The sequence below is a fragment of the Pan paniscus genome, chromosome 3 (assembly GCF_029289425.2).
Source record: "Pan paniscus chromosome 3, NHGRI_mPanPan1-v2.0_pri, whole genome shotgun sequence".
NCBI lineage: Eukaryota > Metazoa > Chordata > Mammalia > Primates > Hominidae > Pan > Pan paniscus.
In genome coordinates, this window is record NC_073252.2 from 98836594 (window position 1) to 98908682 (window position 72089).

The window sequence follows — 72089 nt, forward strand, 5'->3', positions numbered from 1 at the left end:
AACAGGCATATGAAAAGATGCTCAACATCATTGATCATCAGAGAAATAAAAAATCAGAACTACAATAAGATATTATCTCACCCTAGTTAAAATGGCTTATATTCAAAAGACAGATAATAACGAATGCTAGTGAGGAAGTGAAGAAAAGGGAACACTTGTATGCAGTTGGTGGAAATGTAAATTAGTACAACAACTATGGAGAACAGTTTGAAGGTTCCTCAAAAACTAAAAATTGAGCTACTACATAATCCAGCAATCCTAGTGCTAGGTACATGCTCAAAAGAAAGGAAATCAGTATATTGAAGAGATAGCTGTACTCTTATGTTCGTTGCAGCACTGTTTACAATAGCTAAGATTTGGAAGCAAACTAAGAGTCCATGAACAGATGAATGAATAAGGAAAATGTGGTGCATATACACAATAGATTACTATTCAGCTATAAAAAAGAATGAGATCCAGTCATTCACAAGATGGTTGGAACTGGAGATCGTTATGTTATGTAAAATAAGCCAGGCACAGAAAGACAAACATTGCATGTTCTCACTTATTTGTGGGATCTAAAAATCAAAACAATTGAACTCATGAACTTAGAGGGTAGAAGGATGGGTACCAGAGGCTGGGAAGAGTAGTGAGGGTCTGCAGGGAAGGTGGGGATGGTTAATGGGTACAAAAAAGTTGTTAGAAAAAAATGACCTTCTCTTTAGTAGCCCAATAGGGTGACTATAGTCAATAATAAATTAATTGTACATTTTAAAATAACTTAAAGAGTGTAACTGGATTTTTTGTAAATCAAAGGATAAATTTTTGAGGGGATGGATACCCCCATTCCCCATGACTTGTTTATTTCACATGTCATGTTTGTATCAAACATCTCATATACCCCATAAATATATACACCTACTATGTACTCACAAAAACTTAAAATAAATAAAAATAAATTTTAAAAAACAGTAGAAAAAAAGGAAATACTATCCGACACATTCTATGAGGCCAGCACAACCGTAATACCACAACAAGACAAACACATTACAGGACAAGAAAACTACGAATTAATATCTCTAATAAACACTGATGCAATAATCATCAATAAAATATTACCAAATCAAATCCAACAATGTATATAAACAAATATACATCATTGTATTAGTAAGGGTTCTCTAAAGGGACAGAACTAATAGGATATAGGTATGTATGAAGGGGAGTTTATTAAAGAGTATTGACTCACAAGATCACATGGTAAAGTCCTACAATAGGCCATCTGCAAGCTGAGGAGCAAAGAAGCCAGTCCAAGTCCCAAAACCTCAATAGCAGGGAAGCCGACAGTGCAGCCTTCAGTCGCTGGCCCAAGAGCCCCTGGAAAACCACTAGTGTAAGTCCAAGAGTCCAAAAGCTGATGAACTTGGAGTCCAATTTTCAAGGGCAGGAAGCATCCAGCATGGGAGAAAGATGAAGGCTGGAAGACTCAGCAAGTCAAGTCTTTCCAATTTATTCTATCTGCTTTATTCTAGCCATGCTGGCAGCTGATTAGCTTGTGCCCACCCAGAATGAGAGTGGGTCTGCCTCTCCCAGTCCACTGACACAAATGTTAATCTCCTTTAGCAACACCCTCACAGACACACCCAAGAACAATAGTTTGCATCCTTCGATCTAATCAAGTCATCACTCAATATTAACCATCGCAATCATGGAAAAAATGGGATTAATTCCAGGTATGCAAAGCCAGTTTGAGATTCAAAAATCACTTAATGTAATCCATCACATCAATAGTTTAAAGAAGAAATATCACAAGATTATATCAATAGTTGCAGAAAAAGCATTTGACAAAATTCAGTATCTGTTCTTGACAAAAACTCTCAGTAAACTAGGAATTGAGGGGAACTTACTCAACTTGATAAACAATATCTATAAAATATCTACAGCTAACATCATATTTAATAGTGAGAAACTCAAAACTCCTGCTAAAATCAGGAACAAAGTACAGATATCTCCTCTCACCACTAATTTTCAATGTCAATTTTCAAGGTAATGCATAAGTCAATACAAAGAAATAAAATATATCCAGATTAAAAATAAAAAGACAAAACTGTGTTATTTTCAGATGACATGTTTATGTAAAAAGGAATCTAAAAGTCAGCACAAAAACTTCGGAACTAATAAGGTGTTACAGTAAATTTGCAAGATAGAAGGTTAATATACAAAAGTAAAGCATTTATCTATATGCCTACAATGAACAATCGAATTTTGAAATTAAAAACACATTAGATTTACATTAGTATTCCCCAAAATGAAATATTTCAATATAAATCTAACAAAATATATACAGGATCTACATGAGGAAAATGATAAGACTCAGATAAAAGAGTTCATATAATTAAAAAAATTGAGAAATATTCCAGATTCATGAATATGAAGACTCAACATTGTCAATATGTCGGCTTTTCTCAACTTGATCTACAGATTCAATGCAATCCCAATCAGTATCCTAACAAATTATTTTGCAGATATTGACAAACTTAAACCAAAATTTATATGGAGAGGCAAAAATCCCAGAATATCAAACACAATATTGAGGAAAAACAAAGTGAAGAACTGACACTACCCAAATTCAAGACTTATTGTAAAGCTATGACAATTAAGATAGAGTGGTATGGGTAAGAGAATAGACAAAGAGATCAAACAGAGAGCACAGAAATAGACCCATATAAATATGGTCAACTGATTTTTGACAACATCATATAGGTAATACAGTGGAGAAAAGATAGTCTTTTCAATAAATGGTGCTGGAACAACTGGACATCCACATGCACAAAAATTAATCTTTAAATAGACCTTATACCCTTCACAAAAATAAATTCAAAATGGATCACAGATCTAAATGCAAAATGCAAAACTATAAAACTCCCAGAAGATGACATAGGAGAAAATCTAAGTAACTTTGGGCTTGGTGATGACTTTTTTAGATACAACACCAATGGCACAATCCATAAAAGAAAAAATTGGTAAGCTGGATTTTATTAAAATAATAACTTTATATCTGTGAAAGACACTATCAAGAGAATGAAAACACAAACCACAGACTGGGAGAAAAATATTTGTAAAAGGAATATACGATAAAGGATTGCTATCAAAAATATACAGAGAAAGATGCAGCCGTAGTTGGAGAAGAAGATGGCAAATAGGAGACATGGCTAATGTTCAGCTCTCACTTGGATGGACAGAACAGAGTATGGAGACCCACACCATGACCTTTTGCTCCAAGAACCACCACAGAAACACACCAGGATAAAACAAAAGAATTCACAGATCCTTTGAAAGAAGTGCCATGCCACTGCAAATTCCATGAGACTTGTGAAAAACTGTGAGTTTCCCAAGTGCAAGAGGGAGGAAAACCTGCATCCAAACACACATCCCCACTGGGGAGTCTGAAATTCCAGATCGCAGGAGAAGGATTTAACCTTACTTACAGCTGAAATGAACTTAGGGAGCCATGAGAAATATAAAAGTTGAAGCATCAGTGAGAAGAGCCTTGTAGGCACTCCCAGTCTCCAGCTCAAGACCAGGGAAGTCATCCAGGACTACATCTCACAATGGCCCTCAGGAAAGGCAGCCAGCAAAATTAAAGAGGAGTCACAGGATGAAAGAAGCTTCCAAATGAAATTTGTAATAGTTTTGACTGGGCACAAATTTTCTTGAGCAGTATCTGGGAAGCTAATGGGAACTGCTGCAGGTACAAGTACAGGAGCCACTGATGACATTGTGGGCAGGTGGAGGTAGGAAAGGCCTAAAAGTCATGTTTACTTTCTCAACAGGAAAGCTTACAACCTGGGGCAAGTTCTGAGTGGGGGCACTGTGGGAATGAGACCAGCCTTATCAACTGCATGGGAGCTGGGTGAGGCCTTTTACCATCAGCTAGCCCCCACTTCCCTGGTGAACTATATGACACAACAGAGGCCATAATCACCTCTGGAACATAACCCTATTATAACCCTATTGGCCTTAGTACCAACCCCCCTTCCCCACAGTGGCTGAGTCAAGCCCCACCCCAGGAGAGTTTGAACCCAGAGTTGTCTAACCCTGGCCCCACCTGATGGTAATTCTCTACCCACCATGGTAGCTAAGCACAAAAGATAGAAACTCTTGGGAGCTTTATGGCCCTGCCTGATGCCTGAGAAACCAGAATACTTACACTGGCCAACTTAGGCTGAACTTACATTCCCCTACTACCACTGCAGCTGGTGCTCTCTGCAAAGTGCCACCTCCTGACTGGAGGCCAATCAACTCAGGCCATTACAGCAACTCATGACAATAATCCTTCTCCCCAAAATGAGAAAACAACAGCTAATTCCACCGCCTGCAACATCCCGGCTAATCAGAGGTCCTGAATCTGTCCACATGACAACTTCACTGCTAACATAACCAGCATTTGAGAAAGACAGTGCACTACAACCAAGGACTGTCACAGAGTCTACTTCATTCCCCTGCCACCTCCACCAGACCACGTGCTGGTATCCATGGCTGGGAGACCTGAAGACAGATCGCTTCTCAGGAATCTTTGCAGATATCCTCCAGCACCAACCCAGAGCCTAGCAGCCCCGCTGGGTGGCTAGACCAAGACGAGCAATAACAAACACTGCAGTCCAGGTCTCAGAAAGCCCTATCCCTAAAGGAATAGGGAGAGCACCACATCAAGGGATCACCCATGGGACAAAAGAATATGAACAGCAGGCCCTGAGTTCCAAACCTTTCCACTAAAATAGTCTAACTGAGAAGGAACCAGGAAAGTAATTCTGCTAATATGACAAAACAGTGCTCTATAACACTCTCCAAAATATTACACTAGCCCCCCAGCAAGGGATCCAATGAAGATAAAATTGCTGAATTGCCAGACAGAGAATTCAGAAGTTTGATTATTGAGCTACTCAAAAAGATATCACAGAAAGGTGAAAACCAATTTAAAGAAATTTTAAACAAACAATACAGGATATGGATTTTAAAAAACTCCATAAAAAATAGATAACATAAAGAAAAAACAATCACAACTTCTGGAAATAAAAGACATACTTAGAGAAATACAAAATGCATTTGAAAGTATCAACAATAGCCTAGAACAAGTAGAAGAAAGAACTTCAGAGTCCAAAGATAAGGCTTCAAAATTAACCCAATCAGACAAAGACAAAAAAGAATTACAAAAATGAACAAAACTTCCAAGAAATTTCAGATTATGTTAAGCAGCCAAACCTAAGAATAATTGGTGTTCCTGAGGAAGAAGAGAAATTTAAAAGTTTGGAAATTTTATTTGAGGCAATAATTGAGGAAAACTTCACTGGTCTTGCTAGAGGTCTAGGTATCCAAATACAAGAAGCTCAAAGAACACCTGGGAAATTCATAGCAGAACGATCATTACCTAGGCACATATTCATCTGGTTATTTAAAGTCAAGATGAAGGAAACAATCTTAAGAGCTGTGAGACAAAAGCATCAGGTAAGCTGTAATAGAAAACTATTAGATTAACAGCAGATTTCTCAGCAGAAACCTTACCAGTCAGAGGAGATTGGGGTCCTATCTTTAGCCCCCTGAAACAAAATAACTGTCAGCAAATAGTTTTGTATCCAGCAAAACTAAGCTTTATAAATAAAGGAGTGATAAAGTCTTTTTCAGGCAAACAAATGCTGAGAGAATTTGCCACTAGCAAGCCACCACTACAAGAATTGCTAAAAGGAACTCCAAATCTTGAAACAAAACTTCAAAATTCCACCAAAATAGAACCTCCTTAAAGCACAAATCTCACAGGGCCTATAAAACAATAACACAATGGAAAAAAAAGGGATTTAGGAAGCAACTACCACGCAGAATAGTACCTCATATTTCAATACTAACATTGAATATAAATGGCCTAAATCCTCCACTTAAAAGATACAGAATCACAGAATGGATAAAAATCCACCAATCAATTATCTGCTGTCTTCATAACACTCACCTAACACATAATGACTCCCATAAACTTAGGGTAAAGGGGTGGAAAAAGATATTCCATGCAAATGGAAATCAAAAGTGAGCAGGAATAGCTATTTTTATATCAGACAAAACAGACTTTAAAGCAGCAACAGAAAAAAAAAAAAAGACAAAGAGGAACATTATATAATGATAAAAGGATTAGTCCAACAGGAAAATATCACAATCCTAAATACATATGCACCTAACACTGGGGCTGCCAAATTTATAAAACAATTACTACTAGACCTAAGAAATGAGATAGATGGCAACACAATAATAGTTGGTACTTCAGTACTCCACTGAAAGCATTAGACAGGTCATCAAGGCAGAAAATCAACAAAGAAACAATGGACTTAAACTGTACCCTAGGACAAATGGACTTAAACTGTACCCTAGGACAAATGGACTTAACAGATATTTACAGAACATTCTACCCAACAACTGTAGACTTTACATTATTTTCATCAGCACCTGGAACATTCTCCAGGATAGGCCATATGATAGGTCACAAAAAAAGTCTTGATAAATTTTCTGATTCTAACAAACAGCAAACTGAAACAACTAAACTATTAGGATTCCCATTGCTTACAAAATGATTTTCCTTTACATTCTTATCATGAACACTATTTTAAGCATCAAATGCAATCATTTATAATATAAACACCTTGACCACAAGCTTTTGATTAAAAGTTTTGTAATATCTCGTCTACTTATTAAAACAAATCATTTCCCTTGGGTTGGAGGGGGAGTGGTTTCATATATTACAAAGCCATCTTTAGCATATTGCTCATGTCTGGATCCATGTTACTGAGGGAAAGGACATTCTCAGTTGATGTATTTTTTCATGCATTCATATGCATTTCTAAAAACTAATGCATGTTTCTCTAATAATTTTCACCTTGTATGAGATGCCATATGAAGAAATTGTGGAAATATAGAATAAAAAGCTAAAGCTGCCAAATTTCTATTAAACTCCTAAAAACAGCTCATGTTTGTCCTCTTGTTTTGTGGCCTAGACTAATTGCAATGTAATGAAGCTGCAGGGTTCTCATATAGCTAAAGTGTTCAGTGCATTTCACGTGCTATGGTGGAGGTGGGTGCTGTAAACAGGCTTCTCTTCCTGCTTTCAAAATACCTCGGCTTGACATTCGGACAGATCTCGTCATTGCTTAAACTGAGCTAAAAAACACACAAAATCATGTAAGAGATAACAAAGGAGAGGGAGGAATCTCATGTGAATTTCCAAGTTTCAGTTCATTTTCAGTGTAGGATTTTCATTTAAGTGAAAGTCGCAGCAGAAGAGGAAACTTTTTGGAGTTTATGAGAATGCCAAACCATATTTTTATCACTCTTCTTTGAAAATCAATGCCTTTGAATAGAAAATCAAATTCAGGGACCACAAATAATTTTCAGTGGGAACATCTAGTTTGAGATTGTTTTAACTTTATTGTGTTGTTTTAGATTTTTTAAGTATATTTAGTGTTTGTTTGGTCTTTTTTTTTTTCTCTTTAAACTTTTAATTTGGTCTGAGAAAAGCTGAATGTTTGGGTGTGATGTTTGACTGAGATGGTTTGGGGCTGCCTGTGGACATTATTAAACAGGTGGTAGGCTTCAACAATATCCAGTTTCAATCAGTTGCATTTGGTACAGAATTTTGAGTAACAGTGAAAATTGTTGTCTTTGGAAAGTACAAGAGAAACCTGGAAAGGCCGTTTGGCTCAGGTAGCTACACATACACATAATGGATAATTTTCACTTCAGAGCTGTCTGGAAGGAAATGCAGTCAGCCCCAACTATTACTGTTTACATACCCAGATAACCAAGAGGCAGATATCCTTTCATGGCCTTGCTTTAGTCAGAGGCCTTTTCTCTGTTCTAAACCCCCAGGTATGGGTGACATTGGAAATTACTAATCTATTGGCAATCAGTTCCTACATAGTAAAGTTTGCTTTCATAACTGCAGCAAAAGATGTCATTTCATTAGGTCACTGCTGCCATGTGTGTACTGTATTATTTTCAGAAAAAAAATGATAGACTGAGTCTAAGTTATCTTGATTTAAAATTGATAAAGGAAAGAAATTGTTAAATATGTTATATAACAACTAACAGCATTGCACTTTCTATATATAAAAAATCAATATTTAAATAACTTATTTTTCTCCAATGCTGTTCTTAAAAAACATTGTAAGTAGCTGTAATGTACCAATACGTTCTTGCACAACAATATGTTCAGCCAAAGAAAGCTGTGTATTGTTTTAAAAATTGTAAAAATTATTGTGATGATTTATTGAGCATAAAGAGAGGTGGACAGAAGAGTTTTCCTGTGTATTGAAACTTGTCTATAATTATGTTATGTACGCACCTAGAAAAAAAAAGTAAATTTCTTCAGCTGAAAAAAAAAGTCTTGATAAATTTCAGAAAATCAAAATTGTATCAAGTATCCTCTCAGACCACAGTGGAATATTACTGAGAATTATCTCTAAAAAGAATTGTCAAAACTATCCAAATACATGGGATTTAAATATTCTGCTTTTAATTGATCTTTGGGTCAAAAATAAATCAAGATGGAAATTAAAAAATTCTTTGAACTGAATGATATTAGTGACACAATTTATCAAAACCTCTGAGATATAGCAAAAGTGGTGCTAAGAGGAAAGTTCATAGCATTAAGCCTACATCAAAAAGTTTGAAAGAGAACAAATATACAAGCTAACATCACATCTCAAGGAACTAGAGAAACAAGAACAAACCAAACCCAACCCCTGCAGAATAAAATAAATAAATAAGATCAGAGCAGAACTAAATGAAATTGAAATAAAAAAAGACCCCACAAAAGAGAAATAAAACAAAAACTGGTTCTTTGAAAATATAAACAAAATTGAGATTAGTCAGAAAAAGAAGGGAGAGGATCCAAATAAGCTGCATTAGAAATAAAATGAGAGATATTACAACCAATACCACAGAAATACAAAGACCATTTAAGACTACTATGAACACCTTTATGCACTTAAACCAGAAAATCTAGAGGAGATGGATAAATTCCTGGAAATATACAACCACCGTAGATTAAACCATGAAAAAATGGAAACTCTGAACAGACCAATAACAAGTAGTGAGATTGAAACAGTAACTTAAAAATTGCTAACAAAAAAAAAATCTAGGACCAGATGGATTCATAGCTGAATTCTATCATATATTCAAATAATTGGTACAAATCTTACTGAAGCTATTTCAAAAGATAAAGAGGGAACCTTCCATAAATCATTATATGAAGCTATTATTACCCTAATACCAAAGCCAGGAAAGGATATAACAAAAAAAGGAAAACTACAGACCAATATCCCTGATGAACATAGATGCAAAAATCTTCAACAAAATACTAGCTGAGTCCAACAGCATATCAAAAAGATAATACACAATGATATAGTGGGTTTCATACTAGGGATGCAGGGATGGTTTAACATATGCAAGTAATAAATGTGTTATATCATGTAAAAAGAATTAGAAACAAAAATCACATGATTATCTCCATAGACACAGAAAAGATATTTGGCAAAATCCAGCATCTCTTTATGATTATAGCCCTCAGCAAAATTGGCATAGAAAGGACATACCTCAAGGTAATAAAAGCCATCTATGACAAACCCATAGCCAACATTATACTGAATGGGGAAAAGTTGAAAGCATTTCACCTGAGAACTGGAACAAGACAAGAATGCCCACTTTCATCACTTCTATTAACCATAGTACTGGAAGTCCTAGCCAGAGCAATCAGACAAGAGAAATAAATAAAACACATCCAAATCAGTAAAGATGAAGTCAAACTGTCGCTTTTTGCCAATGATATAATTGTATACCTAGAAAACCCTTAAGACTCATCCAAAAAGCTCCTAGATCTGATAAATAAATTCAGTAACATTTCAGGATACAAAATAAATGTACACAAAGTCAATAGCACTGCTATACACCAGCAATGACCAAGCTGAGAATCAAATCAAGAACTCAGTCCCTCTTGCATCAGCTGCAAAAGAAAATAAATAAATAAAATACTTAGGAATATACTTAACCAAGGAGTTGAAAGATATCTACAAGGAAAGCTACAAAACACTCCTGAAAGAAGTCATCCCACAGAAACAAATGGAAACACATCCCATGCTCATGAATGGGTAGAATCAATATTGTGAAAATGACTATACTGCCAAAAGCAATCTACAGATTCAATGCAATTCCCAAGAAAATACCATCATCATTCTTCACAGAAGTAGAGAAAACAATCCTAAAATTCATATGCAACAGAAAAGAGCCCACATAGCCAAAGGAAGACTAAGCAAAAAGAACAAATATGGAGGAATCACATTACCCGATTTCAAACTATACTACAAGGCCATAGTGACCAAAACAACATGGTACTGGTATAAACACAGGCATGTAGACAAATGGAACACAACAGAGAACTCTGAAATAAAGCCAGATACTTATAGCCAACTGATCTTTGAGAAAGCAAACAAAAACAAAGTGGGGAAAAGACACCCTATTCAACAAATGGTGGTGGGATAATTGACAAGCCACATGTAGAAGAATGAAACTGGATCCTCATCTCTCACCTTACACAAAAATGAACTCGAGATGAATCAAAGACTTAAATCTAAGACCTGAAGCCATAAAAATTATAGAAAATAACACTGGAAAAACTCTTCTTGACATTGGCTTAGGCAAGGAGTTCATGACCAGGAACCCAAAAGCAAATGCAACAAAGACAAAGATAAATAGATGGAACTTAATTAAATTAAAAAGCTTCTGCGGCTGCAGACACATCTCGTTTTAATTCCATCAGCAACTGCTAAGCAATTAATGAAATAGAGAGGAGGGAGGGGGCATCAGGGCAAAGAGAAAAGGGACTTGAGCAATCATGTGAAAATACTTCATCCTCATCCCAATGAGAGCAGGTTATCTGGGGCAGCTGTACAAAGCTTCAAATCCTTGAATTTGAACTCCCAGGCCACTTCCCAAGCAGCAATAAAGATATATAGTCCAGAAAAAAAAAAAAAAAAAAAAAGCTTCTGCATAGCAGAAGAAATAATCAGCATAGTAAACAGACAACCCACAGAGTGGGAGAAAATCTTCACAAACTCTGCATGTGACAAAGGACTAATATCCAGAATCTACAAAAAACTCAAACAAATCTGCAAGAAAAAACAACTCTATCAAAAAGTGGGCTAAGGACATGAATAGGCAATTCCCAAAAAAAGATATACAAATGGCCAACATACATATGAAAAAATGCTGAACATTATTAATTATCAGGGAAATGCAAATTAAAACCACAATGAGATACCATCTTACTCCTGCAAGAATGGCCATAAATAAAAAATAAAAATAAAATAGATGTTGGCATGGATGTGGTGAAAAGAGTACACTTTTACACTGCTAGCAGGAACGTAAACTAGTACAACCACTATGGAAAACAGTGTGGAGATTCCTTAAAGAACTAAAAGTAGAACTACCATTTGATCCAGCAATCCCATTACTGGGTATCTAACCAGAGGAAAAGAAGTTATTATATGAAAAAGACACTTGCACATGCATGTCGATAGCAGCACAATTGACAATTGCAAAAATATGAAACCAGCCTAAATGCCTACCAACCAACAAGTGGATAAAGAAAATGTGGTACCATTTCATGATACATATATATATATATATATATATACACACATATACACACCGTGAAATACTACTCAGCTATAAAAAAAGAACAAAATAATGACATTCACAACAACCTGGATGGAGTTAGAGACCATTATTCTAAATGAAGTCACTCAGGAATGGACAGCCAAATATCATATCTTTTCATTTATAAGTGGGAGCTAAGCTATGAGGACACAAACGTGTGAGAATGATATAATGGACTTTGGGGACTCAAGGAGAAGGATGGGATGAGGGTGAAGTGTGGAAGACTACACATTGGGTGCAGTATACATTGCTCGTACAACGGGTGCACAAAAATCTCAGAAATCACCACTAAGGAACTTACCCATGTACCAAAAACCACCTGTTCCCCAAGCTATGGTACTATAATATATGGATAATATGCATTATGATACTCTAATAGCAAATACATGTCATTATACATTTGTCCAAGCCTATGACACATTTTTCCAAACCCATAGAATGTACAATACCATGAGTGAACACTAATATAAACTGTGGACTTGTATTTATTTTATTTGGGTGATAATGATGTGTCAACATAGGTTTGTGAATTGTAACAAATGTACCACTCTGGTGAAGGATGTCGACAGTGGGGAAGGTTATGCATGTGTAGGGACAGAGGACATATGAGAACGCTGTACTTTCCCCTCAATTTTGGTATGAACCTAAAACTTCTCTAAAAAATAAATTCTATTTAAAATAAAGAACACAAAAATTTTAAAAATTAAGACTCTACATAGCAATAGCAAGATAAGAGATATATATACTCGTAGTCATTATCTGGTAATTTCTTTATATGATTTGGAAACAAGATAGAAATACTAAATAACTATTTCATTGAAAAATGCATATATATTCACTCACTCAACTTATCAACAAAATTAGTATCTAAAATTTTATTTATAAGAGGCAACCAAGGCCATCTAATTTTACAGACAATTTTCACCAAACTTATACATAACCCTATCTTTTATAGCTCTTTTGGAGTCTTTAAGAACAGAGAAATCAGTAAAGCTTTATTTTATGAGGCTAGAAAAATTTTGATGTGAGGCCATACAAATAGAACAAAATATTATAAATAAATCTTACATATAAACAAAGATGCAAAATCTTAAAATATTACTATAAAAATTCAAAAATATATAAGAAAATGAACATACCATTATAAATTATTAACTATTTCAAGAATGCATAGATCATTCAATAACTTTTCATAGCTCTTGCAGAGTTTTTAAGAACAGAGAAATCCATAAAGCTTTGATTTATTTTACAAGGCTAGAATAATTCTGATGTGAGGTCATACAAATAGAACAAAATAATATAAATAAATCTTAAATATAAACATAGATGCAAAAATCTTAAAATATTACTATAAAAATTCAGAAATATATAAGAAAATGAATATACCATTATCAATTATTAACTACTTCAAGAATGCATAGATCATTCAATATCAGAATATTCATTCACACATTAAACCAGACCAACAAATTAAAAGAGATAAACTGTACAAAAATATCAAATATTTTGGAAAAGCTTTCTGCAAAAGTCATTTATAATAAAAAGAAAAATAATGCTTATGAAACAGATAAGAAAAGAACATTTCATAACTTGTGAAACAAGATTTGTCAGAAATCTATTGCAAACATATTTAATGATGAAATTTTAGAAACATTCTAAATAAAGTCAAGAGAAAGATAAGGATAGCTTCACTGATTGTATTCCACATATTTAGGAGATACAGGAGGTGTTTTGGTGGTTCAGTGGTAGAATTCTCGCCTCCCACATATTTAGGAGATCCTAGTCAATGTAACAAGAAAATAAATAAAGACTTAAAAATTGAAAATAAAGAAATTAAACTTATTTTGAATGCAGAATATTTTACTGTCAATGAAGAAATTACAAGTAAATCCAGAAAAATAATGTTAGAACCAAGAAGAGAATCTATAGTTTGCCAGGAAAATAAATAACACACAAGAACCAACAGTGTTGATATATGCAATTAAAAACATTTTGGAAAATGTAATAGAATAAAATAAAAGATCTAATTCACAATGGGAATATATCTGTCTATCTAACATGTAAATATATGGTATACATATATAGATATACATTTGTGTGTATGTCACATCTTCATGGTACTCAATCACAAACTCACTATCAGTTTATCTTATGTTATAAATAACTGAAGACTCACTAGACATGATATATTCTCACCAGAAATGACTACAGCACACAGCCAAACAGCAGTTGCAGTTTTATTATACTTTCTTCATACAGTATTGTTTTTACCCTTTTATAAGGTAAAACCCTTAAAAAAGATAAAACCCTTATAAAAGGGTAAAAACAATACTGCACGGAGAAAGTATAATAAAACTGTTTTATTATACAGTACCCTTTTAGAAATTTAACTTTACATCTAATTGTTCTATATAATTTGTGCCTTTTTATAAATTTGATTTTATATCTAATTGTTTAAAGTAAAACTTATTTCCTCTTCAGGCCAATCAGTTTTCAAAGGAATTTTATCATTCAATTTTTTAAATATTCCTTTATTCTCGATGACAGTGTTATTCATCTCTATTTCCAACTAACCAACCAACCTCCAACAAATCCTCTACTACTCCAAATAGCTGTAGATGTAATATTTGATATTAATGTGTTAACATTAAGTATCTATTAATAACACATTATTGTTTTTCCATCAATCTCAGAAGAGAAGGTGTCCCTTTCCCACATATTGTATATAACTTTAGGGAATAACTTTCTTGACCTGAATTAGTCCACATCCACCTCAAACATACCTCTTGACAACTGAGGACTTTCTTTGTAGTAAAAGTCTGCAAACTGCATTTAAGAAGTTGCAACTGTTTTTTCCTTTTTTAATTAAGGTATAATTAACAAATAGAAATCATAAGCATTTATAGCATACAACATGATGTTTTGATGTATATATTGTGAAATGATTAAATCAAGCTAACTAAAATACCCAGCACCTCACTTATCTTAGCCTTTGTGTGTTTGTATATGTGGTAAGAACATTTGAGACCTACTCTCTTAGAAATTTTCAAATATACACTACATTATTAACTATAGTCACCATACTGTACAATAAAATTTCAGAACTTATTCATTCTGTGTATAACTGAAACTTCCTGCCTTTTGACTAACATCTCATCCTTTCCCCAACTTCCCTGGCAGCCAGCATTCTACTCTCTGCTTCTATGAGTTCAATATTTTTTAGATTCCACATGTAAGTCAGATAATGTAGTATTCATCTTTCTGCGTCTGACTTACTTCACCTAAAATAATGTTCTCCAGGTTTATCCATGTTGTTGCAAATGGAAGGATTTTCACCTTCTTCGTGGCTGACTAGTATTTCATTGCATATTTATACCACATTTTCTTTATCCATTCATACACTGATGGACACTTAGGTTGATTCCATGTCTTGGTTATAGTGACTAATGCTGCAATAAGCATGGGAGTGCAGATATATCTTTGAGATAGGGATTTCAGTTCCTTTGGGAATGTGCCCAGTGGTAAAATTGGCCATATGGTAGTCCTATTTTTAATTTTTTGAAGAACATTCATACTGTTGTCTATATGATGATACTAATTTACATTCTCACAAAAAGTGTACAAGGGTTCCCTTTTCTCCACATTCTTACCAACATTTTTTTGTCTTTTTTAAATAGCCATTCTAGCAGATGTGAGGTGGTATCTCACGATAATTTTAATTTACATTTGAGTTTCTTATATATTTTGGATATTAACCTCTTAAATGAATGGTTTGTAACTATTGTCTCCTATTCCAGAGGTGGCCTTTTCCTTTTGCTGATTTCTTCCATTTGTGTGTGAAGCTTTTTAGTTTGATGCAATCTCATTTGTCTGTTTTTGCATATAATCATCTCCATTGATAGAGGAAAAAAAATTGACAAAATTTGCCACCCTTTTATGATAAAAAAAAACTTCACAACAAATTGGGTATAGAAGGAATGCACATCAACATAACAAAGGTTATATATGATAAGCCTACCACTATCATCATACTCAATGGTGAATAGCTGAAAGCTTTTTCTCTAAGGTAAAGAATAAGATAAGGATGGCTAGTCTCACCATTTATTTAAACATAGCAATGAAAATTTTAGCCAGAGCAATTAAGCAGAGGAGAGAGCGAGAGAGAAAGGAAGAAAGGAAGGAAGGAGAGAAGGAAGGAAAGAAGGGAGAAAGGAAGGGAGGGAAGGTGGGAGGGAGGAAGGAAGGAAGGAAGAAAGGGAGGGAGGGAGGAGAGGGGAGGAGAGGGGAGGGAGGGAGGAAAGGAAGGAAAGAAGGAAGGAAGGAATGGGAAGGAGGGAGGAAGAAAAAAGTAAGGAAAGTACTGAAAAGTAAGGAAAGTACTGAAAGTAAGGAAAGGAAGGAAGGAAGGGAAGGAAGGAAAGGAAGGGAAGGAAGGAAAGGAAGGAAAGAAGGAAGGAAGGAAGGAAGGAATAAAAGGCATCCACATCCAAAAGAAGGGAGTAAAATTGTCTCTTTGGAGATGACATATTACATATAGAAAACCCTAAAGACTCCACAAAAAAAACTGCTGTAGCTAATAAACCAATCCAGTAAAGCTGCAGGATGCAAAATCAATATACAAAAATCAGTAGCACTTCCATATACTATACTAACAATGAATTATCTAAAAAATAAGTTTTTAAAAATTACATTTACAGTAGTGTCAAAACACACTTAGAAATAAATTTAACCAAGATGAAAGATCTCTATGCTGAAAACTATAAAACACTGATGAAAGAAATTAAAAGACACAAATAAGTGGAAAAATATAACATATGAATAGATTGGAAGAAATAATATTTTTTAAATGTCTATATTATATAAAGTGATTTATAGATTCAGTGTAATCCCTATCAAAATTCCAATGGCAGTTGTAAAATTAATATAGAACCACAAAAACCTTGAATAGTCAAAGCAATCTTGAGCAAAAAGAACAAAACTTGAAGCATCACACTACCTGTAGTATATTTCAAAATATACTACAAAGCTATAGTAATCCAAATACCATGGTGCCGGCATGAAAACAGACATATGGACCAACAGAACAGCAGAGAACCCAGAAGTAAATCTACATATTGCAGTTAATTGACTCTTGACAAAGGTGCCAAGAACACACAATGAGGAAAGGATAGACTATTTAATAAATAGTGTTGGAAAAACTGTATATCCACAGGCAAAAGAATGAAATTGGTTATTTGTTTTACACCATTTACAACAATCAGCCCAGGTGTGGTGGCTGATGCTTGTAATTCAAGCACTTTGGGAGGCTAAGGCAGGGGGATCTCTTGAGAATGGGAGGTCAAGACCAGACTGGGCGACACAGCAACACCTTGTCTCTAAAAATAAAATTTTTAAAAATCAGTTGGGTGTGGTGGAACAAGCATGTAGTCCCCGCTACTCAGGAGGCTGAGGTAGGAGGATCACTTGAGCCCAGAAATTCAAGGCTACCGTGAGCTGTGACCATGCTGCTGAACTCCAGCTTGGGCAATAGAGCAGGATCCTGTCTCAAAAAAAAAAAGAAAAAAAAATCAACTCAAAATGGATTAAATGCTTAAGCATCAGACCTGTAACTAAAAATCATAGAAAAACATATAGGAGAAAAGATTTCTGAAATTGTCCTGGAAATAATTTTTTCATGTAACAAAACACAGGCAATAAATTTTGTTTTGTTCTTTTAGGTTAGGATTGCTTTTGCTATTCAGGCTGATGTTTGGTTCTATATACATTTTAGAGTAGTTTTTTTCTAATTCTGTGAAAAAAGACATTGGTAGTTTGATAGGAATAACATTGAATCTGTAGATTGTTTTGAGCAGTATAACATTATAATGATACTGATTCTTCCAATCCCTGAGCCGGAAATGTTTTTCCATTTATTTGTTTCATCTATGACTTCATTCAGCAGTGTTTTATTGTTCTCCTTGTAGTGATCTTTTACCTCTTTGGTTAGATGGATACCTAGATATTTTGTTTTGCTGTGTGGCTATTGTAAATGAGATTGCATTATTGATTTGACTCTCAGCTTGAATGATATTGATGTATAGAAATGCTACTAATTTTTATATAATGATTTTGTATCCTGACACCTTATTGAAATTCTCAATTATAGAAGTTTTTTGGCAGAATCTTTAGGGTTCTAGATATAGAATTACAGTGTCACTGATGAGACATAATTTGACTTCTCTTCCTCCTTGGATGCCTTTTATTCCTTTCCCTTGTCTAATTGCTCTGACCAGCACTTCAAACACTATATTGAATATGAGTGGTGGATGAGAATGTCGTCTTGTTTCAGTTCCCAAGGGGAATGCTTCCAGCTTTTACCCATTCAATATTATGTAGGTTATGGGTTTTTCATAGATGGCTCTTATTGTGAGGTACGTTCCTTCAATGCTTAGTTTCTTGATGGTTTTTAGCAAGAAGGTATGTTGGATTTTACTGGAATCTTTTTATGGGTCAATTGAGATGTTCATATAGTTTTTGTTTGTGTAGTGAATCACATTTATTGATTTGCATATGTAGAAACAACCTTGCATCCCAGGAATAAAGCCTACTTGATCATGTGCTGCTGGATTTGATTTGCCAGTGATTTGTTGAGGATTTTTGCACCTATGTTCATCAGAGGTATGGCCTGTAGGTTTCTTTTTTTGTTGTGTCTCTGCCAGATTTTTGTTTGTTTTGATGCTGGCTTCATAGAGTAGATTAGGGAGGAGTCCCTCCTTTTTGATTTTTTGGAATAGTGAGAGTAGACTTGGTACCAGCTCCTCTTTGTACATCTGATAGAGTTCGACTGTGAATCCATCTGGTCCAAGACCCTTTTTGTTTGGTAGTTTATTATTGATTGAATTTTAAAACTCTATATTGGTCAGTTCAGGATTTTAATTTCTTCCTGATTCAATCTTGGGAGGTTGTGTGCTTCCAAGAATTTATCCATTTCCTTTAGATTTTCTAGTTTGTGTGCATAGAGGTGTTCACAGTAGTCTTTGAGGATCTTTTGTGTTTCTGTAAGATTGGTTGTAATGTCACCTTTGTCATTTCAAGTTGTACTTATTTGGATCTTCTCTTTTTTTCTTTGTTAATCCAGGTAGCAGTCTATCAATCTTCTTTGTCCTTTTAAACAAACAACTTTGGGGTTTGTTGATTCTTTGTATAGATTTTAGGGACTAATTTCTTTCAGTTCTGCCCTGATTTTAGTTCTTTCTTTTCTTCTTGTTTTGGGATATGCTTTTCTTTCTTTCTTTTTTTTTTTCTAGTTCCTCTAGGTGTGATGTTAGATTGTTAATTTGCAGTTTTTCTAACTTTGTGAGGTAGGCATTTAGCACTATAAGCTTTCCTCTTAACACCACTTTTGTTACATTCCATAGATTTTGCCATGTTTTTGTCTCTATTTTTATTTATTTTAAAGAATATTTTGATTTTTGCCTTGATTTTTTTGGTTAACCAAAAGTAATTCAGTAGCAAGTTGTTTAATTTCCATGCAATTGTGTAGTTTAGAGAGAGGTTTTTGGTAGTGATTTCCTTTTTTATTTCACTGTGGTCCAAGAGTATGATTGGTATACTTTTGATTTTTATAAATTTAATTTATTGATACTTCCTTTATGGTTGAGCATGTAGTCAATCTTGTAGTATAATTCATGTGCAGGTGTAAATAATGTGTATCTGTGGTTGATGGGGTGAGTACGCTATAAATGGCTATTAGGTCCAATTGGTCAGGTTTTAAATTTAAGTCTAGAATTTCTTTGTTTTCTGCTTCATTGACCTTTGTACCACTGTCATTAGGGTATTCAAATCCCCCATATTATTGTGTGGCTGGCTAAGTCTTTTTGGAGATGTAGAAGTTCTTATTTTGTGAATCTGGGTGCACTAGTGTTGGGTGTATATATATTTAGAATAGTAAAGTCTTCTGGTTGAATTGAACTCTTTATCATTATGTAATGCCCTTCTTTGTACTTTTTTTCCATTGTTGGTTTAAAGTCTGCTTTATTTTATATAAGAATCACCAGTCTTGCTTTTTTTGTTCTCCATTTCTGTGATAGATGTTTCTCCAGCCCTTACTTTGAGCCTGTGGGTATTGTTAAGTGTGAAATTGGTCTTTTGAAGACAGCAGACAGATGAGTCTTGTTCTTTATCCAACTTGCCACTCTGGGCCTTCTATGTGGAGGTATTTAGACCATTTATGTTCATGATTAATATTGATATGTGAGGTTTTGATTCTATCATGAGGTTTTTAGCTTGTTGCTTTGTAGTTTCTATTGCGTGGTTGCTTTATAGTGTCTGTGGGATATGTATTTATCTGTGTTTTCATGGTAGCATTTATTGGTTTTTTGATTCCATTTTTAAAACTCCTTTAAAGATTTTTTATAAGGCTGGTCTAGTGGTAACTAATTCCCTTAGTGCTTGCTTACCTGGAAAATATTTATTTCTCCTTCACTTACGAAGCTGTTCGGTGGAATATGAAATGTTTGGTTATAATTTCTTTTTTTTTTTTTAACATTGCTGAAAATTGGCACCTAATCTCTTCTGGCCTGTGAGAAGAAGTCATCTTTTGCCTAATAGGGTTCCCTGTGTACCTTGTGTGACCTTTTTCTCTAGCTGGCTTACAAAATTTTTTCTTTAGCTTTGACCTTGGATGATCTGTTGACTACATGACTTGGTGATATTCATTTTGTATAGTATCTCACAAATGTTCTCTAGATTTCTTGTATCTGAATATCTACCTCTCTAGCAAGATTGGAAAATTTTGTTTTGAATTATTTCCTCAAGTTTGCTTTCCAGGTTGTTTACTTTTTCTTCTTTTCTCTCAGGAATGCCAATAATTCATAGATTTGGTCACTTTATATAATCCATATTTCTCAAAATTTTGTTTATTCTTAAAAATTATTTTTTATCTATTTTTGTTGGACTGAGTTACTTCAAAAGTCAGGATTTCAAGGTCTGAAATTCTTTCTTCTGCTTGGTCCAGTCTATTGATATTGCTTTCAATTGTATTTTGAAATTCCTCAAGTCTTACTATTCCAGAAGCACTGATTGATTTATTAAAGTGTATATCTCTTCCTTCATTTCCTGGATTGCTTTAGAAGTTTCTTTGTGTTGATTTTACACTGTGTCGTGGATCTCATTGAGCCTCTTTACAATCTGTGCTTTTAATTGGTTATTTGTCATTTGTGAGTCTTCATTTTGGTAGGGACCGTTGCTGGAGAGCTAGTGTGATATTTTGATGGTACCACAACTTTCAGATTTTTCATGGTGGCAGAATTCTTGCATTAATTCCTTCTCATCTGGGGTTATTTGCACTACTAATTTTTTTTGTTTGTTTTGGAAATTGATTCTCACTCTGTTGCCCAGGCTAGAGTGCAGTTGCATGATCCCAGCTCACTGCAACCTCCACCTCCAGGATTCAAGTGATTCTCCTGCCTCAGCCTCCTGAGTAACTGGGATTACAGGTGCCTGCCACCATGCCCAGCTAATTTTGTATTTTTAGTATAGACAGGGTTTCACCATGTTAGCCAGGCTGATCTCAAACTCCCAAACTCAGGTGATCCACCCACTCGGCCTCCCAAAATGCTGGGATTACAGGTGTCAGCCACCGCACCCGGCCGCACTACTAATTTTTATAACTATTTTTATGTGGTTAGGATTTTTTATTTTTCTTTCTTTCCCTATATTTTTATTATTTTAAATTTCCCTTTCACCTCATCCCTTGGGGTGTAACTATAGAGAATGTTGGGTAGGGTCTTTGGAATTTGCTTCCCTAAGCACTTCTGCCAGCAGGTTTTACAATGGGCTGTGTGGTTCAGCCTGCAGGCCAATAGAAGGTGCTTAAAGGTAAGAGCCTACTGTGGGCAATGTGGCTGGGTATATACTTTGTCCTTGTTTACTGGGAGAAGCTCTCTATTTCCTCAGGCAATGGGCTGATCCATGGAGTGACAGTGATCTGAGCTCCCTGCTCAGCCCTGGGGTGGTAGGGGGCAAGATGGGTAAGGCAAGATTGGGCAGAGCCACCTATAGGTCTCCTGGTGTCAGACACAAACACTAGCACAGAAGGAGAATCCAGTGGGTGGTCACCAAGTGCCCAGAGGAGCACCTAGGCATGAACCTGAAAAACTTCCTCAGCCCCAAGTTCTCTGCATGGTGGGGATGTGGGGGTGACCTACTGAAACTCCTAATTCAGGAGAGTAGGTGCTCCAAATACCTGGATATCTGCCTAGGCATGGAATGTAGATGGCCCCACTGCACTCCTATCTCTACAGAGGGAGGGTGGAGTAGCTCAGGCTGTTAATTTAGGAAAATGGGTGTATTAGTCCATTCTCACACTGCTTTAAAGTACTGCCCAATCCTGAGTAGTTTATAAAGGAAAGATGTTTAATTGACTCACAGTTCTGCATGGCTGGGAAGGCCTCAGGAAACTTACAATCATGGTGGTATGAGAGCTGAGCAAAGGGGGAAGCCCTTTAGAAAAATCCATCAGATCTCATAAGAATTCACTTACTATCAAGAGAACAGTATAGGGGGAAATGCCCCCATGATTCAATTATCTCCCCCTGGTCTCACCCTTGACACTTGAGGATTATTACAATTTAAGGTGAGATTTGGGTGGGAGCACAGAGCCCAACCATATCAATGGGTCTTCTGACTGCTGGTGATCTGCCTGGGCATGTAGCAGAGAGAACCCCTATGTACCAGGATCCCTGCAAAGGAAGGGTGCAGCAGGTCCAGCAGCTGATTCAGGCAAGCAGGTGCTCCAAATACCTGGAGATCTGCCTGGGCATGGAGAAGAGAGGGCCCTACTGCATCATGATCCATGCACAGGAAAAATGGGTCAGCTGAGGCTGTTCCAGGTGAGTGGTGCTCGAAATACCTAGAGATCCACCTGGTCATGGAGTGGAAAAAGCCCTGGTGCTTGAAATACCTAGACATCCACGTGGTCATGGAGTGGAGAAGGCCCTGATGCACCACAATCTCTGTATTGGAAGGGAGGGATAGCTCAGGCTGTGAATCTGGCTAAGCGGGTGTCCCAAATGTCTGACAATCTGCCTGGCCATGAACCAAAAAGGACCTCTCTTGCACCAGGATCTTTGTACAGGAGGGATGGAGTGACAGGCTTCTGAGTCAGGCAAGTGGGTGCTCCAAGTGCCTGGATATCTGCTTGGACATGGAGTGGAGAGGGCTCCCTTGCACCTGGATCTTTGAAAAGTGATGGTGGAGTGGCTTAAGCTGCCAGTCTGGGCAAGCAGGTGCTTTGAATGCCTGGAGACCTGCCTAGGCATGGAGCACAGAAGGCCTCACTGCATCACAATCTATGCACAAAAAGGGTGATGCAGCTCAGAATGGTGATCTAGGTGAGTGGGTATCTCAAATGCCTGGAGACCTGCCTGGATGTGGAGCAGAGAGGGCTCTGAGCACCACAATCTCTGCACAGAAGGGTGGGGCAGTTCAAGCTGCTGTTTCAACCAAGCTGCTCCAAATGCCTGCACTTCTACCTGTGAGTAGAGCAGAGAGGTCCCTGCTGCATCACAATCTCAGAGAGCAGGCTGAAGCACCCAGCAACACATTTAGACCAGTTCCGGGTTGAAAAGCTGGCCGTGGGTACAAGTCTTATTGTCCAGGAGAAACTGAAACAGGGAAGAGCACAATTGCAGCACACACTGCTGAGGCACTTTCCATAAATGTGGCTGTCAAGGCCTCTACTCCACTCCAGAGCGAACAACTCCAATCTCTGACTCAAGATTAAACTGCCTGCATGGCATGCTGCCAGGTCGCCAAGAAATGACTGACTTTCTATGCAGTTAGATTAAAAATGTCATCCTGCTCTTGGTCCAGGGTCTAGAAAAGTGCCTGCAGCTTTTCCTGGTGTTTTCCCTCTGAGCATTTCCAAGCATCTTCCCAATTTAGCTCTAGGTCTTGAGAGAAACAAAGTATTCCCCCTTGGCCTAGGTTGCTCAGATCCCCAGTGGAAAAGTGAATCACACAGGGAGGCTCTCTGCCTATTGTATAAAGGACTTCGCTCAGTTTTATCAGCTGGACACCATCACTGGTGCTTTTCTCCCATGTTCTCCTCCCTGGGATTTGGGACATCCTTCATGATTCTGGTGGATTCCTGTTTTTCTTCTTGAATTAAAGCTCATGGAGTTCATTTTTATGCTATTTCCGAGTGGCTGAGGTATGCTAAAAGCCTCTAATCCACCACCCTGGAGAAAACAAAAAAAGAAAGAGCTAATTAAGACACAAAAGTGCAAATTCCAGAATTAAAGATTAAGAACATTAACCATGTCAAAATGATAAACACCTATAGAGCAGATGCTTTCATAAACAAGGTAAAATCCACAGAGTGGGAGAAGATACATGCAATCCATGTAATGAGTATGAAACTTGTAAGAAACAAAACAGAATCATTTGTGTCAAGCTGACAAATGGAGCTGGAGAAGTCCATGAAGAAGGGTGCTCACTCATGTTGCCTGATAACAAGAAGTATTAGAAAAGACTGCAAAAACCACAATTTTGCACAAAAACCAGTGCAACCTTACACAACAAAATACTCTGTGATGACATCTGCCCGGCAACTTCCTGTCCAACCTTGGACTGACAACATCCTTGTTATTGATCCTTGTAGCCAGAAATAACTATCTCAAAACAACCTATGTACTCTTCCTCATTTTTCCTTTAAAAACCCTTTACCTCTCTGAATATGTCCATTGAATTCCCATTGCAGTGCTCAATCACAAATCAATACCATTTTCTTTTAGGGGACATCTCTGTCTGTTATTTAGGTTGACACTAGGAAAAGATTAGAATTCCTCCAAATCTTTAAAGAATTCCTACAAATTCCTACAAAGAAAATAGTTTCTATGAACTGATAATCTGACAGAAAAAAAATGACAGAAGAGATAAATAGTTTCTTCAAGATAAAATCCAAATGTCCAATAAATATATGTAATGACCCTCAATTTAACCTCAACAGTAATCAAAGCAGTGAAAATATGATACTATTGGCAAACATTATAAAGTTAGACTATGCTGAGATGTTTATCTGAATAAACAAATTGGTACAACCATATTGAAAAACAAATTTTAATTAAATTTGTTGCAAATGTCCATACCTACAGCCCATCAATAACACTTCTAAATATATATTTTTAAGAAACTCTTGCTCATGTGCACAGGGAAATACACACAGTGCCCATTATAAGATTATCTATAATAGTGAGTGTCTTAAAACAATTTAAATGCCCATCATCGGTATGATGGATCAATATATTGCAGTATATTCATAGAATGGTTTAGAAGAAAATTCTGTATGCCCAATGTATGGAGCTAATGTTGAGTCATAAAGCATAAGTAAATCTGCCTCTTGGCAGCTACAACTGAGATAGCAAATAAGATGCCAATAGTAAGTCAATAAAACCTCAAACTTGCTGATCACATCGGTGCTTGTGATATTTGAAATGTGCTCTTTCAAGGGCATCTGTCAACATGTCGCAAAGAATAAAGCAAATGTCAGGTCAGCACTTCTGGATCTCTGATATAAATATTCCAACTTAAGGTATGATTGCTAGTTAAAGAGTTTAATTTTTGCACTGCTTCTTTGAACCTCAACTTCATTGCTTTTTAACCATCCAATTCATTATATCCCTTCTGCCTTCAAATGTTCTCTTTCTTAATACAATTTAGAATAGACAATATATCTTCTGATCATTGAAGTATTTCCCCGTAAAACTTGTTGACCCTGTTGTTGATTCTAATATTGGAATAAGAAAATGCACTCATCAAGGAATATAAAAGATGTTATTCCACTTATAGCCATTTCTTGACCTGGGAAAGAACTTACATCACACAACTTACTTGCATTCATTCCTAAATTTAGACATAGATAGTCTTTTGTCATCTATGACTAAAAAACATAGAGAAAATAGTTTTTTTTTCATTGTTATTAAATTATGATAAAAATATATCAAAGAACAATAACAGGAAATATTTTCCAGGGCACTTCATAAGTCTCTCTCTCCTCCTCCTCCTGTATCCCTCATTAATACTCTTTACCTTCGGAGGTAAGTAAAATCCTAGTGTGACAGTTGTAATACTCTAAGGACCTCAGGGTAGATTTGCTCCATCAGGCTGGGTAGGTGTTTTTTCTCTTTATTCCTGAACAGTTCTATGTTCATCCCATATAATTTCTGAATTTCTAGAAGCATATTATTTGCAAAGGTAATTCCATGCAAACAAGATAAGAAGTGTCCTTGGCCCCTGGTCCTAGACCCATAGTTTGTCTCTATTCATATGGCATTCTGGCCTAGCCACTTGTCCTTGAAAGTTTTATTGTTAACACATATAATACAATGAGGTATGAAGTTCTTGTCCACCAGTGTCCTTACTCAACTCTTCTGTATCAAATATACTAGACTGATTGTGTATGCAAGCCTGATTATAAAGCAATGATCCACAGAACTAAAATATAGAAAGGAATGGGAGTTGTGATCCAAGATCAAATTATGACATAGCTTTGCATGCACTGAGAGATGTTGGATCATATAATATTCAGAATTTGGTTCTGAATTCTATTCAGAAATAAGGCAGTGAAGAGTAGGAATAGGGTCCAGCTCCTGGGAAATAGGTCTGCAGGGAGCAAAACAGAGAGCAGAATCTCTGGTTGACTTGGGTTTTAAACTTTTAAGCACCAGTAGACCCAAGCAGAAAGTGACCCAATCAGAAAGGGACTGGTTTCCCTAAGGAGTTATACTGCCCTTTTGCTTCAAGGAAGAACTTTATATGCTATCTGTATGAGTCACAGCAAATTAACATTAGCTGCTATAACGAACAACCCTAATTAAAGTGGTTTAACATGTGCAAAAAGAAAAAGAAAGATTTTTAAAAAGTTTATTTTGTGTTTTTTTAAATTATACTTTAAGTTTTAGGGTACATGTGCACAACATGCAGGTTTGTTACATATGTATACATGTGCCATATTGCTGTGCTGCACCCATTAACTCGTCATTTAACATTAGGTATATCTCCTAATGCTGTCCCTCCCCCCTCCCCCCACCCCACAACAGGCCCCGGTGTGTGATGTTCCCCTTCCTGTGTCCATGTGTTCTCATTGTTCAATTCCCACCTATGAGTGAGAACATGTGGTGTTTGGTTTTTTGTCCTTGCGATAGTTTGCTGAGAATGATGGTTTCCAGCTTCATCCACGTCTCTACAAAGGACATGAACTCACCATTTTTTATGGCTGCATAGTATTCCATGGTGTATATGTGCCACATTTTCTTCATCCAGTCTATCATTGATGGACATTTGGGTTGGTTCCAAGTCTTTGCTATTGTGAATAGTGCCGTAATAAACATACGTGTGCATGTGTCTTTTTTGACACAGTTCCGTGTAGGTCAGGCCCTCTCCTGAGAAACATTCCTTGAGAGAAAGACTCAGGAGCCAGCCTCTTTCCACTGTGTTCCTTTTAGTTATCTTGGAGCTCTGTTTTTCCAGTTACATAGAGGAAAGAGAGAAGATGTGCACAAGAGTGCATGAATGGAGATCACGTAGGTTGTTTGAGAGGCCAGATCTCTAGGGAGTATACATTACTTTTACTCTCATTTTGTTGGCCAGAGCTCAGTTCATGTAGCCTCAAACTTACTGAAATGGTGATTGTGAAACGTGGCTTTTCTGCATGTCTAAGAAGAGGAAGTAGGATTGTTGAGTATCCAGCAAGCGTCTGGCACACTATCTTCTGTGAGACAAATAAGAATTTTCCCACTTTGCCAAAACATGCTATAAAAGCTCCTGGTAAACTGACCAGCAGCCTTCTTATTGTTTCTAGTCAGCAAAAAAACTGGAGGCTCAGTTAAGTCAAATCTAGTTGTTGTTTTAAGTTTCAGCACACCTAGGGCTCTGAGGCCAATCCCGTTTCTTCTTAAGTTAATTTTAGAAATCTAGGTCACTAAATAAGTTATCAGCAAGAAGTCAAGTTTTCTTATACTACTGCTGTGATCCTGTGACCCAGTTTAAAATGGTTGGCCCTGGAGACAGACTGCCTGGTTTGCTTTCTGGATTGCTATCTATGTGCCTTTGGGCAAGTTACCTCATTTTCCTTTTCTGTAAAATTGGAATAATGTTACGCTTAACTTGCTGGGGCTTTATAAGAAATAAATTTGAAACTCTGTAAAAAGCAGCACAATGCCTAGTTTCCAAGCTATTATTATCATCATTATCATCATCATCATCATCATCATCATCATCAGTATTTGCCAACGTTGGATCACACTATAATGGGGCACATGTCATATTTCCCCAGAGCCTGAGTGACTATCAATATTTATCTTTGAGTATGTCCAGGGAAAGTTGCTGTCTAGCTTTGGGCGAGAGGGCAGGCAAGGGAGGTGGTCTAGAGAGTGAGGCCAAGAGTGAAATGGTAACAAATAGAGTCTCCCAAAATAAAAAATCTTGAGCTGCTTAAGGCAAAAGTCAATAGACAAGAATGGATCAATAGAAGATATTCCAGGAAAAATCCAGTACTCATAATTAGGCTCCAACATACAAAGACTCACTGCTGAGCCTGTGTGCATCAGGATTGAACGGACTCACGAGAAAGACAACCTGTGGCCAAGTTAGGTCAGGTATCCAGAGATATATGAACACCATGACTCTGTTCCAGTAGTGTGTGAGTGGATAGAACAAACAAACAAGCAAACAAAATAGAGAAGAGTAGTTAGTAGGAGGGCTAAAAGCAAGTAGAAAGAAAATACTTATACAAGATTCAAAATGATTTTGTCGAAGCTGCTTTTTATTCATATTTGATGTGCTGGGCTGTCACTTTTGCAAGTCTCTACTTTGCCATTCCATTTCTTCAAGAATTGCATCCTGCCTTGCCCTTATCAGTAATCATACCTTTCCACCTCAGTCTGGGAGATGATTGCCCTCTAAAACTGCCACATCTTTCCTGGGTCTGTTATCTTCCCGGTCCTTGGCTTGTTGCCATTGTAAATCCAGCACTTCTTGGTTCCAATCATACAGTGGTTCACCTATTTGATTATGTACAATAATTTCTTTCCAGTACCTGCTTTTTGACCCTTGAAAAGGCTACTGGTTTATCAGATCCTAGACTTTCAGGGCCGGGCTAGTGTTATTACCATTCAAGTTCTCATCTTGCCTCTGCTTAAATTTGGAAAATCCTCTCTCTAAGGAAGACACGTTATATAGATTTAGCCACAACAAGAACTCAATCAATAGGAGAAATTTTTCTTTATTGAAGCTTGTTAGATTTTGTTTTAATTTGGGTTGAAGTTTCTTTTAAATGCTCTGGCATCTTCAAAAATAAATATTATTAGTTTGGCGCAAAAGTAATTGCAGTTTTGTTATTACTTTTAATATATTTTCCTTTAAATTAAAGGCAATTGTATTTATGCATAGATATATTGCTGGTAAATGTAAAAATTAGTATTACCTCCAAAGACAACAATTTGGCATTATCTATCAAAATTAAAAATTTCAGGCTGGGTGCGGTGGCTCATGCGTGTAATCCCAGCACTTTGGGAGGCTGAGGCGGGAAGATCACTAGGTCAAGAGTTTGAGACCAGTCTGGCCAACATAGTGAAACCTCCATCTCTACTAAAAATACAAAAATTAGCCAGGCCTGGTGGCACACGCCTGTAGTCCCAGCTACTCGGGAGGCTGAGGCAGGAGAATCGCTTGAATCCAGGAGGCAGAGGTTGCAGTGAGCCAAGATTAGGCCACTGCACTCCAGCCTGGGCAACAGGGAAAGACTCCATCTCAAAAAACAAACAAACAAAAAAAAACTACATTCTTTGAAACTACAATTTCACTTTTAGAAATTTTCCCTAAAGACAAACTGGCTCTAGGATTAATGATGTATGAACCAAAATGCACATCTCAGCAGAGTCTCTAAGAACAAAAGACCAGACACTACTTAAATGCCCATCAATAGAACAGTGACTTAACACATTTAATTAATTACATGCAATAGAATAACATTAGTTATCAAGTCTAACATATTCATTTATTGAATAAATTCAAATATTTATTGTGTAATTATTATATGCCAGTGCAGTGAAAAAAACAGTTGAAAATATTTACTCTCATGTAATTAACATTCTAGTTGGGGTTCAGAGACAATAAACAAATAAAAAATGGTAGTTAGTTCTGGTTTTTCTTTTAAGCAGGTAAGAGAGATAGAGAGCATGAAGTGTTGAAATGCTGTATTTAAAATGAGAAGAGGTTTTCAGTACCAATATAGAATAATTCCTAATGTATATTATGTGAGAAAAGGAAGGTATATAACAGTATGTAAAACATACAAATGCACACCCACAAGACTATTTGCTTATATAAAATATCTCCGAAAGAAACTAATAAACTGATAACATTGGTTATCTCCACAGAGGAATACTGGGTGAACAGGGGCAGGAGGGAAAATTTCATTTTATGCTTTTAAAATTTTGTATCATGTAAATGTATTTATTTTAAAAAGCAAATTGATACAAAAACAAATTTAAATTTCCATATACTTCTAATGTCCTAATTTCAGAAAAGTCACGTTACATCTTTGGAACAGATGAATGGTTTACGGTTTTGGGTAAATACTTCTGATTATAAATATCTTAATAATATGAAAAAATTATTCACACTTCTTCTACAAGTTTGTTCTGCAGAATGACTTGATGTAGTTAGTCCCCATTCCAGAAGCCATAAGAATGAGGTCAAAGGGCAGGGATAAGGGTGTTTTGAGTAATTGTTTTACAAGGCCTTTGCTGAACACTTGTAGTGACTTGAGTTAGCACTGTCATTGGCACTTCAAAGATATATTCAACATTTTGATGGGTCCAGCCCAATCATATAATGCATTTCAGGATTTGTGGAATTGACAAGTAGTATGAAGGTGAGTTCTTAAGAGCTGCAATGGGGCAGGCACATGCCTCTCACAAACTAAAGATGAGGAAACAGAAAATTCCATCGACATTCCCACAGATATTCTGGGCTGAGAAAAGTAAGACTCCTTTGGCTTAAGAAAGAGTTTTCACTAAAATTAAACAGTATCTGCATTTTGTTCATTTTGTTTCTTTCCCTTTCCTTCTGAAAGTAATATTCCACCTTTAATCTGTTCCTTCCATTCTTGACTTTGTAGTCTTTCAAGGTCTTGAATGTGTAATAGACTCCTGGTGGGAATGAGATTAAGTTGTGAAATTCTGCTTTGTGTCACCAGTGAGATAGCTGGTGTCTTTTTCTTAGCCATTTAATACTCTACTACTCCTATGCTTCTGAATTCTTAACAAGCTCCTTTGCTGCTACTCAAGCAAAGCTCCTCATATGCTCTCAGACACAGAAAAGTATAACTCACGAGTAACTGATATGTGCTTAAACTTTCCAGCTTCTGAAGCTTCACGTATGGCTTTTCTGTTGGCTGTTTTATGATTGTGCAAACAGAATCACAAAACTAAAATCCAGAAGGAAGTTTATGTATCATTCAGTGCAAGTACTCAGGTGAGTGAACTAAGGTCTAGGAGAACTAGCTTGCTCAGGAATCCACAGTAAGGAGCTGAGCCAGGGCTAGAGCCAAATGTTACCTCCGGTCAGTTGCTTTCAGGAATAAATCAAGTCTCAAACTTGCCATGCATCTGCCAGCTCTCTTGCTTTCTTCTCACAGGAAACATAAGGTCCATGGCTATTTCTTTTGATCTCCTATGCCTAGAATTACCTCAATTCATAATTCTGGTCATTTAAGCCTCTGAGGATTAATCTTCTCCCTGATGTACTGGGAAGTGTATAATCAAAAACAATACCACCATATCCTGTGGTTCTAGCAGGGGAAAAAGTTGGCTTGATTTATGCTTTACCAGACATTAGCCATGATTCCCAGTCATTGCTGAGGGGGTAGGGAGGGAGTAACTTCATTGCAACATCTTAAAATTAGCAGGGCATCCAAGACATAATAAACTTCTTTGTGCCTATGAAATTTTTACCACAGTGACAGCTAGATATGATTTTAGGTTTCCCAGAAGAAGACAATAAGACAAGAGTTTGTGTGCAAGTGATTCAGTACAGTTGGAGTCAGTACAGTACAGTATAGGAGATGCCTGTGAATAGATGAGGGAAGCAAGGAAGGAAGGAGAAGACTAGCAAGGGTATAATTTCAGGTAAACTTTCAACCTCAGGTTCATCCTGATGGGGAGCCCTGGAACCTAAATTAAACCTCAGATTTGTTCCTCCTTGGGGCAAGGTTGCTGAGATTTTATAATCTGTGCCTGTCTGTCCTTGGTGAGGGCTATCCTTGAGGGCATGTTACTACCACGGATGCTGGCTGGCTGTGCATTGCAGGCACCATGGTGCCAGTGGCCCAAGGGCAGTCCTTCAAAGAGACTTAGAGATGCCAGTCTCTAGGAGCCAAGCATGTTGAAGCCAGAGGATGGGCACACAGAAAGAGTCAGAAGAATCTGAGGAGAATTGCTGGAGTACTGATAGCATCTGCTTCAAATGTTGCTATATTACCTGTCCAAAATAGAATGGACAAAAATATGACCAATTACTGAAGCCTGTTATTAAAAACCAGGTCTTTGCTTTCTATTTAAAACAATGACTCAGCACCACCATATCTATATTTTTTTCTAAAATGAATACGTATATTTCTAGAATATACATATATACAAGCATACACACTCATAAATATATACATATATGCACACACTAGGGTTACATATATTTGTTTAAATGTATTCATATAAATAAAAACATTACTCTTACTCACAATCATAATATTTCATGCCTCTAAAAATGTTCCTTAGGGATTTATTTTTCTCCCTTTAAGTCTCACCAACTCATTTAAGATCCTGATGACTTTACTAGAACATGTTGGAACCATTATTTTATATATCTTTCAATTTACAAAACAATAAACAGACCAGACAACCAGTTTTTTCCTTTATCGGGCAAGTAGCAGTCAAGGTTTGTTTGCATCTGTCTATTCTTTGGTATGTAGTTAAAATGCTTTCTCTCCTCAAAAGAAAAATTAAGGTTAAAAAAAAGGGCAGGTTTTTATCAAATATTTACACATTGGAAGATTAAAGAGTTAGAGAGATCTTCACTTCTTAGTGACCCAATCACCATATTTTGCTTGTTTAATGTTGCCTACATTGTCACTCGGGATTATCAATAATGAGAATAGAATACGTTTAAGAGCAACAGGTCCTTTGTGGACCTGTTTACTTATTTCTGATGTAAAATTTCCGAACTTTAGGATACATAAATAAATATCAAAAGCAAAACACCATGTGAAAATCATACATTTACTTGGGCCATAGACACATGGATTAAATAAAATTTTTTTTGATGACTTTTTTTATTTATTTTTATTTTTTATTATACTTTAAGTTTTAGGGTACATGTGCACATTGTGCAGGTTAGTTACATATGTATACATGTGCCATGCTGGTGCACTGCACCCACTAACTTGTCATCTAGCATTAGGTATATCTCCCAATGCTATCCCTCCCCCCTCCCCCCACCCCACCACAGTCCCCAGAGTGTGATATTCCCCTTCCTGTGTCCATGTGATCTCATTGTTCAATTCCCACCTATGAGTGAGAATATGCGGTGTTCGGTTTTTTGTTCTTGCGATAGTTTACTGAGAATGATGGTTTCCAATTTCATCCATGTCCCTACAAAGGACACGAACTCATCATTTTTTATGGCTGCATAGTATTCCATGGTGTATATGTGCCACATTTTCTTAATCCAGTCTATCATTGTTGGACATTTGGGTTGGTTCCAAGTCTTTGCTATTGTGAATAATGCTGCAATAAACATACGTGTGCATGTGTCTTTATAGCAGCATGATTTATAGTCATTTGGGTATATACCCAGTAATGGGATGGCTGGGTCAAATGGTATTTCTAGTTCTAGATCCCTGAGGAATCGCCACACTGACTTCCACAATGGTTGAACTAGTTTACAGTCCCACCAACAGTGTCGAAGTGTTCCTATTTCTCCACATCCTCTCCAGCACCTGTTGTTTCCTGACTTTTTAATGATTGCCATTCTAACTGGTGTGAGATGATATCTCATAGTGGTTTTGATTTGCATTTCTCTGATGGCCAGTGATGATGAGCATTTTTTCATGTGTTTTTTGGCTGCATAAATGTCTTCTTTTGAGAAGTGTCTGTTCATGTCCTTCGCCCACTTTTTGATGGGGTTGTTTGTTTTTTTCTTGTAAATTTGTTTGAGTTCATTGTAGATTCTGGATATTAGCCCTTTGTCAGATGAGTAGGTTGCGAAAATTTTCTCCCATGTTGTAGGTTGCCTGTTCACTCTGATGGTAGTTTCTTTTGCTGTGCAGAAGCTCTTTAGTTTAATTAGATCCCATTTGTCAATTTTGTCTTTTGTTGCCATTGCTTTTGGTGTTTTGGACATGAAGTCCTTGCCCATGCCTATGTCCTGAATGGTAATGCCTAGGTTTTCTTCTAGGGTTTTTATGGTTTTAGGTCTAACGTTTAAATCTTTAATCCATCTTGAATTGATTTTTGTATAAGGTGTAAGGAAGGGATCCAGTTTCAGCTTTCTACATATGGCTAGCCAGTTTTCCCAGCACCATTTATTAAATAGGGAATCCTTTCCCCATTGCTTGTTTTTCTCAGGTTTGTCAAAGATCAGATAGTTGTAGATATGCGGCGTTATTTCTGAGGGCTCTGTTCTGTTCCATTGATCTATATCTCTGTTTTGGTACCAGTACCATGCTGTTTTGGTTACTGTAGCCTTGTAGTATAGTTTGAAGTCAGGTAGTGTGATGCCTCCAGCTTTGTTCTTTTGGCTTAGGATTGACTTGGTGATGCGGGCTCTTTTTTGGTTCCATATGAACTTTAAAGTAGTTTTTTCCAATTCTGTGAAGAAAGGCATTGGTAGCTTGATGGGGATGGCATTGAATCTATAAATTACCTTGGGCAGTATGGCCATTTTCACGATATTGATTCTTCCTACCCATGAGCATGGAATGTTCTTCCATTTGTTTGTATCCTCTTTTATTTCCTTGAGCAGTGGTTTGTAGTTCTCCTTGAAGAGGTCCTTCACATCCCTTGTAAGTTGGATTCCTAGGTATTTTATTCTCTTTGAAGAAATTGTGAATGGGAGTTCACTCATGATTTGGCTCTCTGTTTGTCTGTTGTTGGTGTATAAGAATGCTTGTGATTTTTGTACATTGATTTTGTATCCTGAGACTTTGCTGAAGTTGCTTATCAGCTTAAGGAGATTTTGGGCTGAGACAATGGGGTTTTCTAGATAAACAATCATGTCGTCTGCAAACAGGGACAATTTGACTTCCTCTTTTCCTAATTGAATACCCTTTATTTCCTTCTCCTGCCTGATTGCCCTGGCCAGAACTTCCAACACTATGTTGAATAGGAGCGGTGAGAGAGGGCATCCCTGTCTTGTGCCAGTTTTCAAAGGGAATGCTTCCAGTTTTTGCCCATTCAGTATGATATTGGCTGTGGGTTTTTCATAGATAGCTCTTATTATTTTGAAATACGTCCCATCAATACCTAATTTATTGAGAGTTTTTAGCATGAAGGGTTGTTGAATTTTGTCAAAGGCTTTTTCTGCATCAGTTGAGATAATCATGTGGTTTTTGTCTTTGGCTCTGTTTATATGCTGGATTACATTTATTGATTTGTGTATATTGAACCAGCCTTGCATCCCAGGGATGAAGCCCACTTGATCATGGTGGATAAGCTTTTTGATGTGCTGCTGGATTCGGTTTGCCAGTATTTTATTGAGGATTTTTGCATCAATGTTCATCAAGGATATTGGTCTAAAATTCTCTTTTTTGGTTGTGTCTCTGCCCGGCTTTGGTATCAAAATGATGCTGGCCTCATAAAATGAGTTAGGGAGGATTCCCTCTTTTTCTATTGATTGGAATAGTTTCAGAAGGAATGGTACCAGTTCCTCCTTGTACCTCTGGTAGAATTCGGCTGTGAATCCATCTGGTCCTGGACTCTTTTTGGTTGGTAAACTATTGATTATTGCCACAATTTCAGCTCCTGTTATTGGTCTATTCAGAGATTCAACTTCTTCCTGGTTTAGTCTTGGGAGAGTGTATGTGTTGAGGAATTTATCCATTTCTTCTAGATTTTCTAGTTTATTTGCGTAGAGGTGTTTGTAGTATTCTCTGATGGTAGTTTGTATTTCTGTGGGATCGGTGGTGATATCCCCTTTATCATTTTTTATTGTGTCTATTTGATTCTTCTCTCTTTTTTTCTTTATTAGTATTGCTAGCGGTCTATCAATTTTGTTGATCCTTTCAAAAAACCAACTCCTGGATTCATTGATTTTTTGAAGGGTTTTTTGTGTCTCTATTTCCTTCAGTTCTGCTCTGATTTTAGTTATTTCTTGCCTTCTGCTAGCTTTTGAATGTGTTTGCTCTTGCTTTTCTCGTTCTTTTAATTGTGATGTTAGGGTGTCAATTTTGGATCTTTCCTGCTTTCTCTTGTGGGCATTTAGTGCTATAAATTTCCCTCTACACACTGCTTTGAATGCGTCCCAGAGATTCTGGTATGTTGTGTCTTTGTTCTCATTGGTTTCAAAGAACATCTTTATTTCTGCCTTCATTTCGTTATGTACCCAGTAGTCATTCAGGAGCAGGTTGTTCAGTTTCCATGTAGTTGAGCGGCTTTGAGTGAGATTCTTAATCCTGAGTTCTAGTTTGATTGCACTGTGGTCTGAGAGATAGTTTGTTATAATTTCTGTTCTTTTACATTTGCTGAGGAGAGCTTTACTTCCAAGTATGTGGTCAATTTTGGAATAGGTGTGGTGTGGTGCTGAAAAAAATGTATATTCTGTTGATTTGGGGTGGAGAGTTCTGTAGATGTCTATTAGGTCCGCTTGGTGCAGAGCGGAGTTCAATTCCTGGGTATCCTTGTTGACTTTCTGTCTCGTTGATCTGTCTAATGTTGACAGTGGGGTGTTAAAGTCTCCCATTATTAATGTGTGGGAGTCTAAGTCTCTTTGTAGGTCACTCAGGACTTGCTTTATGAATCTGGGTGCTCCTGTATTGGGTGCATATATATTTAGGATAGTTAGCTCCTCTTGTTGAATTGATCCCTTTACCATTATGTAATGGCCTTCTTTGTGTCTTTTGATCTTTGTTGGTTTAAAGTCAGTTTTATCAGAGACTAGGATTGCAACCCCTGCCTTTTTTTGTTTTCCATTTGCTTGGTAGATCTTCCTCCATCCTTTTATTTTGAGCCTATGTATGTCTCTGCACGTGAGATGGGTTTCCTGAATACAGCACACTGATGGGTCTTGACTCTTTATCCAACTTGCCAGTCTGTGTCTTTTAATTGGAGAATTTAGTCTATTTACATTTAAAGTTAATATTGTTATGTGTGAATTTGATCCTGTCATTATGATGTTAGCTGGTGATTTTGCTCATTAGTTGATGCAGTTTCTTCCTAGTCTCGATGGTCTTTACATTTTGGCATGATTTTGCAGCGGCTGGTACCGGTTGTTCCTTTCCATGTTTAGCACTTCCTTCAGGAGCTCTTTTAGGGCAGGCCTGGTGGTGACAAAATCTCTCAGCATTTGCTTGTCTGTAAAGTGTTTTATTTCTCCTTCACTTATGAAGCTTAGTTTGGCTGGATATGAAATTCTGGGTTGAAAATTCTTTTCTTTAAGAATGTTGAATATTGGCCCCCACTCTCTTCTGGCTTGTAGGGTTTCTGCCGAGAGATCCGCTGTTAGTCTGATGGGCTTCCCTTTGAGGGTAACCTGACCTTTCTCTCTGGCTGCCCTTAACATTTTTTCCTTCATTTCAACTTTGGTGAATCTGACAATTATGTGTCTTGGAGTTGCTCTTCTCGAGGAGTATCTTTGTGGCGTTCTCTGTATTTCCTGAATCTGAACGTTGGCCTGCCTTGCTAGGTTGGGGAAGTTCTCCTGGATAATATACTGCAGAGTGTTTTCCAACTTGGTTCCATTCTCCCCGTCACTTTCAGGTACACCAATCAGACGTAGATTTGGTCTTTTCACATAGTCCCATATTTCTTGGAGGCTTTGCTTATTTCTTTTTATTCTTTTTTCTCTAAACTTCCCTTCTCGCTTCATTTCATTCATTTCATCTTCCATTGCTGATACCCTTTCTTCCAGTTGATCGCATCGGCTCCTGAGGCTTCTGCATTCTTCACGTAGTTCTCGAGCCTTGGTTTTCAGCTCCATCAGCTCCTTTAAGCACTTCTCTGTATTGGTTATTCTAGTTATACATTCTTCTAAATTTTTTTCAAAGTTTTCAACTTCTTTGCCTTTGGTTTGAATGTCCTCCCGTAGCTCAGAGTAATTTGATCGTCTGAAGCCTTCTTCTCTCAGCTCGTCAAAGTCATTCTCTGTCCAGCTTTGTTCTGTTGCTGGTGAGGAACTGCGTTCCTTTGGAGGAGGAGAGGCGCTCTGCTTTTTAGAGTTTCCAGTTTTTCTGTTCTGTTTTTTACCCCATCTTTGTGGTTTTATCTACTTTTGGTCTTTGATGATGGTGATGTACAGATGGGTTTTTGGTGTGGATGTCCTTTCTGTTTGTTAGTTTTCCTTCTAACAGACAGGACCCTCAGCTGCAGGTCTGTTGGAATACCCTGCTGTGTGAGGTGTCAGTGTGCCCCTGCTGGGGGGTGCCTCCCAGTTAGGCTGCTCGGGGGTCAGGGGTCAGGGACCCACTTGAGGAGGCAGTCTGCCCATTCTCAGATCTCCAGCTGCATGCTGGGAGAACCACTGCTCTCTTCAAAGCTGTCAGACAGGGACATTTAAGTCTGCAGAGGTTACTGCAGTCTTTTTGTTTGTCTGTGTCCTGCCCCCAGAGGTGGAGCCTACAGAGGCAGGCAGGCCTCCTTGAGCTGTGGTGGGCTCCACCCAGTTCGAGCTTCCTGGCTGCTTTGTTTACCTAAGCAAGCCTGGGCAATGGCGGGTGCCCCTCCCCCAGCCTCGCTGCTGCCTTGCAGTTTGATCTCAGACTGCTGTGCTAGCAATCAGCGAGACTCCGTGGGGTAGGACCCTCCGAGCCAGGTGTGGGATATAGTCTCGTGGTGCGCCATTTTTTAAGCCGGTCTGAAAAGCGCAATATTCCGGTGGGAGTGACCCGATTTTCCAGGTGTGTCCATCACCCCTTTCTTTGACTCGGAAAGGGAACTCCCTGACCCCTTGCGCTTCCCAGGTGAGGCAATGCCTCGCCCTGCTTCGGCTCGCGCGCAGTGCGCGCACCCACTGACCTGCTCCCACTGTCTGGCACTCCCTAGTGAGATGAACCCGGTACCTCAGATGGAAATGCAGAAATCACCCGTCTTCTGCTTCGCTCAGGCTGGGAGCTGTAGACCAGAGCTGTTCCTATTCGGCCATCTTGGCTCCTCCCGCTAAAAATTTTTTAATAAAAAATTCTTTTTTAATAAAAGAATTATTTTGTATGGCCTAAAAATCACATGAACCCAATATGAAAATATTAATATATATTGCTCAAAAGCTCTCAAAAGTTGGCAGTTACGTCTATTTGGTTAAGAGATCAATATATGCAAACAAACAGTTATTAAATAATTAACTTTATTTAGTTAGACCAATTATCTCAAAACATAAGCCCTGTGAGTGCAACATAATAGAAGAGAGTCTGGCTAAAAAGGTTGAGAACATCTTCACCCATCTCCTCCCCATCTCCAGATCTCCAGGGTGGTTTAAATATCTAGGACTGGCCATTAAGTAATCAATAATCATGGCCTCTATATTTAATATTCAAGCAAAACCTCCTGTAGACTTATTCCAGTGCTGCTAGCCATTTCACACCTTAATATTTAGAGCTCCCACATACCCTTGTAAAGTACATGAATTGTGCAATGATGCCAGGCTGCGAGGGGGGAGTGGGGGCTGAAATCCATCCCTGCCCAGGAGCCAAGCTGTGGCCCACAGGGCTATACCTACATGGAGGGGGTGCCTTTTCCTAATTAGCAAATCACACCACAGAGACTAATGGCATTTCTGTTCATCTTGGTGACATAAACATATCTGACTAGATATTCTTCTCTGTGGGTCTAAAATGTTATCCTTCAGCCTAGAAAGAAAGACTCTCAACAACCTAGAAATCAAATTATGAACAACTAATTACGGCATTTTCAAAATATTCCAAACTTGGTTTCAAGATACCAAGAAAAAACTGTACATCTACACACACACACACACACACACACACACACACACACACACACATACACATAGACAAACATGCAGATACGTTTGTGTATAGGTGAAAATATACTTAGCTAGAGAACAGATTCAGATACAGGAAAACATATTTTCTTATATGGGTCAGGTAACTGATTTCAACAGCCACATTCCAGGACAAGACATTTTTGTCATATAAAATGGGAATATTCACAGGGTCACAGAAAACACAGCCTTTTCAGATTCTGTAATTTCCTTAATCCACTAAATACACAACTAGGATCCAATGCTGGCTTTTATGACCTAAACAAAATTATCCCTGTAGGTTCCAAAATTAACCTAATTCTTTCACCAAGTATTTATGACTAGTGTTTTATATTCATTAAACCCAAATGTCACAATGTATTTTTTATAAATAATCTAATCTTTAAAATATCCAAGCTGCCCTTCCATGTCCTCAGGGAGCTTGTACAGTTTCCATAGTTATAACATGTGGACAAGACAAGACTGACTGTCAAGTGGTATACCTTTTCATTTACCATTTTCTAATTTATTTCCACTGCTTCATTTATTAGATTCTGTTCCAAAACTGAAAAATATTACACGTAGAAAATTGTCCCCATTTTTTAATCCAAACTTGGCTTTTCTTCCTTGATAGAAAAAAAAAAAAGCAGTTTTAGTCAATTGATAATTACACTATCGGCTAATGGAGAACTGTCAAAAGTTTAACTCTTTCTTTTCTGAGCAGTGATCTTACTGTCATCCAAATAACAGCCAGTCATGTAATCTTTCCATTTCTCTTGCCCTTCCCATAGCCTGCTCAAACACAAAGACACACACACACACACACACTTGCACACTCACACAGAGGGGCTAGAGAGAAAATCTACTTCTCTATTAGATATACTCATCCATCTATTGCTCTTGCAAAGACAGGACCCAGGTTTATAAAAGTGTTAATTATTAGAGGAAGGTGTAGATAAAGAATATGATGATACTGTGAAGAAATAATCTGGAACCATCTGAAAATTCTGAAAAGAAAATATTATAGGAAAGGAAAATAACTAGTGAGTAATTAACATCACTTACTATGCCTTGCACTGGGCTACTTCTTATAGTAAATACAAAAATAATATAGTCACATCCCTAGGCATCATGCAGCTTGCCATCTGCTTAGGGAAATAATGTAATAGCACCTGAAATTATTAGAGAATATGTTAGTACTACTAAAAGTCAAAACAGAATTCAGACATTCAATGGTTTGCAGTGGTCAGGAAAATTTTTATCAATGTGAAGGGGCTTGAACTGAGTCTTCACATGAGTAATATTTAGATGAGGGGAAGATTGGAGAAAGCATTCAGAGCAAAGGATAAAGCAGAAGCCATCCTGGGGAGAAAGAGTTGAAGAAAACGTGGGGCAGGATGGGGAAGTCGAGGGAGAAGACTAAAGCAACAGAAATAGAGAACATTCTAGAATATAATTTTGCACTTTTCAGGTAGATGCTGAGCTGTATGACTGCCTGCTTATTCGTCTTACAGTTGAAATTAGAGTATCCTCATTTAAAACTACAAATTTACATATTTTCCCAACTGTTCTTTGATGGAACGGTCCACCTCCAGGGCAGTCAGCTATTGACAATTGCTCAGAGAGGGAAGTAGGGGAAAAAATATTTAAATAATTCAGTACGCATTTCAAAGTAGAATTTTTCAAAAACGCAGAAGCTATTTTAAAAACATAAACACAAAGCATGTTATTCTTCCTTCCTCCCTCAAAGGACAATGGTCGTGCTGTGTAAGAACAGAAACAAGTATATCTAGCATACTGACTGTGGAGGCCGCAAACACCGCTAGTTCTCCTGAGAATTAGAAGCCCCAAGCCTGAGCTACGTGGTATCTGTGAAGCACAAGTCAAATCATGAGATTTACATATGAAAAGTTGTATGCCTTTCATCTCTGAGGGATATCAGAGATAGACTCAATTTCCTGGTTCTAAAGGCCGACTTCAAGGTGCCTATTACAAGCAGAGACCTACCCTTTACCCTGTGAAAGTACAAATTCCATTTCTGTCTCCGCAGCTCAGTAATAGTCCCTCTGCCCCCTCCAAAAGCATGCAACAAAGGAGTAATTCCCACTGTGTGTACCTTTCTGGAGCTGATGCAGGGACAAGGTGACATTTGCTCTGTTTTAGTCCTCACGTTACTGACAATGACTCCTGTATCTTGCGTGGGCTTGAATAAAGCCACTGCATGTGAAACGTTGATGTTAATGATGACTGTGGAGACTCCTGTCATTTACTCTCTAGTCCTCTGACATTTCTGTTTCCACTTTGATTTCTTTTGGCTCACACTCTAAGCTAGATTTTCTTCATGGCATCCTGCTTGGCAGGAGAATCTTGTCTGACCTGGAAATAGTGACACTGTGTTCTGGAAAAACCTCTGCAGGGAGTTGAATCAAAGGAAGAAATAAATGCAATTCTCTGCAAAACCTGTCTGTTGTCACCAGGGATGCTCCCTGCAGGGACCTTTCAGTAGAAGGGATCCCAAGCAGATGAGTGCTGTGCTGCACAGTGTTTATGCATGTCACCTATTGGTGTGCACAAAACACACAATCCAACATTTGACACAGCTACATTCCAGTTCCAGATTACATGTGAAATCTGACAAACTCATAACCTGATTAGAATAAACTGTACCCACCTCTGCTGTTTTTACAATTACAGTCATGTGTCACTTAATGATGTGGATTCATTCTGAGAATGCATCATTAAGTGTTATTAGTACATTGTAGTCTGTACTTACACAAACCTAGATGATATAGCCTACGGTAACACACCTAAGCTATATGGTATAGCCTATTGCTCCTAGGCTAGAAACCTGTACAGAATGTTACTGTACTGAATACTGTGGGTGACTATAAAACAATGACAAGTATTTGTGTTTCTAAATACAGCTAAACATACAAAAGGTACAGTAAAAATATAGTATTGTAATCTTATAGGACCACCATGTGTAATGATCATCATTGACCAATGTGTCATTATATTGGCACATTACTGTACCTAAATTTCAATAATGTCTTTCATTTCTTTTCCTTTGAAGGGGAATGATTTTTTAATATGCTGGTTTTATGGTGGTTTTTAGAAATGGTGCCTGAATTATGAACAAAGTGGTATGAAAGAGGTATGTAAAATTGTTGTATAAACTCCATGGGAAGGGGAGAGAACTGGTTGGGTTTGGCAGTGAAAGGGTACTGGCAGACTGGAGAAGAGAGAGGCCAGATTATTTCTTCCCTGATTCCTCCCTGTTTTGAGGCTGTACCTCTGGCAGTAGTTCCATCCCTCCATACACGTCTCTGACTAGAGCCCGCCCAGTGAAGCCTCTCCAGAATCTCAGCACTCCTGGGGATCTAATGACTCTGTTTCCTCACCTCCTCCTTCAAATCTAGGGTTGGCAAAAGCCTCCCACTATGCTAGTTCCTGAGCACCTCATCATCATTTGTTTGCTCAGAATTCTGAAAGTAGTCCCCTCATTGCAGCCTCTTTATTTGAACCATCTAAATAAAATTCTGTACCCTGCCAGGAGCTTGACTGACAGGCCATGAGAGAGTGTTAGAACTTGGAGGCATCTTAGAGACTGGAGTGCAGTAGCCTCATTTTAAAAACAAGGGAACCAAGTTTCTGAGAAATAAAGTGACTCGCCCAAGGTCTCACAACCAGCAACTAAATGAGTTGAAATAGATATGAATTTCAGGTCTCCTGACTCTTGGCTTGGCTCTCATTATTCCACAGTGCCAGATAAGTTCCTGTGTTGTTGGCTTGTAAAAAGGGAGAATAAACTTAAGTATGTCAATCACATTCCAATGCAAATTTTATGTGTAAATTAATTTTTATGTATTGATATGTACAGAGAAGGACTTTGATGTGTATATTAAGTAGATAGATGGCAACTTAAGACACAGAGCAAAGGGTTTTGTTGTGTAATTTTTGTTGTGCTAATGTTACATTTCAGCATTCTTATTTCTTTACTCCAAATATAACACTTTTTTAAATGGCTCAGATACCTAAATTATCACATATTCTAATTTCATACAAGTGTAATAAAATGTTTTAAAATTTATTCATGTGCCATTTGAATAAAAATTAAAGGGTGGAGGAAGTATTTTTCTTCAAATGGACTCAAACGTGATGAGAGCAAGTCTGAAGGCCTGAGTTCCAGCCCCAGGCCCATCGCTGACTCAATAGCTTCTTTCTCTGGGTATCGGTGTACACATCCTAAACAAAATTTATTTGAAGCATTTAAATAAGTTTATCTAAAGAGATTAATTTTTATGTTCTTTTCCATCTCCACTATTCAGTAATTCTATGAAAGAGAAAATTAACTCAAGAACCCCTTCTCAAGGACTGCCATCAATAAAATATGGAAAAAATTTCAAATAAAATTTGTCTTGCCTTTCACATTATTTTTATCTATTTAATTTTATAAGTACAAGTAAATAAAGAAAATGTAATACTATTTCTTTATCAGTGCTGGAATTCATGGAAAATATAATGTCAAAAAATAGAATTCTGTTATCTCTTTGCTATGCTATATTATTGTGGAACAGTTGCTCTTAATGTTTTTTGGTCATTGACTACTCTCAGGGACTTTTATGGGTTATCTCCAATTTCAGGGGTCCACAAAATAAGTCTTCCATGTACTCACCATCAAAAATTCCTTTTTACTAGCATGCAAATAATGATACATTTTATAATCACATTCCCATTTTCTACTTTGCCCCAGTGGTCTTTTCTTGTAACTGTGAAATACTTAACACAGACTTTAGTGTGAAAATAGGGGTTTTGTCCCAGGTTTTTTACCGCCTACCTGAGTGACCTCGACAAGTTACTCAATTCCTTGTGTCTCAGCTTCCTTATCTTTGAAATAGAGCAAACATTCTGTTATTATGAGGTAAAATTAGGTAATATATGGAAAACTGCTCCAAGTACAGTAAAGTACTTCTCTAAGTTGGTTACTATTTTTCCGGTACACAACATAATACCTGATCAAGTAGGTGCTCAATAAATATTTGAAAAATGAATACAGTAGGTAAATAAAATGGTGACCATTTCCCTTCAAATACTCTGTTGAGATTTAGATTGTTACCATGAGAGTTTATGTTTACTGACCTAGGTCTTCAACTTGAAAGTGTTGCTCATTATCTTAGTTACCTCTGTGTTAAAAAGCATTATGTTAAAAGATGTTAAAGGCTGTATTATACTACAAAGCAATTAAAAAAAAACTATTGAAAGCTATAGCTTGAATCCTTTGGGTCAACAATGAAGAATAACATTTTGTTATTCATAACAATTTGTTGTTATGAAAGTGCCTCACAGAAATAGAAATAACAGCTTTCTTTCCTTTCTTCTCTTCCCTAGAGAAGCTCACAGTTTAGTAAATGCGTCAGTTGAATCATGCTAACTTCTACCGTGGTAAAAACTAATTCTTAAAATCTCAGTCTCCTAAAGTAACTGAAGTTTATTTCTCACTCATGATCTACGTTTCTTACATGTCTCTTAAGACCTCTGTTTTTTGTAATTAATCATGGGCCAGGCTGATAGAACTGGTATCATCTCAAACATTTCTAGTTGCTGTGCCAGGGAGGTATAGTTCTGGAGGGTTTCATATAAGCAATCAGATGTTCCTGCCCAGAAGTAGCATACATCTCATCTGCTCACAGCTGTTCAGAACTAGTCACACAGCCAACTACAGTGGCCTAGGAAGTGCAATTCTACCATATCCCCAGAATGCAGAGCACCACAAATACATCGCAAGCTGCACTAAGGACTACCATAGTAGGGGTATTATTGTTTTAGATGATCTCAGTTTACACTTAACTCATTCATCCATTGAGAAATAGTGATCCAAACCAAGCAAGATCTTCCCTGTGTTTTTTTTTCTTTTTCTTTCTTTCTTTTTTTCTTGTAGAGAAAGAGAAGCAGGAGATTGAGGAGAGAAACAGTTAGGAAAAATGGAGAAAAGAGGAGAAGAGAGATATAAAAGAGAAAAGTCAGGCAGAAAAGCAGGGAAGTTGGAAAAGAGCAAATCAAAGAAAATATAATTATTCCAGAATATTTGTAATCCAATGAAAGGATGTTGGTAGCTACAGCATTTTAGAGACCCCCAACTTCTCTTAGAAATTTTCAGAATCACTAGAGTTCTTAGGAGAGCTTTTCTGTTTTCTGTTTCCTAATCAAATAATTGTAGAAGTTAATATATGAACATTTATTTTCAAAATGGTTTCACTGACATCATCCTGCAAGATTATTATATTATGTCCATTTTATAAACACCAAACCTAAGGCCCTGAGGAGTTCAATGAAAAGCTGTCCCACTGGTGAATGATTCAGTGGTTAGGTGGGTTATGTAGTGGAGGAGTATCATGTTCAAAGGGGAAAGGGTTAGAGTGAAGAGACCTAAAGGGGAGAGAATATGGGCCCAAGAAAAGAATGCAGGAATGAGAAAACCCTAACTCCTAAGCTAGTCTTACAATGTGGCAGAGGAGTTTTTGTTTGTGACTTTCTCTGGCCTCTTTTGGGCATGACCTCTTGCACTTTGGATGACATTTGAGATTATTTTAAAGCCATAACAATAATCAGAGAGAGTGGTCAAAAAATGGTAATGTGTGAATTAAATTTTCCCAGAACTTGTTCAGAACACAGGGCACAGGAAAGCACGTTTTGACAGAGCCACCTGTGCCAACTCCCTGCTGATGAGCCCTGGGAGACGAGGTTTTGCAGAAGGACTTCAACCTGCAGGCTTGGTCACTGCCAAGAGCAGCAGATGGCACTTGCTGGACATAGTTGCCTGTTAGCCTGGGGGGGCCTACCCATATAGCCTGACAGTATACACTAAGTTCAGCTATTCTGGACAGGCCCAGGAAGCCCCCCAAAGGAGGAAAATATTATATTAGGTTCAGTATAGTTTTCCCAGTGCATAGAAGGTACATAATCTCCTGATATATGTTTTTTAAATCTGTATTCTATTTTTATACATCTACTTTTCTTACAAAGGGGTATATTGTAATGTTACCCTGCAATATTCACATTTTTAAGGTATTGAAGGACAACTATTATTTTGAAGGTGAGATTTCAAATTTTTCCTGGGAAGAATAAAACTTTTCCTGGGAAGAAGTTTTTGGCAACTGGTCCCTTGACAAACATCCAAAGAGCCAATCACTGCACATAATTTTAAAAGCTGAAAAACTAATGATGATTTTATGGGTTCATTAACCTTATAGCATTGTTGATGTGTTCTCACAGAACTCTGGAAGGGGGTGGAGAGGTTGGAAAGAGTGTTCCTGTGAGTATCCCACTGGGAAAATCTCTATATACATTTCTCCTTGGATTGTGTTAATAACTCAGCCCAGGGCAGAGCCCAAAACTGCTGGCGCAGCACATGGAAGGAGTTCCTGCTCCATCTCTCCTCTTGAGCCCAACCCATCTCTACTCCTGCTGACAGCCCTGCCTCAGGTTGGCAAAGCCTCTATGTGGCTGTCAGAGAATCATACTTTTCCCACCCCTCAGGGGCACCACCCACAGGACTGCCATCTGCTGCTGGGTCCAGGAAAGGTTCTCTGCCTGTAACTCTGGAGCACAAATTCTCTGAAGATGCTATGGTCAAATTTTCATGGGGCATATTGACTTGGGGACAAGGTTTTAGAAACTCTCTGCTCACCTCCCAGCAGTGTGTACCAGAAAAGGAGCAGATGGGTGGGCATGTAAAATGTCACTGTTATGTTCTGGCTAATTTCCTCATACTCATGAGACATTAAAGAGTAGAGAGCCACAATAATGTGTGATGACTTATAAGGGCTTGGAGCTCAAAGTAGAAGCACATATTTAAATTGGTGCCAGCTATATGTATGTATGTGTATACATATACACACACACACACATATATATATACATATATGTAAAGATGGTGAGATATACTAGGGCATTGCTACTCAAGTGTGGCCCTGGAACCAGCAGCAAGAGCATTACCTGACAGCTTGTTGGAAATGCAGAATGTGAAGTCTTAGTCCAGATTTATGGAATCAGAAACTATATTTTAGAACATCCCTAGGTGATTTATAGACACATGAAAGTTTGAGAAGCAAACTGAGACACATTTATATCTTTTGGAATATATAGGACAATTGAAAGAACAAAGAATTTGAAATCAAAAGATGGGTTCAAGTGCTTGGTGAGGGTGATGGTATAAACATAGTTACAGATACGTTCCCCAGGTGAGGGAGAGAAAGGAAAGCAAAACAGGAGCAGCCAAAACAGGGTCTTGGGCATCTTTCTGCTATTCTTAGAGTCAGTACTCCCATGGTGGCAGAAATTAAATTTTCTCAAAATTTACTACTGTGGTCCCAATTTAAGTTAATTTAATTTATTTAGCAAACACTTATATAGCACTTACTATATGCCAGAAGAGCTCTCAGCACTTTACAAATATTAATTCACATAATCCCCATAACAAGCTTAGGGGGCAAGCATAACTAGCGTGACCCCCATTTTACAGAAAAGGGAACTGAGACACCTCCCTAGAGACACAATGAGATTAAATAATTTGCTCATAGCCACACAGTCAAGAAGGAACAAAGCTAGGATTCAAACCATGGAAGTCTGGTTAATGCTGGGTCTTAAACAGTAAGGTCAATTGCTTCATAAATGGCAGAGGTAATTGAAACCTGACCCTAGGCATTCTAAATGTGACTTTTGTTGGAAACCCTTTGTTGTACCATGTTGTTATATTTGCCATTAAAAGTAATGGCAAAAACGTAATTACTTTTACACTAATATTTATATTTCAAAATTGGTACGACTTTTGCTGTCTATTTCATCATATATTAGTGCGTATTATAACATAAAAATGATTCTTTTATTTACCTTTTATTGGCCAAAACTGATGTTTTCAGCCTCTGGCTTCACATAACTATTATAGTGTGGGTAAGCCTACATGAGAAGCACAGACTTAAAACTTTCCCAAGGACCATCTACAGCCAACAACAGCCAAAGAGACAAGCCCTGGGCCAAGAACATAACGCCCTGAAGGTTCTCCTAGCCTGAAGGAAAGATGGCCAAACCACAACTTCCATTGGAAATCATAGTTAAGTTAGATAACGTAATCACAGATAAGAAATCATAGTTAAATAATATATGCAATCTGGTGGGGTTGTTCCTAACTTGGGGAAGCTTGTAAAATACATTCTTGGTTGACATATTGTTCTTAGTCATACAATGAACTGTTACTTTATGCCTAGAGTATTCTTGCAAATCCTGCTTACCATTTTCTTTTCTGTCTCTCGCTTTTTCTTTTTTTTTTTGAGATGGAGTCTCACTCTGTCACCCAGGCTGGAGTGCAGTGGCACAATCTCGGCTCACTACAACCTCCACCTCCCGTGTTCAAGCGATTCTCATGCCTCAGCCTCCCAAGCAGCTGCTGGGATTACAGGCATGTGTCACCACACCTGGGTAATTTTTCTATTTTTAGTAGAGACGAGGTTTCACCATGTTGGCCAGGCTGGTCTCAAACTCCTGACCTCAGGTGATCCACCCATCTCAGCCCCCCAAAGTGCTGGGATTACAGGTGTGAGCCACCGCACCTGGCCCTGCTTACCATTTTCAAAGACAAAAAATAAGTTTGCCCATTATGATCTACCCATTTGGATAACAATTTAATCATCATCAATCCAGTTATTATCAAACATTCAAATATTTAGAACATCAGATATACACAAAAACCAAATAAGGGCTGTTGTCAAAGATTTCAGAAGATCTTATGGAACATTTTTCTTCTGAAGTAGAAAAATATACACAATTCTCCATGTCTTTTCTTGTAAATACGGTCTCACGAGACAGTTTGGTTTGCTGATATGTAGTTCAATTGTAAGCACTAAGCACAGCTGACTGTATTAAACTTTCTTAGTCAATATCAGAAAAAAAATGCAGAACAGGAAGGTGCTATAAGAAAAGCAAGACTGCTGTTTAGTTTCATTTTTTACAGTTTGAATCATTTGGCTTTATAAATATTAGAGTAAAATCAGAATCTCACCCATCTGTAAAGTATAGCCTGCACCAGAGTGAAGGTGCTGGATGTGTAAGTAGGCCTGAGGACAAAAGAAAAGGAAAATCACCTTCTTTCATCAGGGCAAACTGAGCAACTTTAGCCTGGTGGTGAAGCACATGGGCTCAGGGTTCAACCAGTCTGACTGGGTGACTGATTTTCCCACATAGTAGTTGTGGCTTCTTAGGGTTGTTTGAAGATTAAACAAGAACTGTGTATAAACCATTAAGCACAACCCCTGTTTGCCTGGATTTACAATATCGTACTCCCCATTTTCCAGCCTCTCAAATATACAATCCCATAACAAAAGATTTATTAATCCACAGTCATGAGGTTCACTGAGAAGCCAACTTGATAAAGGGAAGCCTCAGTTAACAATTTTGTGCCACATAACATGGGTTTAAAACGTTCATGGAGAGATTGCAGTAAGGAAATTTGAACACTGACTAGGAATACTTGATAATTATCCCTTTTTTGAGCCAACAAATATTTACTGAGTACCAAGTTAATACCAACTCACTACTGTCTGTAGAGGGTACAAGGAGTCATGACTCCTGATTTCTAAGACCTAACATCCTCGGGAAAATAAAGCACTTAAAAAAAATCTGTGATTCGGACTTTGTATGCCAATTGCTAGAGGTATATACTATGAAAGTTTCAAAGAAGGTGAGATTTCATTCAACAAAGCCAGTAGGAACAGCTTCAAAGGGAAACAGAACTGAGCTGGGCTGGGCTTCCCAATGAAGGAATCTAGGCCTCTCACAGGGCCCCACCAGCCTGCTCTGGGTTTGGCTGCTAGCTCTCTGACCTCATCCAGAATCATGTTCCCTGAACTCACTCTGCTCCTCCTCTCTGTCCTTCTTTCTGTGTCTTCAACCTACCAAATGTGCTCTGCCTCAGAACCTCTGCAATTGCTGCCACTCTTCCTGGAATGTTTTGCCCCACATTCTTTAATTGAGAGCTCCTTTTAATTATATCTCAGGCTAAATGTCTGTTCAATTCTCTCTTCTCTTTCTCTAACATTCAGCTTTCTCTGCCTTCCCATAGTTTCTACTCATCATGAAACTGTCCAGCATGTGGTTGGATTTGGTTTGAGGTCGTTCCAGTGGCTTGACATGGTCCTCACACTCCAATCACAAATTGACATAGTTTCCATGTTTCTTGGCTTTGATTCTCAAAATAGGCCTTCTATTTGACATTAGACCAGGTGTGCTTCCCTGGCCTGGTTGTTTGAGGTCATGAGGTTGGGGTTATGGTTTAATAGATTCTTAAAGAGCCTATATGGAGGGAAGGTAATAAATATTTCTCAATACTGTTGTCTACTGTGGTATTTTCCTGACACCATTGTTATTTCATTAATTCTATTAGTTTTAAGTTTGTTGCTTTAGGTTTCTAAATACCCAAATGCATCATCTAAAATAATAATCATTTTGTTTTCTTTATGCTTCAGTTTCTTAATTAAAAAATTTGAGGATAAATGACAATACTATGCTCTTAGATTTGTTGTGATTATTAAATTAGTTAATGCCTATAAAGTACTTAGGACAATATTTAGCACAGAGCAAACACTCAACAAATATTGCCAATTGTTCTTACCATTATTATTCATTTTCATGGCAAAGTCCTTTGTAGGACCTTTACATTTTGAGTAAAGTGTGGGAGATTGGTGGAGTAACTATACCAGGTAAGAGAAGTTATCATAAATATGCAAATATAAGGCATGATAACATTTTTAAATGTTAGATGATAAAATTATCAGCAAGTACATTTGTTAGATACGCTGAAAAAAATATTAAACTTAAAAGCTGATTTCACATGTTCCCACAGCAATATTTCTCAAGAAAATATTTGCTCCCTTTTCTACCTCCTTTTGACCACTGTAGCCAATACTCTCTAAACACCTATTATATTCCTGGCCTTCATCCATGTGATTGGGTTCCCCGCAGAAGAGCACTCTGATGAGGCATTGTGCTGACCCATGATGGTCAGGTAATAAGAGCATGACATAAACTTTTGTTACTGAAAGCCACGAAGACTTAGGGGCTGTTAATTGTTGCAGCATTACTCTGCCTCAGCTGACTGATAGACCATGAATGAAAAGCCCACATTCATACTTTTAAGTAGATACTCTAAATTCTCTGAATACAAAGTTAAGTGAGAGATCATCTAGCCGAACTAGTAGGTTGTAATATCTCTAGAGAAGGTAAAACAAGAAATATTTAAGTAGCTATGGGCATAAGATTTAAGCAATAGTTCTCAAAATTATCCTAATACCCTACATCTAGAAAAATTAGTTATCTATATGTTGAAATGAAATTCATACATGTTTAGCACCGGTAAGTGTAACTTTCTAAAAATTTAAAACAATATCCTAATTATTATAAAAAGGAGATATAAAATATATTGATGAGGTAATATGTGTTTCAATGTTACAATAAACATGTATTTCAACATGTAAATGCACAGACAAGACTATATCTGAAGGCATCGATGTAATATAACAGAGGTATAAGAAAATGTAAGTGTAGAAGTCCAAGAGGCTACTGGAATTAGAATCAATGATAGGGTATTTCCCTAATGTAAATGACAAGTTAATGGGTGCATCACACTAACATGGCACATGTATACATATGTAACAAACCTGCACGTTGTGCACATGTACCCTAGAACTTAAAGTATAATAAAAAAAGAATCAATGATAGGGTATTTAATAACACAGTAGATTTGTTATGATGATAAAGAAAAAAAGAAAAAACCTTAATTAAAGTAGTGATTAAAAATTTAATTAAGTAATTAAAAAGCAAGTAAAAATGCAGAAGTATATTTTTACAAATTAGCTGAGCCTTTCTTATAACACTTATGTCAAAAGAATTTACTCAATGTATCATGTTATGTAAAGTAAAAAATGCATCAAAGAAAAGATATCTCTTACTTTAAAAATCCCAACATATGACAATGCATGAAGAAATATCTTGTATAAAAAAGGCTTTGGGCATACAGTGGATTATCACTCAGTAATAAAAGGTACAAACTATTGATACATGCCACAACTTATTGAATCCCAAAGGCATAATCCTGAGTAAAAGAAGACAATGTCAAAAAGTTATATACTGTGTGATCCAAGTTACATGGCATTCTTAAAAAAGACAAGGCCTATACTGACCTTAAAGAAAATAGATCACTCATTGCCAGGACTCAGGAGTTAAGTGTGTGACTTCCCTGAGGGGCAACCTGAGAAGGATTTTTGGAGCAATGGAACTATTCTGTATCTTGGAACTGTTCTGTATCCATACACTTGCTAAAACTCATACTGCTATACAAACACACACATACACAAAGGACACCAACTCTACTGTATGTCTATTTAAAAAAAAGACAGTTGTATTAATCAGGGGGTTCTTCAGAGAAAAAGAATCAATAGGGTGTGTGTGTGTGTGTGTGTGTGTATAATAAGAGAGATTTATTAAAAGCAATTGGCTCACATGATTATGGGGGCTGGCAAGTCCAAATCTGCAGTGTGTGACAGCAGACTGGAGACCCAGGAGAGCCAATGCTGCAGATGAAGTTCAAAGACAGTCTTCTGGAGAATTTCCTCTTGCTTGGGAAGGCAGGCCTTTGTTCTATTCAGGCCTTCAACTGATTGTATGAGGCCCATCCTCATTATGAAGGGCAATCTGGTTTGCCCAATGTTCGCCAACTTTAATGTTAATTTAACCCAAAAACATCCTCCAAGCTGACACATAAAATTAATTATCACAACCCTGGATGCAATATCCTTCAATAGGCAACTAGAAATTAATGGTAGATTGGAAAAAAAAAGGAATATAAGAGATCAAGATGCATCCAAAATATAAATAAATAAATTATTTCTACATAACTGTCACAACATTTATTACCAACTGACTTACACATTGAAGTGTTTATGACAGAAAAAAAAAGAATTTTTGAAACAGACTTTATTAATTACATTTAAAACAGACTTTACTAACTACATTTAGTGACATTCCTGGATTTTTTTTCTATTTATTGAATAATGCTTATTTTCAAGTCAATCTGTTAAGGAAATCTCAAATTTTCAAATCTCTTTCATTCCAAGTAGTGCTCACTTTGTATGGTACTGTGTTAACTGAAACTGAGTATATCAGAATTGTGCAAAGCAAGGACACAGCTTCAATATGCACGTTTCAGTTAAAATGATGCCATGCAAAATGAAGACTGCCTGTATATGTTTGACTGTTACAGCTACAAATGCAAGCTGACACAGGTGTATATATTAGCAGCTCTAATACCACAAATAGCATCATTGTCGGTGATGTGCATTTCCAAAATTGTAAATCATTCTTGGTAAATTTCCTAACAAAACAAAGAACAATTCATTTTTAGTTGTCATAGTGTTTGCATTCCTAAGAAAATTGGTATGTATTAAATGTTCAGAAATTACTTTATATGTATATCCCTAGCTTCCTGTCTGCTAAATGTCAGAAGACCCTTCCCCATACTGTGAAACATAAATTCAACCCCCACCAAATTTTCAAAATACTTCTAAGAAAGGATACCCTCCAACAAAATCACCACTTACAGCTTTAAGAAGATATCATAAAGACTACCCACTTAAAGTCCTAATACAAATTAGACTGTATTAAATTTCAGAAGACATTTGTTATACATATAATGACTGGACAAAGCAAGTATCTTAAAGTTTAGGGATCTCTGACCTTTAACGTTCAGATTAAAATTGCTCATAAAATCTTGGTCCATTAGCAATTCAGACAGAGAGGAAGGCTACCTTTGTTCCTCATATATAGTGAATGCTCAATAAATTTAATTGAAATTCAAGGCAGGCAAACTTGGTTTTGCTTGAAAAAAAAAAATTGGGATAATTGGTATGGTAATTCCTAAACTGACTTCAGTATAGGGGAAAATAATTCACTCAAAAAGCACAGATTTTCTTTAGTTTCTTTGGTGTACTATTAGTTTTCCTTTTGCTGTTTTACATCAAAACCAGTAACTCCTGCAAACCCTATTCTCAAGGTAATAAGGAGAATCATAGGAGAGGCTATGGCCTTAATATGAACCAACCCAAGGACAGATTGAAGGTAAAAATCTTGGCTTTGAAATCATGAATTAAATGCACCATGTTATTCAGCTCATGACAATAGATACTTTGTTGTTGTTTTGTTTTGTTTATTCAAAAATTTTATTTGCAAACTAAATTTCCATAATAGATTGCCAAGAGAGTATAACTGTTATCTATGTAAATGTTTGTGGTAATATACTAAAATAGCAATTTACTACTTCAGTTATGCTTCTGATAACATCATTTCATTTTGGATCATTCAAAGACAGTTGGGTCCTTGATTATAAGACACACTGTCTCTATTTCTAGAAAAATAAAGTAAAATAAAAAAATATGCTTCTAAAGAATTGTTTGTCACTTGATAATTACAGAGCCCTTGAAGCTATTCTCTATATTTCAAGAACTCTTATTTTTTCCCTCGGGATCAAGCAGTTCTTTGTTTTAATTTATTTTCCTCTTAAATACCTCCTGCTATTTAAGCAATAATTCCTTCCAAATCAATTGTTAGCAGCAGTTAATGAATGGTTGGTTAATTAATAGCTCAAAGCAAAGCTGAGGGTGTTCCGTGTTCTAACAAACCACCAGAGTCTAACTGGGGTATTATTGTTACTATACCCTGTAATCAGTGGCTTCTCACAGCATTGTGGCTACGTATTATTTTATTTTTACTAAACAGAATGAGTTAAATGGGAAATAGGTGACAGCATTATAAAATCAATTACAATAATATACATTTTCTAAAATTATTTGCATGTCCAGATTGATTTCTTATTTCCATAGGATGTGCCAGAAGGCAGGGGGGTGAAATGTCAGCTTGTGCCGGTTAGTAAACTCATTTAACGGTAGCAGTTTCCTCTCTTCAACCCTCCAGGGCTCCAAGCCTGATTATCTGCAAAAGCCTCATGGCATTTCAAATGTTTTCTGATTCAGAATTGTGGCACTGCACTCACTGACAGCAAAAGGAAAGAAACTGTGCTGCACATTTTCTGCCTGATAAACATACGGTTTACTTAACAACACCAGATATGCCTTCTGTATGGTTAATAGAGGGGATATGTGCTTAATAATTACTGCAAGAACCTAAATATCAAGAGTCCTCAAATTCTATTCCTAAAACCTCCTGCCTTGTTCTATGTGACCACAGGGAAGTAATTCAGCAACTTTGTGCTTTGTTACTAAGAATTCTAACAATCAACCAAAATCAAAGACAGCTATTCCAAAAATGAGCCTAGAGATGCTATTATGTCCTTGAATTTTGCCTTTATTAGAAATATATTAATAAATGTGTTGCATGGAAATAAATGTCAGGCATATATTTTGTGATTTACTAAAGTAGTGCTTTCATTGTTCTATATCGTCCTTTCAACTACCAACTCCTTGAGATGGTATTGAAATGGAAAATGTTCCCTTATCCCCCTCGCAGGGTGTGCGATGGGGGTGTGGCTCACTTCTTCGTGCCCCGCTGCTCAAACCCCTAGGGGGAGCATGCAGACGGATAGGTTGTGGGGCTCCAACCCCATGGCGGTGTCTAGGAGTGAATGTTTACAGCTCCTGAAGCCCCAGTGGGCGTGTGTTACAGGGTGCTCTTTTAGTTTAGCTGTCCATAGGCAGCTTGTGTTAGTCAGCTCAGTTAGGCCCTCTGCCGTATCACAAAAGCAGAGGGCTTTCTGTATCCTGGGATTCTTGCCTTGGTGTACCGGAAGAACTGGATCACACCTGGAGAATGAGTGCAAGGTTTCCTTGAGTAGAGATAGGTCTCAACAAATGGGGGAGCCAGAAGGGGAGGAAGTGGGAAAGTGGTTTTCCCCTGGAGTTGGGCCACTCAGCTGCCAGGCTGTTCTCCAACTGCCCCGGCTAAACTCCGCCTTGTTCCACTGGTCAATGGCCTCCATTCCTGCCAACGTCTGTTGGTGTGCTTTTCTGCCAACGTGCTCCCCTTGACGTCCTCTCGACGTCCAGCCACTTATGTCTCTGTCCACTAGAGTCTCAGGGTTTTTATAGGCACGGGATGGGGACATGGAGGGTCAGGGTGGTCTTGGAAAATGCAACATATGGGCACGAAGGCAGGAGTGCCTCTCCTCACCTAGGTCCATGGGCACAGGTCCGGGGGGTGAAGCACTAACCGGGGACCTACTTTTCTCTACCTAGCACTTCCCTGCCCCCTCCCATATCAGTATTGGCAAGATAGCTCTGATTTTATCGTTTATTCCTCTGTGTACTTACAAAATGTTGCGATACCAAGGGTAAATCTGTGTGGAATTAGGGTATAAACATTAATTAATATTCTGGCTTCTGTATTTCAATGTAATAAACTATTGCCTGATTAAAGTTGAGATATCACCATGTAATAATAAGTCTCAAATCCCAATTTCAGGAATTTGTTGGCAGCACAGTGTCATAGGCTTTCAGAGATGATAGTGGAAGAGAAAAGTTGATGGAGCTAGAAACAGTAATGAAAACTATAGACTATTCCTGAATAGAGAACTCTGAAGGAGAAAAGAGATGGAAGATAAAAAATCACTGAATAAATAAAAAAAGGCCACAATAAAGATTTTGTCAAATATATAGCAAGTAAAGGTCATATTCATGTCATATACTCATTCTCGTGAGAATCACAAATAATGCTTTTGGCTGAGTCACAAAGTAAGTAAAACCCAAAGCTTGTATCCCCTGTTCTCTGACAGTATTTCAAACTTGGTTAGCAAGCTGTTGCCCAGATTTTTGTTAAAGGTTATTCATTTGACTCTCCAGTCCAGGTATATTTTATTATTTTCACGATTTCTAAAATTTCATTGTTCACTAAACTGCCTCAAATTGCCAGAATAAGCAAAACATGTCCATTAAGATAATAATTGTCCAAAAAGCTTCCTGTCTGCAGAGATGATTAATGACTTAAAAGATTAAAATATCCCCAGAAATGACTTTTTAGCTAAACCAAGTCCCTAAGTGAATTACCCTCCCATGAGTCTACCTGTAATGGTATAAGCTTTGAAACATGATGTTTCTATCAGAAATATAATAGATACTCTCTACTTTGCAGCCATTTGAACAGCATTTTCAGATTTAGGGGGAATAAATTTATTTAAATTTTGACAGGGGTTTATTTTATCTTTATTATTAATACTACCATAATATTAATGGACAAAAATAACTTCTGCTTGCTGAGTATCTAAGCTATTCTAAGTGCTGGTCCTTATTTTATTTAACCCTACAATAAGTCTGTCTGGTTAGTGTTTTTATATACATTTTATTGGGCATACCAAAGATATAAAGGTGCAGAAGTGTTAAGTGTTTTGGTCAAGGTCAGCCAGCTAGCAGTGAGCAGAGCCAGGATCCAAACATAAGTCTGCCTGACTCCAACACTGTTATATCGAATAAGTGGCACTGACCCTTGAATCTCACATCAATCTCTAAATCAGAATGTGTTACTTCTGATGATGACACAATCATCCTTTCTGTCTTTCAAGTTCCATTTTCGTGCAAATTTTGCTTTATGTTTTCCTAACTTCTAGGTCAAACCGTAGAAGTGTCTGGAGCAGAAGACATAGGGAATGCAAGGGCATTCTTGCCTTCTGCAGTCTTCCAGTTAAGAATCACATGGCTGACCCTGAAATAGAATTCCCCACCTTAAAGCCCATTTTGATGGCTCAATGGAAACCTATGGCCAAACAAACCAAAAGTGATTAAGATATGGACCCAAATGCCATAAGAGCACTCAAAGTTTATTTTACTGTGTTCAGAAGTGCTCAGGGCTTGTTTTACCGTAGTCACTAGGCTTTATTGGGAATCAGTAATGGGAAAGTATGCCTTATAGTGCCCTGCAGAAGAACTTGGTCTAGTAGTTCCACTGAAGGAAGACTGAACAGTTCACCTGAGGCATTCACAAATGAGCACAATGCAATAATGTGAGAACCAACAGCAACCTTTGGGACTTCTAAATGATCTTGGCAATAATTATAGCTGTGGGTCTTGAATCAGCAATAATACTTCTACATTTGTCAAAGTAAGGGGAACAAAAACTGTATACATGTTCTACTTGTATCAAAGGCAGATATTTTTCTTTTATTAATGCAGCTTTTCTTTCATGTCAACAACCTAGACATCTCTGCTTTAAGGCAGGCTGCCATGTAAGCCTGTCACAGCTATTAATTAGCTATGGGTTAAAAAGCTAAGCATAATCTATGACTGTGAATTTAGGATCACTCTGTGTTAGAACATGCAGCAATATTTTAGTCAGTTGGGCTATGTTTACTTTATGTAAGAATGCAAGAAGAAATAAGCCATACACAATAAATTTATTTCTCACATACAAATGAATCAATATATTTGCCTTTGAAACCACGCTAATTATTCACACAGTTTGGCAAGTATTCAAAATACTGCAGCAGTGGAAACTAATGCAATAAAAATAATTTTCACACATTTTTCATTTTCTGTGAGAGTTGTTCTTCCAATTCCCTTTCTAAGTGTTTATAGTTCATAGAAACTGTGTAATATCTAACAAATTGTGTTTAGAGAACTATATTTTCTATTCCTTCATATTACATCATGGGCAAATAATAATCCAAGAATGTGTTGTTGAAAAGTAAAGGAGGCAACTAGAGTTTGTTTGCAAGTTTCCAATTTGCAAAAGAGAAATTTCAGGCTATGGCGCAGCTTTAGAAAGGAAAAGAAGTCAGGCCCAGACTGAGGGGACAAACTCATATAGGGAGGGGCTAATGATTGGAGTAGTGGATTGCTTGGCCTAAGTTTGAATCTTAGGGACAGTTTAAAGAGCAGACATAATTAAAGCAAGCCACCAACTGGTAGAAATATGCTCCTTGGCTAAGTCTACATTTACCCATTTACATTTGACTACCAGTGAGTGTGGGAAGAAAATGGAGGCGGCAAAGCTCAGGGTAAATCATGTCACAAACACTGGTAGAGACATCCAGTTCCATTCACTTAATTAGTTGAGGAAATAAGAGCCATCTCTTTTCTTTTTATGCATGAGCAAAGAAAAAAGTCACTTTACCCTGTTTTTATGTGAATAGCAATCATAGATATTTAAGTCTGTCCTAGAACAAGCAAACAAACAAACAAAAAGGCAAATCTTCATGATTTCACTCTGTTAAACTGTTTTTCCTAAGGTGTGCCTTTCATAACGATGGGTGTCCAAAAGTTATGCAGTCATAGCCAACAGAATATACTCTGCAGAACTAAGAAAGAGTAGCATTCAAGAGTTTCACTTAATTTTGAATATGTCCAAGTTTTTAAAAACCACTTATTAAATAAAATATATTATATCTTCCTACCTAGAAAAGCATCCTTTAAAACCACCCAAAAAACCAGATTGGAATTTTGAATTCTCAGATGTCTTGTTGCATGATGGAAGGCAACAGGCTCAGGATCTATGTCCTGGACTGTGAAGCTTGTGGAAAGTTATTTTCTAAATCTGCTCCAATTTTCCAACCCGATTCCCAGAATGTACAGATCAAAACTTAACAGATTATGCTCTACTTCGGAAAGAAAAGAGGTATATACATATTTTGGAAAGATATCTATCCAAAATAGTTTCAGCACTCTAAAGAATAATTTTTATTTGTCTGAAAATGCACTTAGAAGAATAAGTTCATTCCTGAGTAACCAAATAAATGTGAATTAACTGGACTTAACAAGAGTTGGGCTAATCACAAACATACATTAGACATTTCTTGGCTTTTACATGTTATCTCATCACCACATGAAAATATTAGTTTTGTTTTGTGGCACCCACAGTCAAAGCTTGACGAGGCTGACTAAAGGGCTTTTTTTCTACAAGTAGCTTTCTTTATAGAAAATGCAAAACTCATGTTTTTTGTAGTTTAATTTTTAAATATTTTTTATTGTCTTTATTTTTTCTTTCCTTTTTTTTTGGATGGAGTCTTGCTCTGTTGCCAGGCTGGAGTTCAGTGGCATAATCTCGGCTCACTGCAACCTCTGCCGCCCGGGTTCAAGTGATTCTCCTGCCTCAGCCTCCCTAGTAGCTAGGACTGCAGGTGCGTGCCACCACACCCAGCTGATTTTTGTATTTTTAGTAGAGACGGGGTTTTACCATGTTGGCCAGGATGATCTCCATCTCTTGACCTCATGATCCACCCGCCTAAGCCTCCCAAAGTGCTGGTAGTACAGGCATGAGCCACTGCACCCAGCTAATTCATTTCTTCTTTAATTCACTCTTTCATCACCTATTATTTACCAGGAACTCCTTCAGGTATGAGATCTACACATATGAAAAAGATAAATTTTTGCCTTCAAAGGACTTATGATAATATTTGACCTACCCAGGATTAAATATTTACATTCGATAATATTCAAATGCTATAAAAATGTCTAAACACTTTCTCAAGAAAAACTGAATTACAGTAGTTTGCAGAGATTTTATAACAGCAAGGCACAATTCGAAGAGTTCAGCTTTATATATGGGAAAGCAACATTCTCAAGCAGGCCAACAGCTTCAATTGGGTTAATACTATTAGGAATTATTAAGCCTGCCTTCCTCCTATGAGTAACTAATTCGTATTGAGCGCTCACTTTAAGCAATTCTAATTTTCATGTTTATTATATTATTTATTTCCTCATTAGAACTACATAGGATCAGAAGCCTCCATCCTTTCTCACAGGAGAGTATCATTTGAGACTAGCAGCTTTGGAAGAGTCTCACAGCTTTTTAAATGTTAATTCCTGGCTAGAAAAAAAAAGTTTAATTCTATGTTCTGTACAGTGTGTAACTCCATGTCTTTGCTCAATAAATGTTAAATACCAATAATAACTATGGTGGTAATCAGAATTTCTTTTCATATAAACTAGTTTGTCTCAACCTTGTTTTTACCCTGTGTCTCCTAGTAATTGTCTGGCATTTTCCCTGCTGTTCTTGTCTTTTTTAATTACATCCTACTGACATGACTCTTAAAGCATCTTGAAGCAAATGGAAGAAAGGCTTAATGGTTTCTACACAAAAGGAGCAGCAGGACACAGATGCCTAGCAGTCAGAACAATAAACTCAAAAGAAATGGGCAAGATCTTGCTTTGCTTTCATTCCTCATAAATGGAAAAGAGGATGATGGGGGAGAGTGAGAGTACAAGGGAGGAAGCAAGAGGAATTTGCTTGCATAGGTTTACTGATGAGGGCAAACACAATTTTCTTTGTTTTTGTTTTATTGGGAAGAGTTGGTACATTATATAATTCACAGACACAGCATAAGGCATTTGCTTAGGATTGGGTAAGGAAGAAGAAGATGTGCATATAAATGTCATTTGTTGACAGATATTGAGCATCTATCTCACAGGAAACACACTTGTGGCCCAGTGGAGAAATATAAATTTCACCCCGTCTCCGTCCTTAGAGTTGCAGATTGGAAAATAAATCATTTTCAGAGACTCATGGCTGGTTGTCAGGGCTTTCTCCATAGCACCCTGGATTTCAAACGTCAGGTAGACTTAAGAATACTGAAGTAATGCCAACTGTTAAAGCACCATTGAGACCATCTTAACCTAATGGTTAGTAGCACTAGCTTTGGGACAGTATAGCCTACCATATGTACTACTTAGGTTACAATAGAGTTGCTATAACTATATATGAAAATAAGGAACATATATTGACAGCCTATTATGTTCACTTTTGCTTGTGTTGCTTCATATGATCAGGTGGCCAACTCTGCAAGGAAGCATTCCCTTCATCATTTTCCAGTTGCAGAAACCATCTAACAGACAAGTAACATTCCTAAAGCCATAAGTAGCCAAGCCAGGAGTTCTACTTGGGTCTATCTGACTCCATATTCAGTGTCCCTCTTGTTAACAAGTGCTAGTGAATGATTTGAGAAGAAAAGGAAACAAAGTTAAAAACTTTATTTCATATTATTCTGGCCTTGATAGGAATGAGATTTACAATTTGTGCTCCTGAAGAGGTTGTGTGTGGTAGGGATGAGAGGGAATGGTGGGCCTCGGTAGGAAGTAGGAAATTTATGTTTAATGACTGCAAATGTTATCTTCTCCTTCTCCAACCATATTGCAATTTCTGTAGAGTATCACAAAGGTGGTGGAGTCAACAAGAATAAACAGAGAAGTACAAAATTATCAACACTTAGTGATCCAAAGAACAGCACAGGACCGGTTTTCAGTAGATGAAGAGCAGTCTCTGTAGAACAATGCTTCCATATGCAGTGGGCAAGCCATTTACCCTCATCCTGGCCTGAAGAATATCTACATATCTGCTCTTTTTTTGTTGTTTAATTTTGCTGGTTATTGATTAGGAGACACAGCCATCTTCATCCACTGGAAATTTACACTTTTACTTCCCCTATTATCACAGTCTGAAATGCCTTTTTTTAAACATTTTTCTTGGTGAACTTATGGTTATTCTTCAAGTTGATCCTTCCTTGGTCTTCAGTCTGCCAGCAAAATTAATAATTCCATTAAGCATTTTATTTCTTCTCCATTAGAAATAGATTCTTTATTAGATAATCTAACAGAGGTTGTAAAAACTATTTCCTCCACAATATTTTGAGCAATTGAAGATGTTTAAATCATATTTACATACCATGCTTTGGGCATTCTGCCTACCTAGTACATAGCTGATATTCAAAATATAAATTTTAAAAAGTGAATAAAATTTCCATTGTCGTTAACTCTGGTTAAATAGTCATGGAGGACCATTTAGTAACAAAGGGCATGCATTGGTCCAGCTGGAATGAATACACTTTTATTTTACTGTATTTTATTATATTTCATTGGTTACTTCCTTGAGGATTGATGTTTAAATTTAAAACTGATTTCATTCCCCCAAAGGTCAAACATTGGGCAAAGATTATTTAGAACCTTCTAAGCTATAGAAAGAAATCCCTGAAAAAACTTATATAATCTTCCAAAGTCAGTACATAATGCTAAGCCCATTCATACATTCTTTAAACCAATATTTATTAAGTTTCTGCATTATACATAAGGAACCTATCACTGCACAGTTGCAGTCCCTGCCTTCAGAGAGTTTATAATTCAGTGGGAAACATGGACATATTAAAACTCACAACAATAGTTAATAAATTACAAATGTAAAAATGTAATTGTGATAAGTTCTGTAGGAAATACATAGGTTGCCATCTAAGTATATAAAGGAGGAACTCATCTTCTTTGGTGAAAGGGGATCTTAACAAATAACATGAGGTAAAATCATGGAAATAAATTTAGAAATTACTGCAGTAGTCTATGAAAAGATAATGTTAACTTGGGCTACAGCTATGACAGTGCAGATGCCAGGGTGGTGTGTACATTAGAAACATATTTCAAACGCAGAATCTGTAAGACTTTGTGATTAGATAGGGAAGAATGATGAAAGAAAAAGATAGCAAGGCTGCCTCTTGGTGAATAATGATAGCATTTACTGAGATAAAAAATAGTGATAGGGGACAGTATATGGAGGTGGAGTGTGCAAGGATGAGAAATTCAATTTTGGACATTATATTAGGACTTCTAGCCATGGAGAGAAAGAGTGTTTATATGAGTCATATAAATGGAAATAAAATGATGTAAATAGAATTTTTGTCAGCCTTCGAATAAACTTTTAAAACAATAGTCTCCACTATTCTTGAGAAGACTGTGTAAAATGCAGTGGACTAATGCCATGCAAGGCTTTCCCAAAATTTTGAACACCTGATGCATTTTGATAGGTTTCTATATTTTGAATTCCACCTCCCTAAGTTAAAATTTTAAGAACAAGTCTTTCCCAGGCTCTTTTATAGGTAGAGTACAGACATGTGCCTTAAATTCCATCAATCAGATGAATCTCCTGAGACTTTGATTTAGAACTGAGCTCCTGAGAGCAGGAAGCCAGGCATCGATTTTTGTTGTGTGCTGGAATTGTTTTGAAGTCAATGGTGGCAGCAGCAACCAAATCAGGCCAGTTCAGAAATGAGGTTCTATTATTGCTCCTAAACATTTACAGCCTGTTTCTCCAGTTCTCCCAGTGATTCTGAGAACCGTGTAATGTTCCCTAGTAACTTCCAATCTGTTTAAAGAAGAAAGAATTATTGCCTTCAACTAAAACAATTCAGTCTGATTAATATATAGAGTGATAATTAATACTCTATTTAATATATATATAAAAACATGTATACTCCAAAACATAAAAATACCACACAGAGATGCTTTTAAGAAAATAATAATTTTAACTTGATAATTAGGTTCATAGAATTTAAAGGAATACCACCAAAAAAAGGAATACCATGTCAAAAATTGCAGGAAATAAATACAGAAGTTAATCCTAATAAGTCTATTTATAGTTCATATCTAGGAGACAGGAAAGAAAAATGGAAAGATCTATGTATGTAATTCTAAGTTAACAGATGGAAAATTATTACATAACACAAACACTCACACTAAGCTTTCAAATTTTCAATTTATATCGAATCCAGGAAATGGCTGCTGTAGCAAAGCCAACATGTAAAATGTGTAAATGGAATTTGATATGTTGCAATTGATATGCATAAATTAACACATTTTCCAATAGGTGTACTTACCTAAAAACAAGAAATTGGTCTTGTCCAAACTATAATTAAGAACAAAAAACATAAGCTTTAAAAAAATCTAAATGTTCTTATTCCATCTAATTCTCCCCAGCTACACACAATGCTCAGCCAGCCACCTGAAGTCTGCTCAAAGATGACACGCCAGTCTAACAAAATCTGAGGAATTTTCACCAAACCAGCAAATTGGGTTGGAAATAATATTTTGCTGTCTTAAAACCAGATGCAGATTGTCTTAAGAAGAACTAATATTTATTTATTGCCATCTACTTGTCCAACCTTGCATTAGGCAATTTCTTTACAGTATCTTGAAGGGGTGAGGTTTAGAAAAAATTGCCATCACACGACTAATAAAAGGAAAAAATTTGAGATTCGAACAACTGGCTTCAAAGCCATACTGTTTCTATTGTATCACACCATCTCTGTCAAGATGTGGAAGTGTCTCTCCTGCTAGCTAATATGCTTCTGACCTGGTCTTGCCCACCAAGACTGCCCTCTTCCTCTGAATATTGAGTAAGAAGAGCCTAGTTCCATGGTTCATTTTTCCATCTGTGGTTTGCCCCTCATGCTTTAGTCCTGCCAGGGCTGAGCCTGTTTTCAGCCTTTGATGATTGCTCTCAGAATGATCTCCTGAATCAATCTGGGTTCTTTACCTCACGCCCCAAGTATGTCCTTTCTGTATTTTTTGTGTGTGTTTCCTATCTGCTCTATTCAATCTAGATCCCCCTTAGGCACTGCCATAGGCATCAAGTTGGATTTTTCACTTTGTCTTGAATCTATTTAAATTTGGGAGGGCAAGGGAGAGTTTTTGATTTGACCTTGATGTTTTCCATTTACCTTCAACAATTTCCTTTCACTTGGACCAGTGCTTCCAGAATGCCAACGCTATGGGACTAGAACTCCCCTAAACTCTATTCTAGAACAGCAAGTATTAAACAATTTTGTGACTGTATGAATTTATACATGTTTACATGTATTGTAACTAATATAATAATGTCTACTAAATGAAGGATTCCCAATATGATTATAGCATCATCAAATGACATTTATATTACTTTACCTATTACAAAGCACTTTCACATTTATTGTCCATTGTTCATTGTTAGGTAGTGGATATGTGTATTATCCTGTTATTACAGAAAAGCAAAGATCCAAAATATTAAATGACTTACCTAATGGTACAGAGTTAACAGCAGAGTTAGTAGATGGATCTGGGTCTCAAACTTGAGTTTCTTGATCCCAAACTTTATCTTTCCGGAAAGTAATCAGCACTTATGACAAGTATATCTGCCAGTGAAATTCACACAAATGTATTAGTGAAATATTCAGTTCCTAATAATTCAGTTTTAATGACTTTTACAAAATAGATATAAAGAACAGAAAAATATTTCAGCATAGGTAAAAAGTTATTAATTCTGCTCTGAAGTGCAAGTCAACAACATCAGTGTTTTTGAAAAGCTCTAAATGTATCTTGACAGTTGTGAGGCTGGTTTTTCCACATGTGCAGTTACATGGGATTGAAGCTGAATTATTGACAGACATAGGGGACTAGAAATATTTACATCAATATGTACAGGTCTAACACATCTATCTCACTGACATGAAATAATTTATTCATTTATTTCTTCAACAATAGAACCCAAATTTCCAAATTAATCCCTGAAGAAGTTTATAGTAAAGAGTGTAACTAATAGGGTAGGGCTGTAATAGAACTGAATGTGAGGTTATGAAATTAGCTATTAATAGAGGTCACAGAAAGAAAGAGATTGCTGTGATCTGGAGTAGGAACCAACAAACTATAACTGATGCATCAAATCTGGCCTACCATATGTTTTTGTATATAAAATGTTTTTGGAACCCAGCCACACTCATCATCCACTTACTTATTTTCTATGAATGCTTTTGTGCTAGAAGGACATAGTTGAAGAGTTGCAACAAAGACTTGTTTTGGCCCACAAAGTCTAATCTTTACTCTCTGATCCTGTCGAGATTAAGTTTGCTGACTATTGTTGTGTAGTAATTGCAGAAGATTTTATGGAGGTAGAAGAGTCACGCTTAGGTTATTGAGAAGGCTGTAGAAAGGGTTGAAATGAGGCAATTCAGGCAGAGAACTAGAAAGGGCAGAGGCGCATTAGTAGGCTGTGACTGAGGATGATCAAAAGATAGTAAAAAGTATTTATTAGCTCAAGTGGAGGACTGATAATGGGAACTGAGGGCATGTACATTTGTACAGGTGGAAGGATACAATTTGGAGGCCTTTTATGCCAAGCTAATTAATATCACTTTTTCTTGAAGGAGTTCATTGACAAACCACTAAAGGTGTAACCCAATTAAATTCCATTGTTCTTGTGGCCCAGTTCTGAATTGAGTATATTCAAAGAAAATAGTCCAGAAACAAATTTTTTTAATTTCAATTAAAGGAAATCAATTTTTTAGTATTTTTCTAAGAGGATCAAAGGGGATCCCATTTGCAATAAAACCAACCCTTCAAAATTCCCCTTTTCATTTTTCACCTATTTTCTTACCTTCCTTACTTTCTCCCTATCCCTAACTTTTCACCTTCTATTTCTCCACGTCAACCCATGCAACACTTGATATTATCTTCCCCACACTTCCCTGATTTCCTTGCCCTGGGCTTCATCTCTCCTCCTTTTTTCTGTTCACCCTCCTTCATTAATGTATCATCTCTGCTTTATATAATCTTGCAGGCCCTAGAAAAGATTAGACTCTCTCTATAGTAGGGACATTTGACCTTTTTTATACCATTGAATAGACAGTCTGGTGAAGGTGAAGTCTATGGGCCTTAGCTCAGAACAATTTTTTTTTTTTTGACACAGTTTTACTATGTTACCCAGGCTGGAGTGCAGTGGCACAATCTCAGCTCACTGCAACCTCTGCCTCCTGGGTTCAAGCGATTCTCATGCCTCAGCCTCCCGAGTAGCTGAGATTACAGGCATATGCCACCATGCCTGGCTAATTTTTGTATTTTCAGTAGAGACGGGGTTTTGCCACATTGGCCAGGCTGGTCTCAAACTCTTGACCTCAAGTGATGCGCCCACCTCGGCCTCCCAAAGTGCTGAGATTACAGGTGTGAGCCACCATGCCCAGCCAGAACAATGTTTCTAAATACCTAAAATAAAATATACATTAGACCACAAAGGAAACTAAATATATTGATACATAGTTATCAAAATATTAAAAACAAAACTACATCATAGCAATATAGGTTATTTATTAATACCTTGAGTAACAAAAACTAGTGATAGGATTAATAACTCCTATAACTACAAAGTCATGATTAGTAGAAATAGTATGTTGAGATATCTGTAATAATCAAAATATGATATACAAATATCTACGATTTGTTTTCTTTTTCATTAGGAGTAGATGGGTATACCTGACAGTAGTGAATATCTATGATTTCTGTTTGTGAAAAGCCCTAGGAATTATTAATATTACTGTGGTTTGTTGCTACTTACATTTATAATTGAAAATGTTTAATTTTAATTAGAGTTCAGTGAAACCAATGATGAAGTTTTTTTACCTTCTCTGTTAGATCTAAGTTAAAAACTCTTTAGAGAGGGAAGAAAGAGGAGAAATTAAACAAGCAAAGGCAAAAATGTTTTTAATAGGTATGGGAAATCGGGGAAGGCTAGGAACTCTCATATGGGAATAATTTTTTAACCACTAAAATTTCTAAGTAGAAGAATAAAATGATGACAATGGGGCTTTATTTTGTATGCTGACAGCAGCATACAAAATATACTGGGAAAAGTAGATGTAAATAAACAAGGCAAAAAAGCTTTTGCAATATTCAATACATGAGGTAAAACTACATTGGTTGCATTAAGTTTGGGGGAAAAACAGATATTACTTCAATTTATTAAGTATTTTGTTTAATTAGCTGACATCCTTAAATCAGGAGTAGATTATGATTAAGCAAATGTTTCCAAAGACTATTGAATATTTTGTTTCACAAAATAGTTGATTCCTTTAACTCTTCTATACACACAGAGAGAGAATACACAACTAGAAAAACTAACAAGGTTATTAGAAATCTAGTGCACTGAAATTATTCAAAAGGAGATTGTTAAAAAATTATTTCAAAATATAGGCATTTTGAACAATGGTTTGTTTGCATATCATGAAATAAATATTAGAGTTGGAGTTGAAATTCCCACTCTCATTTGTTAACTATGTAATCTTAGGTACATTCCTCTAAAAATCAGTGTTTTCCATTTTCAAAATGAGAACAATACTAATGATATTTATCTCTATAGCCTACAGGGCTATAGAGAGAATAACTACTTCATAAATGCAAAGGCACTAATCATGGTATTGGATACATTATAGTTACTCAATATGGGTTGATTGTATTTGGAAAATAAGAGTGTATTAGATCCATGGCTTGAGATGCTATCATTTAAAGTTATCTTCAAATGAAATGTCTCCCATGTTCTCCTTTTCTTCTTGGATAAATCATGTGTTTGTTGTCCGAGAAAGAAAGTTATAATTTGGCTACCCATAAAATTTCCTTGATCCTGAGACAATACTAAGGCTATAACCTGTAAACATTTAGAGTATTAGAAAGCTGAATATCTAAATAGGGTACTTTGAAAGAATTTTGATTACATTGTATACTCCCATATTATTGCCTTGGTACAAAATAATTATACTCTTTGAACACAAGGTTTCCATGTACCAACCCAGCATTTCTGAAGCTGTGTAGTCTCTGTGAAGACAGAGCTTAAAGTTACAAAATGTGGTTTCACATAGTTCTATGGATAACAAAAGTCAGGGTTAAAATAAGGCATTCAAGTACCATGCAAAAGCTGGCGATGCAGCACAGAAGGGGGCGGGAGGGGGTGGCTTAAACTCTACAAAATGTACTTAAAGATGTGCTCAGTTTTATCTGAAAAATAAAAAATAGTAGCTTTTACACTTGTTTTCTTGGAAAGGAAATCAGGTGATCTTCTGCCAAGATGTAAAGAGAACATGCACAATCAGCCTTCAAGACTCTTTCCAGAGGATATGTATTTTGACAAATTAATGCTTTTTGAAAATACATGTGCATTCTGCACTGAGAGAAACTGTTGGCCATTGTTCCCTTGATTGGCCTGAAACTTTTTCGTGTCAACCTTGTTTCACATTGGTTTCTCTGCATATTTCCTCATTTTGGCTACATCTTTATACCTTCCAGATTTTATAGGTCATCAGCAGCTTCCTGCTGTCCATTACTTCAATTGAGAAAGACAGAACCATATAATTAAAAATTTAAGCCAAGGTGAAAAAATGTATGGTTTGTCTTAGTCTTCTCTGGATATTAGCCTCCTTGAACTCAGGTACTTTCCTGAGTTTGCTGAGAGGCCCATAGGCCACAGCTGGTCACTCACGTGACTCCAAAAAAAAACACGTCAAATCCTGTTCTTTAATTTTACCTATTGTCATGCCCCTCTGTTCACGGAGGTAGATTTTCTTTAAAGATTATTCTTTACTAAGACCTCATGACCACAGGTTTGTTACCACTTTTCTGCATTCTCCTTTCCAGCTCGCATTTCAAGAGAATAAGAGAATCCTCATGTTCTTTTTGTAGCCCACACACTGACATGGAAACAACACTATTTTCTTCTGCTCCAAAAAGTTTGCATAATTGCAAGAGCTGTGTGTGGGAGCTGTGTAACCATGCTGCCACAGGATGAAAGGCAAAGGCAATTTTTGTAATTCTGTTACCATTTAGAAGCACAGTATTGTAAATTTGCTGTAAAGGGATCTCGAAAAATATCTAAGACAGTGTTGCAAATTCAAATGCATTTTGAGTCCAGGTAGGTAAAATTATTATGTAATGTTGTTATACATAAGACAACAGCATAAAGGGGCCTCTGGTGAATTTACTGCAGTCATTGAAATTAATTAAACACTGTGCTATCCTAAGAAAACCTGTAAATGAGCCACATTCTGGCCATTGCACATGCCAGCTTTGTGACCCATAACTGGTCAAACTGATCTCCTCCTATTCATGTAACCCTTGGTGAAGAATATACCCTCTCTATCGTGTCTTAGAAAGCAAAGTTCTGTATTTGCTATTATGTAACTGATATTACATTAATGCTAAGAAAGTTCTATGTCGCACCCAATATCCAAGCCAAGGAAAGGGCCTGCAGGGATTTTTTTGTTTGTTTTTTTCTGAAACATTTCTCTAGATGTCATCATTTCCATTTTCAAGACACAATTACAGCAAAGATTTTAATCACCTTGGATTTTAGTCTACCACTAAAACTTTCTAACTGCATCTCTACCTTCAAAAGTTTATGCTGCACATAACCACAGAAACCATTTTCTTAAATGTAGTGTGATAATACTGTTTCCTGGACTAAAAGCCTACAGCTGACTTCAGTCATTCCTTATGCTCCTTCTAAATTCTTAATCATGAAGAAGGTTCTTTTTGGCACATCCATTT

The 72089-nt window shown here is 37.0% G+C and overlaps 1 long non-coding RNA gene across 1 annotated transcript; it reads right to left on the reverse strand.

Annotated features, from left to right (window-relative positions):
- Nucleotides 1–30057: 30057 nt before the first annotated feature.
- Nucleotides 30058–42327, reverse strand: LOC134730204 (uncharacterized). Its single transcript, XR_010111868.1, has 3 exons — nucleotides 42071–42327; nucleotides 40470–40580; nucleotides 30058–32250 (listed from the first exon to the last, which is right to left on the reverse strand). It is a non-coding gene; the product is annotated as an uncharacterized LOC134730204 (long non-coding RNA).
- Nucleotides 42328–72089: the final 29762 nt, after the last annotated feature.